Source organism: Acomys minous, assembly GCF_964271855.1.
Source record: "Acomys minous genome assembly, chromosome: 3".
Lineage (NCBI taxonomy): Eukaryota > Metazoa > Chordata > Mammalia > Rodentia > Muridae > Acomys > Acomys minous.
Genome location: NC_140485.1, coordinates 17,219,990 through 17,292,078, shown reverse-complemented (window position 1 = coordinate 17,292,078; position 72,089 = coordinate 17,219,990). Strand labels below are relative to the sequence as shown.

Sequence of the window (72,089 nt, the reverse complement as noted above, 5' to 3'; positions counted from 1 at the left end):
GACCATGCAGAACGCTGAGCCTCAGGAGGTGAGTGGTTCCTCTGGCCCACTCTAGAGGCTGCCCACCTGAAATCCCTTCCTCGGGCCTCTGTTCTTCTCCACATTGCCCTGGTCCCTGTAGAGAAAACAAAAAACAAAAAAACTCCTGTTTTCCAACATTTTCCGTGTCGCGGTCTATGATTTCCTGTCCTCCGTGCTCGTTTGAATCCCTTCCAAGAAGACATTTGTTCCCACAACCCAAGTCTTGTCAAGGTCACCAGAGGCGTTCCCATTACCAGATCCATCGGCCAAACAATTCTCAGCCTTGGCTCACTTGTCACGCACGAAACACGTTGCATCCCTCTTTTTTTTCTTCAAACCGTTCTCTGGATGGCCCTCAAGATACAGCACCCACTCAGCTCTGCTGGTTAATAGATACTTAATTTTAACAAGTAAAAGACGGAGGCGAGAAAATACTTAGCAGTCACGGAAAAAAAAATAAACGAACTTTAAAATAGTGCAATTTCAGAAAGAAGAGAACTGGTGTTGTAGTGACGGAAACTGAACCCAGAGCTTTTTGTACCTGGTTTAGAGCCCCAGGTCACCAGAGAGTTTGAAATCACACAAGAGATTCTCTTTTATCATTTTCCATAACTATATTGAGAAGAATGAATAAAGGGAACGTGTGAAGAAAAGTTACAAAAGTTAGTAGGCTGTGGGACTGGGGAGATGTCTCAGCAGTTAAGAGCGCTTTCTGTTCTCGCAGAGGACCCGGGTTCAGTTCCCAGCACCCACAGGACAGCTTACATCCATCTGTAACTCCAGGTCCAAGGGATCTTACCCCCTTTTTGTGACACAGGCACACATGTAGTGTGTATAGATGCACGCAGGCAAAAAAAAAAACCTTCTTATGCATAAAATAAATAAACCTTTTTTAAAAATGTAAGACAATAGATTAGAATAGGGCGTGTGACACAAACATATTATCTCTTCAACTTGGGAAGGAGAGGCTAGTGTACCCAGAATACAAGGCCAGCCTGGGACACTTATTGAGATCCCATTCAAAAAAATTAAATGAATAAATAAATAGGAGGAAGAAAATCCTTAAAATAGGGACAGTAATTTGTACACAATAAAAAAAGAAAAAAAGAAAGAAAGTAAGTAACTAAGTCCTAGGGACAAATCATCAACTCCAGAGTGAGTAAAAAGACAAAATCCCCAGGCAGATAGACAACCTCAGTGAAACACAAACCAGAGAAGAACTAGAGTCAAGTTCCAGGAAAAGAGACCCTTTCCTCGGGAAGAGAGTGCCCGTCCCGTCCAGGAGGAGGCAATGAGGCCACCTGGACAGCGCTTTCAGTTACTGAGGGTGCTTAACCTCGGTTCAGACCCTCGAGAGCACGGGAACACCAGCCCTCTTGACACGCTAAGCCTTGCTGCAGACCACCTTGAAAGCGGTAGTGAGGTGACGAGAAGCCGGCGTTTGTTTCGGGCTTTAGATGCCTTAGCTGAGGTTTTTATTGCTGTGAAGCGACGCCATGACCACGGCAACTCTTATAAAGGAAAGCATTTAGTTGGGGTTGGCTTAAAGTTCAGAGGTTTAGTCCACCATCGTCATGGCTGGAAGCATGGTGGCACACAGGCAGACATGACGTTGCTGGAGAAGGAGCTGCGAGTTCTACATCCAGATCTGCAAGCAGCGTGGAGTGTGGAGGGTGGGGAGAAGAGGGGAGGGGAGGGGAGGGGGAGGGGAGGGGAAGGGAGGGGAGGGAGGGAGAGAGAGAGAGAGAGAGAGAGAGAGAGAGAGAGAGAGAGAGAGAGAGAGGGAGGAGTGTCCTGGCTTGAGCATTGAAACCTCAAAGCCTACCCTGCCTGACACACTTCCTCCCAAACGCCACACCTACTTCAACAAGGCCACACCTCCTAATAGTGCCACTTTCTAAGAGCCAATGGGGGCCATTTGCATTCAAACAACCAGAGAAAACAAGATTGACAGATAAGTGATGGGCATGTTCTGAACCCACCACAGTCGCTTCCCTGTTCTTGCCTCTGTGTCTTCACTTTGCTTTTGGCCCTGACGCTCTTTCCAATTCAGGTGAAAATGTGACCCCTGAGAAAGAGTAGTTCCGCAAGCAGAGTAGTTCCGCTGAAACCCTAGCGGGGGCGGGGGGTGGGGGTGGGAATCTTGTCCCCCCCCCCCGCTCCCACGCCTCTCCCCCCCCCCCAAGCTTTCTCAAGACTGAGAGAAGGACATGGTGTGTGAGCCCTCCAGGATGAGCAGTGAGAACTGAGCCTGTGGTTCAGGAAGAGGAAGGATGCGCTGCAAAGTCACAGAAGAGCTAACAAAACCAGAAACCTTGCAAAGCCACGTCCAGAAAACCATAGTTACCCCTGAGAGGGAAGACGGACTACCTTCGGTCCTTCTCTTTGCTTATCTGTGCCTTCGACAGAGAACCTGCCCAGATGCCACAGCAAAAGCAGGAGAGGGAAAAAAATATATTTAAAGAAGGACTCAAATTATAGGTTAAAATAGAAACTAAAATTATATGGTGCTTCCAAGAAACAAGCCTAAAACAAAATGATATCGAACAGTTAAAAATAAATGTTAAAAAAAAAAAAAGGACTGTGATTTATCAGGCAAATACAAAAAGAGCCAAGATAACAAAATTCATTTCAGATTGCATAGAATGCAAGGCATCGCACGGAACAAACAGCCTCATTCTGCAACGAAGTGTAGCCTCCAACGCAGGTGTAACCCACCTACAGAGTCCTGGACATCACTTAACCCACTTTGATCTCCAGGGAGAGGCACCCACAGATCACTGCAGTCCCTTGAAAAGGTGATTCGCTGTGGAGTCACTGAAGGTGACAGACAAGGTTAGAAGTAGATCTTATGTGTTCAGCAAAGCATGGACTCACATTGGATATTTGAGAAAAGCACCCTCTGATTGGTGGAAACAGCAGACTGGGGATCCGCAGCTGGTCCCACTCTGGTGCTATGATGGCCTGGAAACATGAGGCTCTCTAGTCCTGCTTTGGTTCAAATGCTCCCCCAAGGCTCATAGACTATAAACTTAAGACCAAGTGCATATGCCTGTGGTGTTCAGAGGTGAGGCCTCCCTCCGGCAGGGGGATGGGGGTGGGGGTAGGGGGTAATTAGGGTTAGGTGGGATCCTGAAATGAGACCTTCTGGGTGGCATTTGTGGTTTGGTAAAAAAAAGAGAGATCTGAGTCAGCACAGTTGCTCTGTCTTGCCATGTGACACCCTCTGCCATGTTAGGATAAAGCAATTAACTCCTTACCAGATGCTAACTTATGCAAGCAACTTGTTAGCTTCCAAAGCTCTGACAAAAGGAACCTCTGTTCTTTATAAATTCCCCAAGCTAAGGTATTGTGTTACAGCAACAGAAAGCAGACTTGGACGACCAGAGAGAAGGAAATACCTGCAAGTGCCCAAGGGAGTCCCTGACTGTGCACCTGGAGTGGCGTCAGGAATTGGAGTTTTTGAGGTGTGTGTGCATCCACATCTGTGTGTTTGAAAACTTCCATCCTTCTTCAGCGTTCTACAGATTCGACCATTTTGGCCAGGCCCAGCAAGCCCAGCTTGTCTCAGCTGCATTTTTTTTAAATCACAGACATGCTGGCTGCACAGTTTCTCCTGGACACACGAACAAGTCAAAGCTCCATGTCCCAATGCCCTAGAGGGGCTGGAGTAGGAAGCTGGGGCAGGCGCTTAACCTAGGGCCCACAGGCAGAGCGGAGGGTCTGTGAACTCGGTTTAAAAATCAGTGCTAGATTTTTGCCCACTGCTTTCCAGCGGAAGCAAAAGCTGCTGTTGATATTCAGAAAGATTTTGGTTTTTGTTTGTTTGCTTGTTTGTTTTTCTTTCAGAAGTATACAGATTTCAGATTTGGTTACATGACATCTTCAAAAAGATGCAGAGTTATTTCTGAGTCACCAATTTGGTTTGAGTAACGTACTTTGGTTAAGTGTAATTTGATACACTTGCTTTCATTTGACATTCCAAGTACTTTATTCCGTTATATGCGGGATTTCTGCGGAGGCTGCAGAAGACTCACCAGGCTGCAGAGTGAAGCCAGGGAGAAGCTAAGACTGATGATGCCAGGCTCTTCACCCCTCCACTGCCCCTCGGGGCGCTCTGAGAAGCAGCTGAGCCAGAGCGGAGCTTCAGGGCTCCCAGACCTCTCTCTGCCCAGCCCTCAGGAGGAGGCACCATAGCCCACGGCTGAGCAGCAGTTTTGTGACATTTGTTAAGAGTCTTCTATGGCTGCCCTCCTCTCTCTCTTTCTGCCCATCTTCCACTCACATCACATGGATCTCTGATTGGATTTGAGTCTGTGCTTTCGTTTTCATTTACAAACATGATCATAAACGTATTTGTTTACATATACGTTTATGGGACTTTGCTTTTTCTGTGTATACAGGAAGCATCATACATAACTGGCAAAATATTTTCAGAGATTATAACATATTCAGTAATTATAAATGCAACATATTTCCAAAAACCTGGAGCAAAGCACATGTGATTTGGACCATTTTCTTCTTAATGTCATATTGTATTTTCCTAGATTGCTAAGCTGTATTTAAAATCATTTCTATCCCTGTATACTCAGGTAATCAATTTTATTCCTTCTCAAGTCTCTGATGGGGTTGAAGACCAGATAGTTTAGTTTTATAATTAAGCTTAGTTGCTGAGGGGTTAAGATGTTTTTAGGTCTACATAAATGTTTTAAGTTGATAATGATGAGATATGATAGATATTGATTTACATTCAGAATTTTAGACACACCAAGATAGGAAAGATATTTTCTTCAAGGTTGCCAAATACAAATAGCCAAAACACTATGAATGTAACATTTATATAATTCATGATAGTTTTGTGGTTCTTCTTGCTGTATGTTGTTTATTGTATCTATGTATAATAATATAAGTGTATATGTAAAAAATAAAAAATATTTAATAAATAAATAAAAGTGAATTAACAAATAGGAAACCTAAAAAAGTAATTGAGATCCATTTAATGGCACACATAAAGTTACTATGCATTGTAATGCATGAGCACAGAGAGAATTAGAAGAACACAAGTCTTGTGATAACACTAGTTAAGGAAAATTTCTGAGCCACATGAATTCAATTCTTTATTATTTTCTTCTGTAAGAACAGCTGCATGTGTTTTCTATACTTTTTGTTTCTTACATAGCATGAAGTATTATGAAAATAAATCATTTTCATGCTTGTTTTTTATTAAAAAATAATAAAAATAAAATCATTTCTGACTGCATGTATGTCAAATAAGGTCGCAATAAAATATACCATCTCCCCCTTGAGCATTAACATTTCTGCGGGCTTGCGTGGGCTTGGGGATATAGCTCAGTGGTATAACACTTACCCAGCATGCTCTGTGTTTGAGCCTCAACATAGCAATAAAAATAAATGAATGAAAAATTGTTGTAGCAAACCTCACCATACATAATCTCGCTGGGAAAAAAAATTGACTTACACTTCTAAAATAAACTCCTAAAAGTGCAAGTAATGAGTGGGCAAGCATGGTTGTTCTCCATTGTCCATTTGCTTATTAGATGACAGATGATGCGGATTCCAGGCCCCCAGCAGAAAGTGAAAGTGCCTCTCATTCTTCCTCAAGAGCAACAGAGTTGATTGCTTAAAAGGAAACCTTGGAAGAATGCACATTCTTCTTGATTCCCTGTGCCCTGTCACACACCCCTTCAGATCAGCGCATGCCCCAACCCTCATTAGAGGCTTCCATTTGCAGTAAGTAGATGCTGATTAACACAGTGACCACACTGGTCAAGGCACAGAAAATATGAGACTGCGGAGTGCTCGGCCCTAAAGGAAACATAAATATAGATATCCACCACCCCACCCGACCCCCACCCCACCCCTGCCAAGGCTCAGGGACTGTCGCAGGAGAGAGACCAAGAGAGTGTAAGAGCCAGAGAGGAGTGGATGACTCCAAGGACACAATGCCTTCTGGACACCCAGGGCAGCTGCACAGATGAACTCACGATGGTGTGACAGCGTGCGCAAAACCTGCGTGTGCCCAAGCCAGCCCAAGTCCTCCGTGCATGGAGGGGAAGCTGACTACACACTCTCACCCCTAGCTGCGCAGCTATGTGTAGTTCTTAGCAGCTGGGAAAAGGAGAGACAGTTGTCCCTCTAAGAGTGTAGCCCGCGATGAGTTGATCACTCTCCAGGGGAAAACTATTTGGGGGAGCACAAGTTGGTCTTGAACGATTAAAAGAATATAAAACACAAAGTTGGGTGGGTAAGTAGGGAAGGGAGGGGTGGATTTGGGGAGCATTGTGAGGAGGGAAGTGAATATGATCAAACACATTGTATGAAACTCTCAGAGAACTAAGGGAAAAAAAGGAAGTTTGCTGATTTTAAAGACAAAACTGTCTCCGATTTTCTTTACATTTTTATGAGGGCAGTGTTGCTCAGGTTTTCAGCTGTTTATCAGTTGTTATGTACTCCTCTTTTGTAACTGCTAAATCCCTATGTTTGCTACTGTGTATTGTATTCTAAAGGTGTCTCATTTCATCAGCTCAGGGCCTGTGGAGTAGTCCGACTCTAGGCAGGGCACCAATGCTCAATTCTTCACTCATGAAACTGACAACACTTCTTCAGAGCTGGCCTCTGGAAACATCAACTTCATAGAGTATGATCTGTCGTATAATTAAAAGTATCTAATTTTCATCATGGCAAATCATCAGTGTCCTCATTTTACAAAAGAGGAAACTGAGGCCCAGAGAGGAGCGATGATTTGCCCATGGTCACACAACCAACAGATGGTGCAGCCAGGATTTGAACCCAGGCAGTCTGACTCCATGGTTTTAACAAACAATTAGTGTCCTAAGCATGTTCGGAAGAAATTATGAACACTCTAGAGTGTTTAACAGGAGGATTTTTTTTCTTTATTTCACAGCTTGTAGTTTTTCTGTCCACACACAGTAAAAGCAATAAGACATTTCTCACTAGTTTTAGTTTCCAGTATCATAACATTTCCAAATAGAAACATTAAATAAATATGCCTTGAAGAAAGCCTTCCTTATTTCTCAACTCTTGTTTTGTTTTGAGACAGGATCTCACTGTCCAGCACTGACTGGCCTGGAACCCACATGTGGACCAGGCTGGCCTTGAGCTCATGGAAATCCACTTTTCTCTGCCTCCAGGGAGCTGGAATTAAAGAGGTATGAGGCCCCACACCTAGCCTCCTTCTCAATTCAGGAAAACATTTGATTTCTAAATTATTTATTGCCAAGTTTGATTGCCCTGTACTTGGGAGATAGAGGCAGAAGGAGCAAAGTCATGCTCTGCTATTTAGTGTTGCTGTAGCCAGCCTCATCTACATGAGGTAGTTTTTTTGTTTAACTAACTAAATAAGAACTTTATTAAAATGTATAGAATCTTGAATTAATCCATCCATAGAAACAGGGCTATTGTGTTCTTCATTTTGTCTTGGTTGGGGTTTTATAGTTCCTTTAAAGTATGTAGTCCATTTATCCAAGTTATCAAATTTGTGGATATGCTGTTGTTCACAGTGGTCCTTAGTTACTTGCACAGCATCCATGCATCATTAATGATGGCTCCTCTTTTATTCCTGATATTGGCAATTTGGATTTTTTTCATAACTAGTAGGATAGATACTTGTGAATTTTATTGATTTTTTTCTATACACTTATATTTCGGTTCATGGTTGGGATTTTCTTGGCTTGGTGTTTATGGTTCATGTCCTGTTTTAGATCTAACTTTCTCTTCTTTCTCAAGGTTCCCATACTGATAGGATTCATATTTTTTTTCCTGTTACAAATTCTAATTACTGCCTTTGCTGAAGTGTATGTGTGTCAGTAGATTGCATTTGAGCACTTAATTTGTTCAAAATAATTTTAATTCATCTTTAGCCTGCTTTTCTGGCTGTATGTTATAAAGAAATATGTTGTCTAATTTATAGACACTCGGGAGAATTTATCCAGGTATTTTTCTTTTTCTCTTTTTAGCTTTTTTTATTAATTTATTCATATTACATCTCGATTGTTAGCCCTTCCCTTGTTTCCTCCTATTCCTCCCTCCCTCCCACTTCCCCCCTTCTCCCCTCCCCTATGTCTGTGATTGAGGGAGACCTCCTCCCCCTATATATGCTCTTAGAGTATCGAGTCTCTTCTTGGTAACTTGCTATCCTTCCTCTGAGTGCCGCCAGGCCTTCCCATCCAGGGGACGTGGTCAGAAAAGAGGCACCCTTATACTGGTGTCTAGCTTTATTCTGTTATATCTGAGAATAAACTTTTTATAATTACTATGCTCCTAAAAATGTGCAGAATATTAAAATCTTCAAGCAAAAACAAAAAATGCTTTGAACTCCAGGTTCTGCCTATTCTAATGAGACTGTCTGCTGTGTCCTAAATGTTTGTGCATACACACACATCTACATTTGTGGGGAGAGTTTAGAGGTGTGAGTCCTCCTGCCTGGAGTTAGAGCTACAGAAAAGGGAAAACTGAGGAAGTGCTTGGTCCCTTCCACCGAGTAAGCACACCCAGAGAAGGCCCTGGCTATGTGCCAGCAAGCCAGCCCTTCAACCCAGACACGGAGCCTGCTGGTTCCTCCATCTTGGACTTCCCAGCCTCGGGAATTGAGAGAATTTCTGTTGTTTATAATCTACCCAATTGTGATGTTTCATTATAGCAGCCTCAAGGGCCCCAAACACCTTTCCTGTTTGAATTTAGAGCATGGTGTTGGCTGCTGACGGAGCACTGAAGAGATGATGCTTTGAGAGAGGTTGCTTTGTCTTTCCAGGAGGTGTCTTTTCAGCAATGATGACTCAACTGTCATTGATTTGTTTCAGGAGCTACCGAGTCGACCCTGCATTTCCTGTTTCCTCGGATGTGATGGGTAAACAATATAAGACTTCATTCTAGCTATAAACGCTCTCTGATAATGAGGAACTGCCCTGGTCATAGGAGGGTAACGGTCCAGTCTGGTCATACTGGCAAGGGCAGAGGCTCGTGCCTTTCCAGATACTGCTCTTTGCCCTCTGTTTGCACCACAAACTCTAACTTCACAGTTTCGCACATGGAAGAATTGGTGTCCTTCGCTGTTCAAAGTTGATTACCACTCAAGTTTACCATTTGGTTGATTCTTTGGACTCATTTCAACCCATTTGATTGTGTCTGAATTACTTGAGTGATCCTAGCCAGGACAATTTCTCCTTTGGGCTCCATTTCCCCTACAGGAGTGTAACACTCATTCCAGAGCCCCAGAAGTGCCCGGTGGGACATGAAGTTGTACCTCTCTTGTCCCTTTTCCCCCTGCAAGTGTGCCTTTCCAAGCCCCGCCCACCACTCAACATTATGCAGACTTCTGTAGCCAGCCTGGATTGGATGTAGGTAGGAGTATGGCTCTAGGAATTTCATAAATAAAAAACAGAGGATTTTGTCTATATTTGCTAGCTCTTGGGGATCCAACAAGGCTAGTCCCTCAGCTAGATTTCGCCCTGGAATGTGGGCGCAAGAAGAAGGGCAGGGAAAGGTATGTCCTGCCCTAAGGTTCCATGCAATCTAAATCCCAGCACCACACCTCTTCTTAGGCAGGAAGTGCAGTATAGGGTAGGAGAGGGCTGTGGACAAGCTGAGCTGACAGGCTCTAGAGGACGGACAACCACCTGGCCTTTGACAAGCTGGAGGTCTCAGGACTTGGAGAACATTTTTGCACTGTGCAGTTGGTACCCGTGGTTGGCGCGCCCCCTAGCGGTGAAAACTGATGCTTCTCCCGCGAAGCCTTAGCATCCTGGATACTGTCTTTGGTTCACTCAGGGCTCAGCCAACCACCACGCTGCTGAAGTGTCAAAGAAAAGGTTGTCCTCAGAGGTCGTCCCTGCTGCAATCCCTCTGCTGTCCACACTGTAGAAAGGCCTACCTAACTCGGCTGAGTTCCGCATGTGCTTTTATCTGTTCTCAGTTCCCAGCATGCAGCCCCTATTCCTGCTTTTTCACTTTTCCCCACTCTTGAATTCTGCTTTGTAGGGTATAACTGATTCCTTTTCTCTGTGCCTGTAGCTGAACAAATTCACATGTTCTTTCCAATACAGGCTAAATACCGGGAGAGCCAAAGGTGCAATTCCAATCCCAAGCACAGGAGGCTCACCTGAAAGAACCGGTGTTTCCGATTAAGTCCAAAGGCGCAAAAATAGCTCATGAATGTCCCAGCTTGAAGGCCACCAGGCACTGTGGCTCCCTCTTTCCTCACTGAAGGTCAAAAGTCCTACTCACAACTTCACTAATTTGATGGGGTCAACCAACATTAAGGAGGGCAAATGATGCATTCTAACTATCCATTTGAATGTTAATCTCATACGGGCACCTTCACAGAAACACCTAGAATAATATGAGGCCAAATGCCTGGGCTCCCAGTTAAGTTGTCATATAACGAACAATCACAGCCCCCTGGGCTTAAGCAATGGCAAGTAGTTGGGGGACCTGTGAGGGAAGTCCACCCAACACGAGGGATAGGACACTTAGGAGTGTGTCTAAGATGCCATGAGCATCCTTAGCACTATTATTTGGTTATTTAGGGTGTTTGAACACCTTGGTGTCCACAGGGCACCAAGTGTCTATTTTGGACCCAGCCTCCTTGCAAAGGAGCAACATCTCACCATGTCTCTAAGCCTGGCACTCGCCCCTTTTCCAGAGTCACAGCTCCAGGTCTCCTGCCCTTGCCAAGCAGGAATCTGTTTTCCAGCAGCCCTAGTTGACAGGAACCATTCATTTTGCCGAAACAGCCCACTATTTCCTTTCCTAAAATCCCTGGACAAAAGCCATCATCAACAAAGATTAGAGATGGACAGGGGAAGCCTCCAATTGCACAGCCGAACAGAAACAAGGCGTCTCTGTGGCAAAGGAGAAGCTTCACAGTGTTCTGCCCACCTGCTAGGCTTTCAGAACCGCTCTAAAAGCTTTCACATGCTCTTCGTCATATATAGCACAGCAGAGCTTGGCTGATGGTGCCACTGTGTGACAGTAATTAGATGGATAATTATATGTACATGGATGAGTCTTGGCGAATAGGAGCTATAAATACATTTATTCAGAAAAATTCCATTAGAAATGAACCTAAAGCTATTGGAAAGCTTTCCTTACCCATTTCAAGAGATTTCTGTAGCTTACAATGTTATTGGCCTTTTTAGCTCATCACTGAAAGGCTTTCAGTGGGAAAATAAAGTGTCTGAAATTAGGATGTAAGTCCATGGGAGGAAGGCACTAACTTTATAAACGTTCCATCTTTATTGCAGCTCCTCCTGAACTCAGCTGTGGGCACAGATCGACATCTTACCTTGTTCATGTCTGATGCCTTAGATTAATGCCGTTTAAAGACAGGTTTTGTTAAACTCAATGTGATACAGACACAGGCTGAATACGGTTACGTCTACCTAGCCAGATATTCCTCAGGTAAAACTTTTCCAGGTGACAGCTTTGTATGTGACTGTCTCAGCCAGCCAGTTGATCTTTCCATTTACCAACTAAGCAACCCACACAAATAGAAGATCTGAAGCTTGCTTATTATGTATGTCGGGGACGGCCATCAGCATCACTCATGGGCTTCAAGTCCAAGAGTCGGCCAAATGCAAGATTGTTGCGCGTCAAGGGTAGGTTTGAGACCTGTGAACTGTTGGTCTGATGTATTATGATGCTAATTAATAAAAGGCCATCGCATCTGGGCAGAGCAAATGAGATAAGCATGGCTAAGGTTCCTGGGCTAGGAGAGACAGAGAGACTCTTGGGGGAAAGAGAGAGACCTGGGAGAAAGGAGGAGAAGAAGGCTGCGCCATCACGGGTTAGATGGAGGAGAAGCACATGGCTGGCATGGATGGGGACTTGGCCCAGATGAAGAACATTAACAAGCATTTGGGATTATGGGTGGGAGGTAGCTTGACAGAAATTATTAGAAGCAAATGGCATGGGATTGGGGCAGGGATCCCATACCTACCCTACTGTGGGAAGTAGTTTAGAGGATTAATATCTGCCCTGCCCCAGGTTAACTAAGGCTATTTTAAAATATAACAGGTGTCTGTGTCTTGATTGCTTGCTAGCTGGTTAGAAAATACTGCCGTAATAATAATTATAGGCCGGATAATAAACATTATTAGGCCATACTGGTAAATTAACAACAACAGTAAGTCTTTTAAAAGAGTTTGTGGGGTGTGTGTGTGTGTGTGTGTGTGTGTGTGTGTGTGTGTTAAACTCTAATAACATACATGGGATAGCAGCAGTGTATAACATTAAAATCACAGAGAAATGTGAGTAATGGCGTGCGGTGCCCTCATACAGCCAGCACCTTCATCCACAGACCCAGCTGCCCTGACAACCTCTCCAGTGCCTCCAGGACCCTGTATCCACCTCATGTTCCTCAGGATTGCTCATCGTCTCAAATCTATTTCCACACATTTGTGTATGCGTTCACAGTGAGCATACGTGTCCCTTGAGCATTTAGGTTTTAAAGAAATAAACACATTGTCACACATAGAAATCTCTGCAACTTGGCCTTTTGCTTGTGCTTGTGAGGTTCCTCTATCCAGGTAAGGGATGCTATAACCCACTCGTCTTTGTTGCAATTTAGGTCGAGTGACTGTATCTCAGTTCCCTTGCTCATTAGTAGACAGTTGGGTGAGTGAGACTGCGTTGCCCTTGGCAGTGTTCCTGGGGCTGTCATCATAGGTGAGTAGTTCCCAACTAAGACGCAGTGTGTTGCACTTGTTTCCTCGTTACAGGGTTCACATTCCACCTTTATAGAGAATATTGGGCTTCAAGATCACTTACCTTCGTTTGACAAGTGATGATACTAAAAACGTTATTTTTAGGAAACAGTTTTCAGTGTAGAGCACTGTTTCCCTCATTTGTGGGCTATTTGGGATTTCAGTTTCCAGTAAGTGAGTTGCTTTTATTTTCCTTCATCCACATTTTCTAACGAGTCCAAAATTAAAGTCGTATTTGGTGATGACTGTCTTCACGTTTTAATAAGTAAAACCGGGACGAGTTCTAAACCCACCTGACTCTTAATTGTGTTTTCCTTGTTAACCCACAGGCTATTTCTAATTTTAATTCGTTGTGAAAAAAAATGTCATCTGCAAAATAATTAGCTGGAGTATGTTGAATGGTTTGTAGGTCAACATGTGGTCAGTTAGGGGGTGTCTTGTCATGGTCAGTTAGGGGGTGTCTTGTCGTGGTCAGTTAGGGGGTGTCTTTTCATATGCTTGGGAAACTGTGCCCTCCGTACAATACCTTCCCTCTCTTTCTCTGTCTCTCTATCTCTCTCTTCCATCACTCATAGCTGAGTTATCAGTAGAAGTCTCAATCGGGAGCTTCCTCCATCAGACTAGCCTATGGGCATGTCTGAGGAGCATTTTCTTGATTGGACAGCTTGGCCTGGCCTGTGTAAGAGAGGTAACAGTGTGAGCTGTGGATCTTGGGAGAGAATCTACAACTGCTACTTTACAGACCCAGCGCCATCCCTAACAACACTCTAAATACTTGTCCTTTAACTCACAGAGATGTGTAGTCCTTGAGCTTCATTGAGGAAACTTCTCTTGGCCACAGATGAGATCATTGCAGAAAGTCACAGCCAATAGGAGTGCAGAGTTATGGGACCAGTGCAGAAAGTCACAGCCAATAGGAGTGCAGAGTTATGGGATCATTGCAGAAAGTCACAGCCAATAGGAGTGCAGAGTTATGGGACCAGTGCAGAAAGTCACAGCCAATAGGAGTGCAGAGTTGTGAAGTTCAGTCCCAATGCATACATCTACAGCATAACTCTGGGGCCTAAGACTCAGACACCATCTTAGGAGACGGGGAAGAAAGATTGTAAGAGCCTGAGAAATAGGGAGTTTGCTCTGAGGTTGTGTCACTCAGGAATGTCAGACGCCAATGCCTCACCAGCATGCTGCCTAAACATGAGCTAAACAAGGACAACACTAATGGACAGGCACACTAAGGTGGACAGGGGAAAGCTCACAAGGCCCCAGCCTTAAACAGAGAACTACAGGCAACAGGGAGCACGGGGAATTAGTCCTCCCCAGGGAAGAGCACACCAATTGATTAGCCAATACTAACTGGTCAGCCCTAAAAACATGCATACAGGTAACATACAGACTGAGCAGTGTGTGTGTGTGTGTGTGTGTGTGTGTGTGTGTGTGTGTGTGTGAGCATTCCTAATATACATATATACATAACAATAATTAAAGAAAAAGGAGACCATAAACATGAAAAAGAGAGGTGCGAAGGTTGCTATATGGGGGGGGGGGGGGAGTGAAGAGAGGAAAGGGAAGAGGGAAATAATATAATTTTACTATAATCTCAAAGGTGTTCAAATTTCTAAAATGACTCTTCAGTCCTCAGTGACAGATACATAATTCAGCAAACAAGAAGGGAGCCTCATTTGCCAATGTAACAAACTTTAAGAAAGGCAAGAGATCTTGGCGTGATGGTACACTCCTGTAATCCCAGCTGAGGCAGGAGAATCTTGACTTTAAGCCTAGCTTGGACTATATGACGAGACCTGCCCGCGGGAATGGGGGAGGGGGTGTGGGGGAGGGGGAAGGAGGGAAGGAGGGGGAGAGAAAGCTTACACTTCAGTTCTAACCGATTTTCCTCCCACCATTTCTTCTGTTCCTCAAGCTGCCTTTCTCTACAAGACAGACCATAATAGTTGTTCCCAGCCCTCTTGTTCCCAGTTCAGCCCAGAAGAAAACTCTTGGAGCCTCACTTCCAAACTATGGAAGGGTATGCTAATTGAAGCCCAGTGTTTTCTGGCCATGCACTTTCAGTTTATTATCCTAATTACGCAGTGTGCTCCAGGGTTATAGCCCATGGCATTGCAGTTCTTATAGGCAAGTGTGTTAGTAAGTGCTGTACTGACCTTTGACCTTTATCACGCCTTCCCTGTGCCAATATTCCATCCATCATGGCTTTTATGTGCTCTGTACAGTGGACTCTCATTATCTTGGATTTTTATTAAAGTTTAGTTCTTTTCTCATCACTCTTTCATTGTAAGAGAGATGGCAAGAGGCCGGGCATGGTGGCGTACGCCTTTAATCCCAGCACTTGGGAGGCAGAGGCAGGCGGATAGCTGTGAGTTCGAGGCCAGCCTGGTCTACAAAGCGAGTCCAGGACAGCCAAAGCTACACAGAGAGACCCTGTCTCAAAAAAAAAAAAAAAGAGAGAGAGAGATGGCAAGGCTTTTCTTATCAAACCAGCTGATAATTTGCCAATTAGAGAAATGCTTTGGCTGGTACCGAACACATCCTTCTTCACACACTATATTAAGATAAGCAAACCCTATGCATGTAATTGGCCAGTTTCCACCCATGATTCAGATTGTCCTCAGTGCTTCTGGCCTCGCACAATAGGAAAGTGTAGCACTGCAAATAGTAATGCTACACAATAGGAAAGTGTAGCGCTCCAATCATAATGCTACACAATAGCAAAGTGTAGCGCTCCAATCATAATGCTACACAATAGGAAAGTGTAGCGCTCCAATCATAATGCTACACAATAGGAAAGTGTAGCGCTCCAATCATAATGCTATTGTCTTCTAGATTTTGGACAGACTTTGTCCATCTTTTTCCTCTTTATTGCTGGTGATTAGGATTTGTCAGATTCTTTTTGAGATAAGCCTTTCTCTGTAGGTCAAGCTGATCTCAAACTCACTCACCTTCCTGGTGCAGCCTCCCAGGTGCCAGGATTAAAAGGGGGCACTACAGGGCTGGAGAGATGGCTCAGAGGTTAAGGGCACTGTCTGCTCTTCCTTAGAGGTCCCGAGTTCAATTCCCAGCAACCACATGGTGGCTCACAACTATCTATAATGTAATCTAATGCCTTCTTGTGGCCTGCAGGTGTACATGCAGGCAGAGCACTATATACATAATAAATACATTTAAAAAATAAATAAATAAAAAATAAAAGGGGGCACTACTGTGCCAGCTTGTCAGGCATTTCTCTTTTTATGGTCTCCTGTTTTGGTGTCATACTTTGTTTTGGGGGTTTTTTCCTTTATCGTTTTAAAATTATTTTTTTTTACATATACATTATATTATTACACACATATACAATAAACTACCTACAGCAAGAAGAACCATGAAACAATAAGGAATTATATAAATGTTACATACTTAGTGGTTTGGCTATTTGGATTTAGCAGCCTTAAAGAAAACATCTTTCCTATCTTGGTGCATCTAAGATTCTGAATGTAAATCAATATCTACCACATCTTGTCATTATCAACTTAAAACATCTATCTAGACCTATAAATATCTTAACCCCTAAACAACTAAGCTTAATTGTAAAACTAAACTATCTGGTCTTCAACCCCATCAGGAATAAAATTAATAATTAACAGCTACCCAAATGAGAAGATGGCAGAGACAGTTTGCTATCTGAGCAGTCACCCGAAACTCTCTATAAAGTTGGAGCATCATCTTTAGCCTTCTGGCCCAATATACCTGACAGACATATTTATGAGGCAGGAACTATTGAGGACTTGCTTTTCCTGTCTTGACAGAGTTTGGCCATCTACTCTGCCTGCATATAAACTTGCCTTTTTAAAGGCAGAATTCAGTCTGTGGTAGAAACAAGGATATTTTGCCCAGTGGCTTGTTTGCCACATTTGAAGCCATTTCCATAAGGAGGTTCTTTGATGTTCATTATCCTCTTTGAGGTAGGCTGAGTGTTGCCAGGAATTAACCTGTTTTATTGTCAATGAATCTTTAAAATAATAAAAAAGCATTTTAAAATACCATAACCTGTATGTCTCTGAGGTTTTTGAAGACCTTATCTAACTATTTGACCTTACCTTTTTATAGAATTGGTGTCATACTTTGTAAACCCTCATCCCTCTGAGGTTACGAAAGAATCCTCTCTTCCTTCTAGGACATTTACAGGGTGACCATCTAGACTCCAGATTCTGAATGTATGGTGTGTCTTGGTGGGAGATAAAGAGGACAGCTGCATTTGCACAGATGCCCAGTGCCTGTGGGGTTTCCCAGATCCCATTATTTATTTGGTTTCCTTCCCCCCCCCCCCCCCGCCAAGTGATTCAAAACTTCATATTTAAAGTATAAGAAATGTCACAGCTTGAGAGATGGCTCAGTGGTTAGGAACAATGACCATGCTTACAGAGGACCCGGGTTCAGTTCCCAACAACCACACAGTGACTAACAACCACCATCTGAACTCCAGTTCCAGGGGTCCTGGCGCCCTCTTCTGGCTGCCACAGGCATTGGTCATGCACATGGTACATAGACATACACATGCAGGCAAACACTTACATGCATAAAATAAACACATCTTATAAATAATAATAATAATAATAATAATAATAATAATAATAATAATAATAATAATAATAATAATAATACAGGAGAAATCTATGTGCATGATCCTGCTTATTTAATTTCCTTTCAAACACCTCCCATTGTCTGACCTACTCAAATCTTTAAATTTTATTATATATATATTCTTCCTAGCAGAAGTTTCTAGCTATTCTTTTCTAATGACCAGTAATATTTGAATGTTTTTTGAGGACACAATGTGATTGTTGTTTTTGCTTTAAGACAGACTCTCTGTGTTACCTGAGCTGGCCTCCAAAGGCTGGGAATGAGACACCATTGTCCACCCCTGTATACACTGTAGGATGGCCAAATCTAGTTAATTTATCCATCACTTTGCATGCTTGTTTTTTTTTTTCAGGGAAAAACATCTGAAATGTATTCTCTCCATAACTTTGAAATATATGATACATAATTATTATCTTTGTCCATCATGAGTCTAGTGTGAAATATTTATGTTTGCATGGACCTTAGAAGCAAAAAAGCTCATCTCTCCCCCAACAGATCCTTGTTGGCAGGTGCATTAGAGCCACCTTACACTTTACGATTTGCTTGGCTGTGCTTACAACACTGGGCTTTTCTGCCTGATAATACCGTCTGCATTTCCATTAAGCTGAATTCCCGATCTTCTGATGTGCTCAGAGTCCTATTACTTTAGCTCTTTCACGTTACATTTATAGACCCAAAGCTCTCATTTCCTAGCTAATTTGGCAGAGGGGTGTTGCCTCCCCTGCCGTAGTCCCCATCGCCTTACTGTCTCATTTCCGCTAGGTTTCCCCTTTTCTGAGTACATAAGTGTGTGTCTCCTCTACACTACTGCTGGCTTAACTCCTCCTTTCTATTTCTAAATTAATAAAAATCAAACTCTGATGCCAAATGGCATGGGTCTCCAGAATGGATGGCTTGTCTCCTCCCAGACTTGAGGGAGGCTGAGTCTGTTGCTGTCCCATGAAGCACAGTGCCGGTGTCTGGGGTGAGACGGATGTGCCGTGCCCTTCTCAGGGTGTGTTCAGCAATCCATTTTTACTTAATATTTACTACCAGATTTCAAATGCATGCTTTCTAGATTCTTAAGCAAGACTCCATCACATCTAGTTCCTTGAGTTGTGACTAAATTAGACCTCATTTTAACTACAATCTGAACATATATGCTCCGAGAATAGGGTATTAATGATCTTGTGCGCCTCAGATAAAATGCTTTAGTATTTCCCTCATAAAACACTGTGAAGTTGAGTTAGAAGATAAACAGAATAGCCAGATCATTTTGTGACACACTGTGTCCATAAATATCACAAGAGCACATGATTATTGATATAATTAATAAAATGTAATTTTATTATATTTTTACAAATTGTGGGAATTTTAGGTGAATCTGTCCATTCTAATTTGGTTTCACCATTGTGAGACTTTAAAGCTTAAAATGTTTATTTCATAATATTTTTCTATCCTTGATAGAACATTTAATATAATTTGATAATATCTAGGTGGGAAATTATGAGCCCGTGAATTCCTGGCCTTGCACTGCTCCAATTTAACACTAGGGGGCAGCATTGTGAAAGAAACAGCAAGATTCTTCCAGTTTCAAGAAATGGTCATCTTACCAGAGCCTAAATCAAAACGCTATTCAAGGACATCTGTCCTTGTCATTTCAGGCTTTTCCCAATTTTTCTTTATTAAGTGTTTCATGTATAACAATCACATGGTCATAAAGGTTCAGTAAGTACAATGGAAGCACAGTCAGCGCCCTCACCTTCTGGTCTTTGCCCCTGACTATGTCATGAAACTACAGCCTGCCCACTGGCCCCACCCTCCAGCCTCCACCACTCTCTGATTCTTTCCCACTGTGCATATCAAATTCTAGCATCTTTGATAACTTACTTCTTATTGTTTTTGTCCCTCTAGAATCTGAAAGTGTAAGTTCTCAGGAGACTGTTTCTTCCTGGTGTATAGCGAGTGCCTGAGACGGTCAGTGTCTGGCCCCACAGATGTGCAGCAAGTGTGTGCTGAGTGAATGGTTGTGTGAAGGTGCTGCATTGTATGACGGTGGCAAAGGGGGAGTTTTTTGGAAGGTGGTTATGTTGTACGTGGGTGTGGCAGAGCGGCGGCAATTCGTGATGTACAGGGAGTGGGGCGATGCAAGTCACAGCCACTGACGCTGTAGTAATTGTCATGATGCCAATCATGTTATGGTTGCCCAGGGTACCCTGGGAAGACAGAATCCAAGCCTAAGACCAGATGATTTCTAGAAGGTTCTGGAGATCTCAACCTCTGAGAGAGCTTTATCAGGACGTGAGCTTTGACACTCAAACCATAAGCTGAAGTAGGGATGATTGGTCATGTGTACACATATGCATGTATACATGTATGAACACGGGTATGGGCGGGGGGCGGGGGAGCCCACACGCCTGTCGTCCCTCTGATGTGAGTGAAGTGAGGAGCTGGGAGGCACAGTCAGCTATCACTTGTTGAATTCACCATTCCTGTCACACTAGAGGCTCCAAAGAGAAGAAAACACATTCAGCCCACCATGTGACTGGGTGAAGAGGAGCAGGCAAGACCTGCTGGGCATATACTCAACGCGGGGGCTCAGGGAGGAACTGCTTGCTATACAGCCAAGTTTTTAAAGTGATAAACTTGGCCAGCAGGGGGCACTGGAGAGAGAAAATGATGGATGGATATGATCAAAATACATTATATAAATATAAAACTTCCAAAGAATAAAATAGGTATAAGGTTCTTTAGAGTGGTTTTTTGCTTTAAAAATGCTATTTTTAAAGATGTGTTTTTATGTGTAGGGGTGGGGTGTGTGTGTGTGTGTGTGTGTGTGTGTGTGTGTGAGAGAGAGAGAGAGAGAGAGAGAGAGAGAGAGAGAGAGAGAGAGAGAGAGAGAGAGAGACGGGGGAGGGGGGGAACTGCCTGTGGAGGCCAGAAGAGTGCACTGGATCCCCTGGAGATGGGCGGTTGCGGGTGGTTCTGAACACAGCCTCCTAAAGGAGAAGCAATGGTTCTTAACCACTGAGCCATCATCTCTCAAGCCCAAGTTTCCAGAGGGAGGAAGTGTTCAAGGGGGCAGAGTGGGGAAGGAGAATCAACCAGAACAAAGCATTATGAAAATGCCACAATGAAACCTATTAGTTCGAGTGCCAATTAAAAGCCAAATAAATTGGTGTGTGTGTGTGTGTGTGTGTGTGTGTGTGTGTGTGTTAAAGACTTCTATTAACAAATGCACTCTCATTGTGAGCTGTAGGGCTGGCTGAACTCCCAGAACTCATACCAGACAGTGACAGAAGCCCGCCTGCTATCCCTACCCAGCCTCCATAGGGTTTTTAACATAGCACACAGTCATCCAGATTGGCACATGTGAGTTCTATCTACGCACTCCCACCCCTGCGCAGATAAGCTACCCTCAACACAAAGGCTGGGCACAGGGTTTTGTTCTAGAAATACAGGTCCAGAAGGCAACCGTGGGAGAATTAGGCTCAAGGGGGCAGCAGAAGTGAAATTCCTTCTATAGGAATTCTCCAGACTATAAGGAGAGATACAGTGCAGATGCCTGTTGGCCTGTTGCGCCTCTCTTCTGCAGAGAGCCTGGCTGGTAGAGGGCCAGCGAGAAGCCTCAGACGCCCCAGCTTAGGCCAGGCACCCTCTTCTTCTGGCTACAAGGCATCACTGGAATTTTGACTGTCCTGTTTGGCTTCCCAGAGTGCACCTCTGTCCAGAGAAAGTTTGAATTATGATGTCGCCCGAATACATCTAGGCAGATGGAAAAGAAAGGACCACTGGTGCAAGGTAACGATGCCTCATTAAGGTCTGAGAAGGTCACGTGCAGACGCTGGCAGCCCTAGCCCGCCAGTGTCTCAGGCCAGGACAAAGGGAGCCCTCCTTGGGCCTTGTATGGGAGGCTTCAGCCTCCTCCTCCAGACTTCTGTAGAAGTTAAGGGCTCCTGGCCTTGTCCTGGTGTCTGTCTTCTTCTTTTTACTGATTATTCTCTACCTCAGAGATCTCTCATGTGCAGAGTGCTAATGCTCCTTGAACCCCACGTCTGGATTTCTCCCCCAACTCTCCACCTCCAAGCCTGGAACTTCCTCTTCCTACCAGATCCTCCAAGGCCCACCTCAGAGCCCTAGAACCTGCTAACAGGCTCGCTCGCTCTCATCCCCCGAGCCTCCTCTGCTGAGCTCACAGCTATTGTTAGAGGGTCATCTGACCACACTGTGGTTGTGCTAAGATCCATGGGGCAGCAGCGCCTATTAGGTTAGGAGATGGAGAGATGGCTCGTGGGCATCTTACAGAAGAGCTGGATTTGGTCCCTGGCACCCACGCGACAGCTCCCACCACCTGTAACTCCAGTTCCAAGGGATCTGTTGCCCTCTCCTGACATACTCAGGCTCCTGCATGTGTGTCGTGTGCAAACATACACTCAGGTGATATCACACACACACACACACACACACACACACACACACACACACACACTAAAATACAATATAATATAATAAATATTTTAAAAATAATGTTTATGTTTATGTGAATTTCAACTCAATTAAGTCAATGCTTAGGACTTCGGAAGGCTTCCTGTCCCCCACAGCTGCACGTAGCCAATGGTGTCCCCTAGGCCCCTCGCATACACTGTTCTTTCAGCTCATTCTCTATGTGACCCCCCCCATACTGAAGGTCCCCATTGCTGACAAAGGGAACAAAGGTGAATTACTCGTCCTTGTCTCAAGGCTACAGAGCAGCTCTAATGGCCATGAATAAATTCTGCCTGTGACTGACCCATGACAGCATGCTCTTTTGACAGTAGGCATCCATATGAGATGAGTTTGGGAAAATACAACCTGGGCCTTTCCCAGAAGACACCTCCCCCAATCCCGAGGGACACTCTCCCATCCTTTAGGGACAATCTTTCTGTCCCTAATATTTCATGAGTAGATCATGTGCCACTTGCTTTAAACAAGAGAATTAAACCTTGTGGTTTATTCCAGGTCATCTGCTGCTTTTCTCAGCATCCCAGGACCCAGAAAGAGCAGCTGGAACCGGCTTGGTCCCAAGACCTGGAGGCGTAGAGCTGGTGGCTTTGTCACGGGGCCCTGGTGTTCCTCCAGGTTAGCATCCTTGAGTGAGGGAGGCCCAAGGACAGGGTGCTTCTGGGGTACCCACTCTGGATACAGCACACGGTCTTGTGACATCTTCCCAGGCCGTAGCTAGTGTTCATTGTTGTCACGTTTTTCTTTCTGTCCCTTCCAGCACGCAAGGAGACTACATCTCAGCTCTCCTTCCCCGAGATAAATGTGCCACGGACACCTTATCTCTCTCGGACTCACTGCCTCCCTTGCCACCCCCTCCTGGGAACAGTCCCCCAAGAGGTTCAATCATATCACTCCGTTGCTTGTCAGATAGCACGGTCCTCCCTGTACTGCCATCAGCGCAGGGCTACGGAGCCCTGGAACGCTCTGTGAGGTGCTACCCGTCTGCTGCTCTGCCTACCGCATGACACCAAAATCATGGTCACTTCCAAGGACCAAGGTGTAAAGTGGGCTCTGTGCCTCTCTGAGCCAAGACCTGGTCCCTGAGGATTCCTCTGACTTAAGTGGATGTCAGCTCACCTGAACTCAGGCTGCCGCCTCAGGACTCCTCAGAGGTCAGTCACGGAGGCTCCGCATGAACACGCAGTTCTAGGTGGCATCTCCATTGGTGGCTCAGCAGGGTCTGCTCCTGGCTGGGTTTGATGCAGCTTGTCTTCTGTCCACTCTCTGAGCCCCATCGTAGGGATCTGGAGAGGTCCCAAGTGTGTATTGTCTGACTTAGGCCCAGCTATGTCAAGGACCCCGGTGCCCTAGACCAGTAGGAGTAGCCAAGGCCTTTCTGGTTAGGCTCAGAGGATGGCAAAACCTTCTTCTGGTCCGTGTGTGATTGCTGATATTATATAGCAAATGTCCACCATTGCTTTCTACCCCCACCCCACCATCTCCATGTACAGCCTAAAGATGCAAGCTCGCTTGCAGAAACCACAGAGATCAGATAACCCTGCCTCCTCATTCAGCTGTATATGAGGACCCTGCCTTCTTCTTTGTGTGTATGGGACAACCCCACCTCCCTGTTCTACTCTGTATAATAGACAGGCTGGGCTCCCAGGTGCTGCAGCTTCTCCACCAGGGAGGCCCGACCACCCAAGCCCCGCTCTTCTGTACTGGATGTACTGAGAGAGAGCAACAGCCACCACCTTTTAAGGCCTTCCTGTAACACAGGCCCTGAGTCCCAAGGGCTCCACCAGAAAGGCACAGAAAGGTTCAACGACTTGGCCACAGCTCCAGAGTGAGGAAGTAACAGGATCAGATTCCAGCCCAGTCTGACTTCTCTGTCATCTAGGACAACCGTGTGGCCAGGCCTTTAGACATTTGCAGTGACTCCATAGCCCCAGTCTTCCCTGACCCCAAGATAACTGTCTCTCTTCTTTTCTAATTGTGCTGCATTCTCAAAAAGTAAGTCACCATTTTGACAATCTCTGCATGTACAACTCAGTGAGATTATGTCCAATCACGTGGTTTCACTGCTGTCACCACCCCCACCCCCACCCCCGGCCATCAGCAGGCCTTTCCCATCTTCCTGAGGGAACACTGTACATAATAAACCACGGCTCCAAAATGTTCCCTCTATCCAACACCTTGGCCACACTCTACTCCTCTGCACTTGGCCACTCTAGGCATCTTCTGTGAGGGGAATCATCCAGCATGTAACCTGTTTGGGACAGGCTGATTCCACTTAGCGTAGTGCTCCTCAGCTTCATCAAACCTGTAGCCATTGGTTAGGCTCTTCTTCATCTTAAGGCTGACGAACATTCCATGTTAATATACACCACATTTCATTCCATCCATTTAGTGACGGACACAGGTTATTTTCACCTTTGGTTATTGTGAATAATGCTGTGGTAAACACGGGCGCAAACATCTCCCTCTAAGTCACTGCTCTCCGTGTTTTACTCTATATCCAGAAGTAGGCTCATTTCTGTGCCTACAGTCATTCTCTGACCAATGTCTCGGGGAGCTGCCTTACTGTTTTTATAGCTGGCATACCCACAGAAACAGAGGGTAAGCAGGTCATCTCCCGCCCTGCCCCCCGCCCCCAGCATTGCCAGCCAGCATTTGTTAGGGGTCTTTTGCTAAGTGGGAAATGGAACCAGACAACCTTTTCGTGAGACAGGGCTTCTCTGTGTAGCCCTAAGTTGTCCTGGAACTTTCTCTGTAGACCAGGCTGACCACCCTGCCAGAGATCCACCTGCCTCTGCCTCCCAAGTACTGAAGTTAAAACCATGTGCCACCATGCCCAGCTAATCGGACAACATTCTTAGCGCCAACCCTGGAGGCCGTTTGCCCACTCACTGCGCAGGGCTGTTTAAGCTCTTGGAGTGTAGATGGGCTGAGGTAGATGCAAGGAAAGGCACCTCTCCACAGCTACAGCAGGACTCAAGCAGGGAAGGAAGCAACCACGAGGGAGCCTGTTGGACCTATTTAGTGAGGAGGTTGGTGGGGTATTCAGGAAGGAAGGAACACTCCTGCCTGGCTGGGGGGAAAGTAGACATTTTCACTGAGGCTCGACCCATGAGTCAGGCCTCTAAGTGTGGACCCAGTTTGCCTGTGGTGATGAGGAGACTGGCATCCTTGGCACAGGGGCAGTGTCAGCAAAAGCCAAAAGCAGGAACTCTTAAGATGTGTTCTGTGGGGAAGAGAGGGCAGTTTGGATGCAGGAAGGACAGGAGCAGGGCCTAATGTTAGGTGTATACATTGACCTAGGATTCTAGGGGGCCTTTGAGGTAGTGTGTGCTAGGCGATAGCCACCAGTGTTGGGCAGGAGTGTCACATGAGACAGTGTAGAGCAGTGGTTATGTCCAGGCATTCGGAAATTGGACAGCCTAAATTCAAATACAGTAGGTGGCAAGTTATTACTGAGACTCTGTTTGCCACCTGCAACATGGGGAATATGAGAGCAGCTACCCCTCTAGGGGAGCTATGGGGCCTATGTGTAGAAGATGCTGAGTCAGCGTTGCATGGAGCTAACCTTCATCTCTCTCATCTGAACTCTACTCATGAGCCATTACTCTCCATCATGTGGGAAGATAAATTAACAGGTCCTGAAACAAGGTTCTCCTGGAGCTATGGAAACAGTGATGACGATGGCAGGGATGGCCGACAAAGAAGTCTGTAGAGGGGGTGACACCAAAGCCATGGAGGGGTCACATGGGTGTGGAGATTGGCAAAAAAAAAAAAAAAAAGGAAAGGACACAGGGGAGAGAGAAGCCTGCATCTCAGTGACAAGAAGAGAGGTGGCAGCCGAGTAACCTAGGGTCTTGAGCAAGATGGAAGAGGAAAGGGGCTTATAAAAGAGGAGATGGCCCCAGGAAGGCTACCCTGTGCAAGAATATCAAATTGGATGCTGAGCTTTGAGGAGGCATGCTCAGACAGGGGAGGAAGAACAAAACTATAAGGCCAAAGGGGAGAGAAAGTGGCAAGCGGAGAGAAGGTTAGTGGATAGAAGAGTGCAGTAACAGCCTCCAGGGTGGTCCTCAACTATTATCTGTCTGCTAGACCCAAGTTCGAGGCTTGCTCTGCTACCAGCTCAGCCGTGTGGCATTGGGGAGGTTGCTGAGTTTCTTTGAGCCTCAGTGCTTAAGTCGGTAGCATGGAGGTGGTTATAGAACCTCCCACATAAGCCAATTGTGAGAATCAAGTAAAACTCTGTTTGTAAGTCCTTATTGCAATGCCTGGCACCAGCACAGAGCCCACGGAAATGGTAGCAGGGGGGCTTTATGATTGTCACGAACCCTGACACAAGTAAACAGAAGGCAGAGAGGCCAGGGGGAAGACCTGCTGCTGCTGAGCCCCAACACAGAGAGTGCTGGAGCAGGAGGCCAGGCAAGGAGAGCTTCTGGGAAGCATGTTGATGAGGGGTGGGCAGTTACCAGTGTTGATGGGGTGGGGTGTACCAATGCTGATGGCTCAGAGGCCACTAGGGAGCAAGAAGGTGGACAGTACGTAGCCATATGCCAACCAATGTCTTTCATTTGACTTCAGAGTAAGCAATGTGAATTTTCAAATGCTCAGTGGGAAAGACATCATCAGTAAGGGTTTGGGTCTCTTCTCAGGGGAGGTGAGAGAGAATGGGCCACTTTGAAAGCCCAGCTAGAGTCCAGATTTTATATTTGGAAAGCAGGGCATCTTGAGAGTTATTTGGATGAGTGGCATGCTGGTACTGTTTTAAAGGATGGGTCCAGGGTGGTGCATCTCTGGTGAGATGCCACATCTGCCCAGGTCAGAATCAGTAAAATTTGATGACAAAGACCTAAAATTCCTATTTTGAGATTTCAACAACTTTGTTACTCTAAAGATTTATCAATTTAGGTTAAGTTATGCCCCTAAAATACTGGCAGGCATAAGCAGAATCCTAACAGTTATATCATCCAAAGCTCTCAAATCTTACACTTAAAAAATTGGGGGGCCCTTGATAAACGGGGAAGAATGGAGCCTGGCCCAAAGAGGCAGCTGTTGGGGTGGGTGAGGAGGGGTGAGGCAGGACTCTCTTTGGGGACATATAAACAGTAACTGCCATTTGAGAACAAGCGAGCCTCCCCTATACAGAAAGCTTACTTCGTTAGCATAATTCTGTCAGACACGTTGTAGCCGTAAATACAAACAATTGTCAATCAAGAATAAAGTTTAAGAACCAACCGCCAGGGGGCACTTGCTGAACATTTTCTCTGAGAAGATGATCTCATTCTCCCTAGGGAAATCTTGCCCTGATTTTCACACTATCGCGCCCATGGCAGTGAAAGCCAAAAAGGGGTGGGGGGGGCGGGGGGAGGCGAGGGGGGCGGGAGGAGGGTGACACAGACCATTTTGGTTCATTCAAAGTATCCTGGCCTTGCAGTTGGGCCACCTACTCCAATAATGCAAGGGAGTGGGAGGATAAAGGGACAGCTCTGGTTTTGCTTAATCAACGACGGAGAGCCAAAGTCAGACTTCCGGTTATCCCTGGCAGAGTTATTTCCACAGGTCCTCGTGGGCCAGGCAACTTAGGAAGGTCGCTATCCCCCTCCGCCTTTCAAGCACCTTCAAACTGTCTGAGGTGCGGTTGGATAGGGGACGTCATTCAAAATGCAGCCTGTGGGGTCCGTTTTTTTGGCAGGAGATTGCACTGTTGAGTACAATGGCGCTCTGTCCTCTGTGGAACCTTGGCTGCTCTGGACTGACAGGGCTCAAGGAAACCATTACGTGGGACGAAAGGCCCAAGCCACACTAGGGTTTTACTTCTGTCTGGGAGCACTCTGGTGCCACCTCAAAGAAAGGGTTCCTTTCATCCGTGCTGGGGGGATGTGGGCTCTGCTTTCTGATCAGAAAAAGAAAGAGCTGTTCTTGGTGGTTTGTTGTGATCACTGTGGACCATACAGATAGTTTACATATAAAATGTCTCCTGCCCCGCCCCACGCATCTCCTCTCCCTGCCCCACCCCCCCAATCCTGCATCACAGATACCAGTCTGAAACACAGCAGGTACTTAACACACAAGAAAACTCTTTCTTCTATTTGGTCCCCACCTACCTCTCAGTTACAGGTAAAAGTCTAAATCTAAGTAGGGACTGTTTCCCTTTAAATGTAACAAGAAGCCCTGACTCTGTAGCATCTATGGGAAAGTTTAAGATTAATTCAAGTGAATCTTTAAATTGCAGATAGTAATACAACTGTATAATTCCCTGACTGTCAGCTAATTGGCCCTGGATGGTCACCCAGCCTCCAAGAGAATCAATTTCTAAGACTGAATTCAAGTGAAAATGTGAAAGAAAAAAAAATTTAGTATAGAAGCATACTTCCCTTGTTTCTTAATTGTTAGGTTTTTTGTTTTGTTTTGTTTTTGTTTGTTGTTTTTTTTAGAGGGTGTAATGCTGGGGACTGAACAAAAGAGGGGAATGTGCTTATATGGGCATTTTAGGCACTCACTCCGCCACACACTTCTAATGGTGAGGGCTGCAGAGGCACACAGCTCCACACTGTCACCCTCAGCACCTGAGGAGTTCCCTTAGTACTTTATAGACCTTAACTTAGGTAAAACTTGATCCCTGGCTTTAGCGGAGAAAAGAATTTCAGGACTGGCATGCATGAAGTAGAGCTGAGATTTATCTAAAAATAGAAAGGGCTGAGGGTGTGGTTCAGAGCTTGCTGTGAAGACCTGAATCCATGTACAGCAAGATGTGCTAAACAGTCTATAGCCACAGTGCCCACACCAGGAAATGGGAGGCAGGAGACAGGAGAGCTTCCAGAACAGTGGTTCTCAGCCTTCCTAATGCTCTGATCCTTTAATACTGACCCTCATGTGTGGTGACCCCCAACCATAAGCTTTTATTTTTGCTTGAGACAGGGTTTCTCTGTGTTGCCTTGGCTGTTCTGGACTTGCTTTGTAGACCAGGTTGGCCTTGAACTCACAGAGATCTGCCTACATATGCCCCCCGACCCAAGTACTGAGACTAAAGGTGTTCCCCACCATGCCTGCTCAAAACATTATTTTTGTTTCTACTTCATAACTGTAATTTTGCTACTCTTATAAATCGTAATATAAATATTGTTGTAGCAAGAGGTTTGTTAAAGTAGTCTAGACCACAGGTTGAGAACCTGGAAGTTGAGGGCCACTGTTCTAGAAGCCTTCAGGCAGGTTAGCCCAGCTGGTGAGGCAGTGCACAAGAGAGAGTGAGGACTGACCACCATGACTGTAGTCTGACCTGTGCATATGTGTTGTGCCACTCACAATTGGACATGTGCAGAGAGGGGGGGGGGGAAAGGAGGGAAAGAAGAAGAAGAAGAAGAAGAAGAAGAAGAAGAAGAAGAAGAACAACAACAACAACAACAACAACAAGAACAAGAAGAACAAGAAAAAGAAAGAGAGGGAAGGAGGGAGGGGGAGATTTTAAAAGAGGGGAAAGGTGATGAGAGACAGAGTAAAAGCACACCTAAAAGTGTGTGTGTGTGTGTGTGTGTGTGTGTGTACATCTCAAAGCACAGTTTCAAAGGGGGCTAAATGAGGGAACAACAGGCATTCAAGGAAGAGTCATACAAGCGCAAGTGTGGGCATAGGCTTCTCAAGGGAGGGTCATAACTGGGCATCTTAGCACTAGCCGCGTTTACCATTCTGGTGGCTCTCAAGTTACAGCTCAGAGTCTAAGAACCTTTTCTCTCTCTCTCTCTCTCTCTCTCTCTCTCTCTCTCTCTCTCTCTCTCTCTCTCTCTCTCTCTCTCTCTCTGCTAAGCAGACTGTGGGGTTGTCCATGATAAGGACATGTCTTTTCATGCAAATGGGGTTTCTGCTCAGGCTCCTAGAGAATAACAGCTGCACACCTGCACACGGAGAAGGACTTGGCACGATTGTTCTCAGATGTGTTAGAATTCTCAGCTGGTGAGCTTCTTCAGCCAGACACTGGGAGCCCAGCTAGGGGCTCATCTTCCTCCTGTATTCCCATAATGTTCACTTTCCACCCACCCTGCCTCAGTTTCCCCCCTCTGAGACTTAGGCCTCTTCATCTAACGAGTTGATAGACTGGAGATTTATCTTCTATCATTTCTTCAGACTTACACAGGTGGGAGACTTCTAGTCCAGGCTCAAATGCCTTGATCTGTCTCATCTATGAGAGACTGAGAAGGTCTGAGTTTGAAGAGAGACAGGATCAGCGACAGCAGGAATCTGGATGAGAGGATGCGGCCTCTCAGTAAGCAAGACCACATGATAATAAAGCACATGGTAGATGGCCATGTCTAAGACCAGCACTAAAGACAGCAAGGCCCCTTTATCATGGGGTGCCTGGCAACCATTATAATAGTAAATAATTAACACTCAGGGAAGACTCTGACATAGCCTTGATATGAGTGTGTACATCTTAGAGCCCTGAGTCCCATGTGTCACCACACTACCCCTAAGCCATTAAGCTAGCTGTCCTAATCATACTAGCTTTTGAGCTTAGGAGTGAGATTCCATTTTAAAGAAGGAATCCAACAGTGGAAAAAATAGTGTTAGGCTGTAGTCACAATGTGTTATCCAAGAGGGCTAAAAGAAACCCAAGGAGCAGGCCACGGCATGAGGGTTCCAGCAATGGACAGACCCCTAAACCAGACTGATCTTTATGCTGAAGACGTAGTGTGTTTGCTTCTTTGTTTGAAGAGAACTTTTAAGTCTTGTTGGTTTGTGATACGAACAACCTTGTCTTCCAAGTGCTCTTGAGGCTGTAGAGACTGAGGACAAACAGATTCGAGACCAAATAACTTCCTGAGTCATTTTAGTCACCTACAGATAGGTCTTCATCCATCCTGTGGCGCTGTCAGCACACGTCGGTGACTGCTTACGTCGTTGTCCAGGAAGCATTGGTGCAAAATCTAATTAGCAATTAGGTTTTCTTGGAGTGTGGCTGTCCTTTATAGTAGGGTAGGAAAGGTGGTTTGGTTTCCCCTCCTGTTGCTACAGAAGCAAAGCAGACAGGCCCTTAAGACTCTAGGGACTATGGACTTCATCCACTCTCCCCCAAAGGCCATGTGACCAGAGTACTAAATATCTATCTTTGCAGCTAACAGGAGAATGAACTACACACACACATACACACACACACACACACACACACACACACACACACACATATTTTTTAAGACAACAGAATAGTATTTACCCTTGCTGAACCCACTTTCTGTTTCTGCATAAAATAGGTTTACACTTGATTTAGAGAAAGAGGTCACTGAGCCATGTCTGCAGCCTCCAGACCTTGGCATTACAGGTTGTAAGCATCCTGACTATCTTGGTTACAGAGTCTGGCTGGGACCTCCAGATGAGCACTCCCAGCGTAATGGTGCTTTGCCTCTCTGTCACATAAAGAACAATTTCCAAGGCTGGAGCTGACAACAATAGTTCCTGAGACTTGGGATATTCCCATCAACACTGGTTATTACATAAATTTGTTTAGAACCAGTCTTGGATTATCAAGTAAGGCAAAGAACAAAGACCCCATATTGAAAAATTAACATCTTTACCTCCCATATCAAGAGTTACTCATAATACCTGATGGTTGAGTTGTTCCACTGGTTATTTATTTATTTATTTATTTATTTATTTATTTATTTTACTTTATGTGTTTACATGTTTTGCCTGCATGCATGTATGTGTACTACAGTGCCTGCTGGTTGGATCCTTAGAACCAGGGGTTAAGGATGATGAGCCACCATGTGGGTGCTGCGAATTAAAGTGTTCTCTACTACTGAGCCATCTCTCCAGGCCTCCCCTGGGGTTTTCATCGGGGGGAGCCATGGGTGGCATTCCTAAGGATAGCCATCAAGGGAGCTGCAGGCCTCTGTACCTTTGGAGGACAGGCCAGTGTTTCATGTTTCCCTCACAGTGGTTTCTCTCTTTGCAGAGAGAGCAGAGCTCTAGTTTTGTTTTGCTTTTAGAACCCTACCCAGGGCAGTCCTTTTCCAGTGTCCTGGTTTTCCCATAGTTGTAGAAAGTCTCTGCCCCTTTAAAACCTTCTCTTCTACTTGGAGTGTGGGGTGGGGTGGGGTGGGGTGGGCAGCACTTCTCTGGGCAGCAGCCTGTTGTCTGCCTGGAGGAACACATCGTTGCCCAGGACCAGAACTATTACATTAACTGGGCTTGCTCCCTTGGGCTGTTCAGACTGTCTCTGCTTTATTTCTGCTGTTAGCCTCAGGAGCCACATTTAAAGATTGTTTGGGATGGGTGACTCAATGTCTACTTTTGCAGTTTTCTCCTCATACATAGGACAGACTGAGCAATAAAATAAGAATTATCTTATTCTTGTTTCATTATCTTATTATCTGACCATAAGAAAACTAACCTGAAATTACAGCACACGTAATCACACGCAGACCATCTTTTACAGTCTTAACTTTTGTGAATCGTTTTGTTGTTTACACAGATGTCCTGTGGCATGCTTAAGCTTTTGGTTTTGTCCTCATCTTTTTCCCTCTTTATTTTGAAGTGTAGTACCCAGATTGCGAGATCCCTGAAAAAGACTACCAGGACTCGATACCGACGCAACACACACAGGGTCCTGTATTATGAGCTCGAGCTCAGACCACAGTCCTTCCTGACGCAACAGGATAGGAGAGTAGCGCAGAGCTTCAAGGGTAATAGGTTTATAAAGGGTAAAAACCATAAGGTGGGGTTGTCGGTCACAGGGATATCAACTGTTAGGCAGGTTGGGCAGAGGCTGAATCTCAACGGGAAGTTGTGTGTGTGTGTGCGTGTGTGTGTGAGTGTGTGTGTGTGTGTGTGTGTGTGTGTGTGTGTGTTTTATCTCAGAGGAACATTGGGTGCTGATTGTATCTAATCCCTCCAGTGGAGCTTCTGGAGACTGCTGGCAGGTGTAGTTTATGGCAGTACGTGGTCATTCCTAGAACACAGGGGGAGGTACGGGTCACCTAGAGGACAAGTTCTCACAGAGCATGCAGGTCACAGCATTAGTTACAGAGCATCAGAACATGACATTAGTTTGGTCCTTGCAGAAGCATTATTTTGGCTTAAGATAGAACTAAAATCAGTTCTTACCTGGAAATGTTTACTTTCCTCTTCAATCTTCTTACCAAAAATGTTTTCTACCTATAATTTTTTAAATATCTTTTTCTTACTTAATGATTTCTGTCTCAGAGTTTCTATTGATATGATAAAAGACCATGACCAAAGCAACTTGAGGAGGAAAGGGACTGTTTCATATTACTTCAGGTGACAATCCCTCACGGAGGTACCTCAGGACAAGAACCTGAAGTCAGGAATATAAACAGAGCCCATGGAGGAATGCTGCTTACTAGCTCGCTCCCATGCCTTGCTCAGATGCCTCCTTTCTTTGTTTCTTTGTTTCTTTGTTTCTTTCTTTCTTCCTTCCTTCCTTCCGTCTTTCCTTCCTTTCTCCTTTCTTTTTTTAACTCTTAATTATATTTTTATTATTTAAAATAACTTTTAACTGTAAATACATTTTGATCATATCTTTTACTTCCCTCAGATGCTCCCCTTCTCATACCCACCTAACTTTAAGTTCTTTCTAAAAACCAAAAACCTACTACAACAAACCCCCCAAAACCAAAAAATAAATAAATAACCCACCCCCACCCCCACTAAACTGTAACCAAATCAAAGCACATACAGAAAACTATGAAGTCCATATCAATTATAAATAATAATAATAAAAGTTCCACACAATTACCTACATGCAGTTTGTTGGAGACAATACCTCAGTTGAGATTCCCTCTTCCCAGATATGTCTAGATTTGTGTTATGATGACAAAAACCAAACAGAATACCATGCATATGTATGTATCATGTGCTTATGTTTTTATGTTGTTTGCATGGTATCAAACTGGCTTATACATGAACGTTTATATTGTTATATTAGCATAAATTTTTCATTCACAGTGTAACTGATGTTTCACAGGGAAAGTTCTGCCTTCAATAGCTCCCAACAGGTTCAAGTTGGCATATGTCTCAACATGACAGTAAAAGAGACAAAGTAGTGGCAATGGACAGAGAGGAGATTTAGTCAATGTAGCCATATTAAGGTAACAAATAGAGTTGTCTGATGGTCCCAGATCTATCTGAGGTATTAACATGAGCTTTAAATTTAAATAAAGACTATTAAAATGAGTCGATTGTTAACTGGTTGATCACTGTCTCCATTCTGGTTCTAGAAGATGGTCCAAAGAAGTCTCTACTGCTTGCTGAGATGGATTTGCTCTTAGCGGACGATGGTTCCTGCTTCAGGGTGCAGCCTTTCCCTTCCAGATAATTGCCTCCATCTGAGGCGTGTGCTGCTCAGCTCTACTGTTGCTGAAATCAAAGGACCAGGAAGATGAGTTATCACTATGTAACTCATGTAAGTTTTCTACATCATTTTTGATCTTGCTTTGAGCGATTAATACACTCACCTACAAAGGTAGATGAGGGACTCAAAGGAAAGGAGATAGACACAAAATGAAGGCAGAGATCCCATAACTTTATCCTGCTTTGGTTGCCCCTAATGAGAAGTGAATTCTTTTTTATTATAGTTTCCAAATCAATAACAAATTGATATGTGCCTCCCACTGGTCCATAACTCCAGTTCTGTGGGATCTGATACCCTCTTCTGACCTCCAAAAGCACCGAGCATGCTCATGGTGCACAGACATACATGTGAGCAAAATACTCACACATACAAAGTAACATTAATAGACCTTTTTTCAATTTTTAAAGAAAAAAGGAAAGAAATGAAACAAATAAAGGGTAGACTTATAGACCTGGGATTCTCGTGACAATGTTCAGTTCTCACTAATGTTGCCCTTATCTCCTATACTAGACATTGCTAGACTGTCTCGTTTAGCCATTCGCTCATCAGTGAATATCTCCACAGCTCCGGTAGATCCCTAGACTAGGCTGTGCTTAGTGTGCCTCTTTACAGTACATATATAGTTAGATGCACAGACCAGCCGTGTTTTTAACCTTTCATGAAAGGAAAACATGTGGAGTCTGTACTCACCTACTTTGGTTGTGACTAATATGGATGACTCTTTGGCCAAACACCATCTAGGAGAATCCGGAATTAAAGACAGAGATTAGACTCTCCAACGGAGCTGTTGAAACAAACTGGTAGAACAGCCTAGAAGGAGTGCTTCTCTTTGCCAAAAGCTGTTAGCTTTACATGAAGCAGCAGGTGCCTTATGGTGTGGGCAGCAAAGAACACGAAGCACATTTAATATTTTAGGACCAACGAAAACTGTGGGAGCAGCTAATTGTAACCGACGTTTGCTACTTTGTGGGTTCTTCTTTCTTTCACCATTCCCCACCCCTTTTCTTCTTCTTTTCAACACCCTAACACTAGATAGGAGAGAGAGAGAGGGAAAAAAAGGATAAAAAGGAAGGAAAAGAGACCCCTGAATAAAGTCAAGGGTCAGAAGGGGGTGACGTTATCATTGGACTACTTCCTGCTGATTAAGGCCATCAAGCTCCTTGGGGAAAATTTGATCTTTGCCATCAGGATATCTAATTCCTTCTTCTCATTTCTTCTATGCACACAGATACTTTACAAACCATGACCAACAGCAGCCAACAACCAACCAACAACCCACCATGCCTCTCAGGGCCCCAGCATTTATCTACCCTCTGAAAAGGTCCCAGAATTCCAAACATCACACAATTGCAGAAACTATTTTCAGCTGGCAAAATCACACCCTTGCTAAAGCACAAGGCAAATCATAGCCAGGTGCTGTTAAGCAGCCCCATATCCTGACACCTGGGATTAAAACATATTCTTATAATGTTTCTGTGTTTTAAAGAAGCCAAAGTTTTGAAATTCTCACTACAGGTAATCTCAGTGTGTTTTGACTCCAGATGTGCTATTTAGTGAGGTTAGCTTTTCCAGATGTCGTGATAAATTTCATTTACCTTGACAGGGTCTCAAAGTGGCTCTCTTAGAATCCAGGGTGGTTTAGAACATCAGTGTGTCAGTCCTGGACAAGTCATTTATTGCTCCATCTGATGCAGGAATGCAATATGGCTGACTCTAAGTGACTTATATATTTGATGTCAGTGGCACTCATTAAAAATTAAATGGGTTTCTGTTCAGAAAATAGAAACAAAGAAACAAAAATAATATGTATGCAAGTTGAAAATAGACCAGCTAGCAACAGTTCATAAAACTCACCCATAGGCTTTGAACTTTTTCAAACCTACTCTATTTGGAGTTCTTTAATGCTTATACCTCCCTTCCAGTCCACCTGCCCTAGACAGGAAAGGAAGGAAGTTAATAGGAACAGGAGAAGTAGACCTTTTTAGACTCAGTTCCTTGGAGTGATACCACTAGCGAGGTTGGCAGGATTCCAACAGGCCCAATAAACAGCAAGCCAGCAATTCAGTGAAGGTGACTGCAACCACAGCTGCTGGAACTCAGAGCAGCAACCAGAACCTGGAGCAGCAGCCAGAACCTTGAAGTGTTTGCTGGAACAGTTCTCAATTCTCTCCAGGAGTGTCTCGAAGGGGAGTGATAAACAGCCACATAATAAGAAATGATGCCAAGACCAAAAAGGCAAAAAAGCCAGGTCTCTTGTTTTGGGGCTCATAGATAGATAGATAGATAGATAGATAGATAGATAGATAGATAGATACATACATACATACATACATACATACATACATACATACATACATATCCTCTCAGAGTCTGTACTAGGATGTTTATCAGTTGGCAAAGACCATGCCTCGACAAGAGGTGGTTCCTCTTCTAATGGACAAACATCATCTGTTCTCTCACAAGTCTGTTTCCGATGGAAAAACACTGCACACCCTCACACAAGTCTATTTCACCTCCAACACTTGGAATAAATACAAAAACATATCTATATCTACTATATTCACCAACATTGCTTCAGGAAGATCCCAGATGAGACCCCAAAGTCAACTTTATTAAGGGAAGCAAGGGTGAGGCACAGCTCCACGCTGTTGCCCTCAGTGGCCTGAAGAGTTCCCTTAATATTTTAGAGACTTCATTTCAGGTAAAAACCAGGTCCTTATCTTAAATGAAGAAAAGAATTTCAAGACTAGCAGTATGAAGAAGGATTGGGCTTTATTAAAAATAGGAAGACACTCTGAAGATCTCCAAAACCACGTCTAACCGTGGTGTGAGTGAGAATGGCCCGCCTAGGCTCATATGTTTGAATGTTTGGTTTCCTGTTGGTAGAACTGTTTTGAGAAGGATTAGGAGGTGTGTCGTTGAGGGTGGTCTTTGAGGTTCCAAAATCCCACACCAGTCACAGTCTCTCTCTCTCTCTCTCTCTCTCTCTCCTCCCTCTCCTCCCTCTCCTTCTCCTTCTCTCTCTCTGTTCTTCTCAACACGCAGATAAAATGTAAGCTTGAGAACACGGGTATGCGCTTCCCAAAGACCTGTCACATTTTATTAAAAGACGTTTTATCATAAATTGTTAGGAAAAAGAGGGAGAGAATAAGATACACCCAGTATGGGCTTCTCAAGGGAGTCACAGTTAAGTGTCTTAGCATCAGCTGTATTCCATTTTACTGACTCTCAAGTTTTATCACAAAGGCTTTGTAAGAAGTTTGTTTGGCCTACTTTTTGATAAGTACATTTATGGGATGGCTTTAGAAGTGCCTTGGATGGAATTATAATTGCATATTGTAAAACCAGGAGCCACTGGGGTTGTATGAGGAGGGTAAGACAGGTCTTTTAGTATTAATGGGGTTTCTGGCTAGATTCCTAGAAAATTATAGGTTTACATCAGAGGAGGGAGAAAGGCTTAAGCATTTTTTTTAAGTTGTATTGGAATTCTCAGCTGACGAGAATCTTCAACCAGACTCTGGAGCCAGGGATTTCTTTCCTTCCCAGGCTCTCATGTTTTTTTCATTTTCCTTCTTTCCTGCTGCTATAAGAGCATGTGTCTAAGCAGTGGGAGCTGGTTTGACCTTGTGATGCGCAGAACCCATGTTTCCTTCTCCTTAAATCCCCCATGTCTAGGCCACTACTAGTTCCTAACTTTGCTAATTCCCTAGGATCAACACAAGTCCCACAAATTGATCTGTGGCTAAAGCAACAAAAGTTTGTCCCTTCACAGTTATGAAGGCTAGAAGGCTAGGATCATGGTGACTACAGAATTGGGCCTACTGAGACCTTAAAGACATAACCTGTTTCATGTAATGGGACACCTCCACTCTTATCAGGACAGTTATAACATTGTTAACCCAATGCTTCTGACACCAGGTGGGTGAGGGGCTTTCCCACACACTGTTCTGATGCTCTGATGCTCTCTGCCTGAACACTGCATCAGACCCCACAGATTAAGGATTTGAAACAGATACTTAAAAGCTGCTTTTGCTAAAGGGTACTGGCTTCTCGCGGGTCTACAAGGCAACTGAGAGCAGGATAAAAGCCTTAGGTCTCTGCCTGCATGCTATGTCTAACTCTATAGCTTTTGTTAGGTTTGAACAGTTGTAAAGCAAGTTCCCTGAGTGTCTGGATTTCAGGACAAGATAGGAGGATCTTCGATCTCAGAACGCGCGTGTGCGCACACACACACACACACACACACACACACACACACACACACACACACACGTGAACACACTTCAGGTGACTTTCAAGTATACCCCTTCCATTCCCTCCAGATTTCTTCCTCGCTTCCCCATCATGCCAGCCATTTCCCCTTCCCCTACCCTAAACAGCTTAAAGTAGGCTTCTGTGATTTTTCCCGGTAGTCTGAAATTTCTCCTCCTCCTTCAGACTCACCAACTCTCTGACATTAAATAAGTTATATGGCCTCATGGACCAATCTCTGTCTCAATGTTCTTTATCTTATCTCTTCAGCCTTCCTGGCAGGAATTAAAGTATTTCAGACCATTGTGCCCTTCCCTTTGACTATTACACTGTTGAAATAATGGATACTAAGAATCCAGAATTTCCAACAACATCGGTGAACATATTTGTACCTTTTCTGCCGTGTCAGAAAAACAATAAATTCACAAGATCCTGTGGTTTCGGTGGCACCAAGTTGCCAGATAGCCCTACCTACCTTGGTAAACTTATCAAGGTAAATGTAAGTTATTTTGCTCCAACCTTAATTACTAATATTAGCTCTAATATCATATAGCACACAGGAAAATGTGTCTATATACATATATGCATGCATGTGGTTTACAGAATGATTATAAGTTAAAGAGGCTGTAGCAGCAGTCTCTAAAGTGGACTGAAAAATCTATATTGATAAGATAATGAAGTCATTGGAGTCAGGAGGAAGTCACTGTCAAGTGGAAGCTTCTGGTTTCTTTGAAGACTCAGTTGTGTCATGTGAATGTGTTTTTTGTTTTAGTCCCAAGTATGGGAGTCTTTTTCCACCACTAAAGACAGCCACATGACCTTTATTAGTGGAAAACTGACCTGGAAGCTTTCTCACAGTAGTAACATGACTTTTGACTCTGATAAGGGATAAATAAATAGATGCCATGGACAATGAGAACACTTGCATCACTATGCCTTCTGATGGTTCGTATCATTTCGCTGGTCTTCATTTTTTTTTTTCTCTACACTCCACTTTGCATAGAAAAATGCTCCAGAAAACTTGTGATACTCCAGATGATTCTGGCCTCTTCCACTGACTCATGCTGATTCGACAGTCTTGCTGTTTCTGCTGGATCTTGCTGCTGTTGCTGCCGCCGCCGCTGCTGCTGCTGCTGCTGCTGCTGATGATGATGATGATGATTCATGTTGCTGTTTGGTGTTTGCTTTTTGACTGGCAAGCTGGTATCCTGACAACAAAAAGTGGAATCTCCCCCAAGGAACTACTTCTAAAAAGCTCTAACCCTTTTCCTAATTAACCTTTCCCCCTACCTCTGCACATGGGGTTGGAAGGGAGGTAAAAGAGTTTAAGGACCCTAAGTAAAGGAGGTTTTTGAAAAGTCTAAGCCTACACTGCTGCTGAATCTGCTAGAGTCAGAGTTCAAAAGCAAAGCCGCAGTGTTCAGATGTAAAGTGAAAGGCCAAACGAAGGTCCAAGTGCCAGAAATGGTTGGCTCCAGTACAGGTCTAGATAGGTAAAAAAGTAGATGGGCAGGCTGTCAAGTAGGCTGCATCACAGTGAACTGAAGCTACAGGGACAGATTATCAGTCCTTGACACACAATAGGTACTGCTGGAGGAGCACTAAGTCCCACCAAGGGTATAGAATCTCTGTCTTAAGTAGAGATTCAACCTTTCAGTTGGGCAGTGTCAATCAACTGGCCAAAGAACTACCGTCGTAAGGGAACACAGGTTCACCTTTAGCCATGCTGAAGAGATAGCTGGAATTTAAAAAAAAAAAATACTGCATTTTTCCTTCCCAGAATCCTGCCCTCTAGCACTCTCTAGAAACTGCCATGGGTCTGTCTACCTGAACCCTAATCACTCCCCCTTTCCTTTTCCTGTCTCTCTGTTTCAGATGCTGCCAGAACCTAAGAATGCCTATTCTGATACTCTGGGCTACTGTTCCACTTCTCTCTGTGGTGCCTGGACATCACCAGGCATCCAGTCTGGAGGGAGGAAGGGCACACTTCTCCCTGGAATGTCTGGGCACCACCAGAATCCAGGCTGAGAGGGATGGAACTAGGAGTAGGGTCTGTGCTACGGAATTTCTGGTCCAGCTTGGGGTGTAGGAAAAGCATTAACAGCTCTGATAAGCATGCTGTAGAGAAAGATCCTCTCTGCAATTCAGTGTAGTGTCATAGCTCTTTTTAGCGGGGCTGCCAGCACAAGACCAGGCCACCATGGGAGCTCAGGTCTCCAGAACCAAGCTAGGTGGGCAGTGGGAGCCCAACCTGACTCAGACGAATAGGGCGTCTGCTTTGGGACCAGCTGGCAGCCTGCTGCTACAAAGGTGGACGCTCACTGTCTTTACAAGCTACCAGATGTTGCCCAAAGCAACTGGCTGTGGTGGTTGAGGTGAGAGCCTGACTGACAGGCAGGTGTGTAGGTCCAGCAATGAATTCTTTGAGGAGAAGGGGGCCCCTTCTTTCCCAAGTATTACCGCTCTACAGAAACAGCCGTTCTTGGACAATCATTGGTGGAATAGATGGTGTGTGTTTATTCCATGTGAACAGGGACTTTATAAACCTTGGACAGTGGGAAGAAAATTGGGGGTGAATATCTCCCATTGGTTAGGGCTGGCATGGTGGTGATGCCCTGTTTACATCCAGGTGCTGGCTACACTGACTGCCAGTGACCACCTGGTTGAGAGTCAGGTTTATGTGCTACAAGGCAGGCAAGGAAAACAGGGAGGGTGCTGTCCCACTCCTGCTGGTCTCAGGGTAAGATTTTATATCTCAAATTTGAGGTTTCTGGTGTTTGAAATACTCTACCTCACCAATTCCTCTAGTGGCGTGGTTCATGTGCCCCACACTGGGCTTCCTTATTATTTCTCTAAAGTGCCTCATCCCTACCATGTGACTGCTTGCCAAGAGATTTACACTTTGCCTGTGGGGCCTGTGTGTGTGTGTGTGTGTGTGTGTGTGTGTGTGTGTGTGTGTGTGTGTGTGTGCATATTAAGTGCAGATGCCCATAGGTTGGCCTCCTGGGGCTGGAGTTACAGGCAGTTGTGAGCCATCTGATGTGGCTGCTAAGAAATCAAGCTCGAGTCTTCTGGAAGAGCAGCACATGCTCTTAGCTGCTGAGCCATCTCTCTGGCTCCCCTGAGTCCATTTTGAAATTAATTTATTAATGAGACTGAAAACTCCAAGAAAGGACTCTGATTTTTCCCAGTATCGCCTAGTGGTCATGAAGGGATTCCCAAAATTTCTGGTAACAGAATCAGAAAATAGGTTGAAGTGGAGCCATGCCATCGGAGTGTCACAATGAGAGGGCCGCCACCTCCACTTCTGACTGGTCATAAACTGGGGATTGATATGAGCACACTGTGGGCTCACTACTTTGTTAGAGTAGCTCACGGAGCTGAGGACAATACTTTACCTCTATTTATCACCTACTATAAAATCCACACAAAGGAAACAGATGATGAGCCGGTGAGAGAGATGTGCCCACCCATGTGGGAAGATGGGACACGGAACATTGATGTAATCTCAATGCCTCACTTGTAAGAAATGGGTGTTGCTGTTGTTGTTGTTGTTGTATCAAAGTAGTTAGCCCAGGAAGGACTCCTATTTCCTGAACCTCCACCTTCCACCTCGCACCAAACAGGCAGTTGCATCAGAGTGTGAAGCTGAGCCAGTGGGAGGAGATCCAGTCACCACCTACGGCAGGAATAAAAGGCAGCAGCCATGTTAACCTCAGTGTGCTGCTGCTAGCCCGCTTTGGGACCTAGTCCAACCACCCCTTTTTTCAAAAAGGGAATTGCTTTGCGAAGCTCCTTTCTCTCTGTGTGTTTCTTTGTGCGACACAGAGATCGTTATTTTTAACTCACTCTCAAGAAACATCCACAGATCAGCTCTCTGAAAGCATCTCCTAACCTGGGCCTTTTTATTTAAAGGGTTTCATTACCTAGGCACGGTTGGCGAGGTGGCTGGCCTTTGAGAGTCCAGGGAACTTGCAACCCTTTGCCCCTCCCAGAGCGGGGCTTTGCCTTTTAACCCTCTAATTGCCTGGCTGATTTCCCTAGCAACCAGCTTTCCTTCCAGTGGTTACTTAGGAACTTTCCAGAGCTTATCTCGCTAGTATAAACTCATGTATTGTGGAAAGGGTTTTTCTGTTAACATCAAAAGATGTGCCTTTGTCTTTACCACCCTGGTACTTCCCAGCCCTGTCTGAGGAATGGAAACAAAAGTTCTCTTATACCTGAGAACCTCAGGGAAGCCCCTGGGGGCTGGGGGGGGGGGGGGGAGGATGGTGGGCGGGGAGTGGAGGGGGTTGAGGGGGAAGACACTGTGAGGCAGGAATTGAGTAGAAACCAAGATGTGTGCTCATGTATTTCACGAGAACAACTTTGAAACACGTGAAAATGGAAAATCTTAGCAAAGGAGTAGGAGAAAATGGAAATGATAGAACTTAGAAATAAAATGAGCAATGTTTAAAACTTACTAGATGGCTCCATAGGGTAATAAAGATAACATGAGTAAAATCAGTGAACTTCACAAATCAGTGGATGAGCTCGACTTAAACTAGGACCTCTTAAATTTTCTACTGGAGACCCCTTACCAATCAAGAAAATTTTACATGAGCCCATGTATACAAGTATATAAAATAGGTTTACAAATCAAATATTTTTAATTTAATTTAAAAATAAAATATTTACTGATAAAAAAACACACTCAAAATATTCTTCAGAACACATATAATTTTAGCATTTCTTGTATTTGTGTATAGAATGTATGGTGTGTATGTGTGTGTGTACATGTAAACATGCTTGTTAATATACATGTATGCACACAGGTGTGTACACACGTGGGCAAGCTTGTGGCAGCCAGGTGTTGGCGTTAGGTATCTGTGCACAATTGCTCTCCAAGTTCATTTTTTGGCCAAAGTCTCTCCATGAATCCAAAGCCTTCAAGGATCCACCCGCCTCTTAGGCCTGCAGCACTGAGGTTGCAGGCATATGCCATCATGCCTGGACTTTTTATATGGTTTTAGGAATTCAAGTCAGGTCCTTGGGTTTACATGGTAGGCTCTTTCCTGACTGAGCTACCTCCCCAGGACCCACTAAAAGCAAAAGTAAATTCATACACTGCTATGGTTTTTTGGTTTTGTTTGTTTGTTCCGAGGGGTAGGGATGGAGGTGAGAGGTAGATTCCAGAGAGAAGCACCAAGAGTAACTGTCTTCATGTCAGAGATTTACTGGGTTAGTTACTGACATCCCTGGCAATACTTAATGGTGCAGCTCTGAAGAAGGGTAATTTCTGTGTGTGGTGGTTTCAATGAGCATCACTCAGATAGGCTCGTATATCTGAATGCTTGGTCTCCAGTTAGTAAAATTGTTTTAGGAAAGATTAGGTGTGGACTTGTTAGAGAAGTGTGTCACTGAGGGGTGGCCTCTGAGGTTTAAAAAGCCCATGTCAGGCCCAGTCTCTCTCTCTCTCTCTCTCTCTCTCTCTCTTTTCTCTCCATCTCCAGCTTGCAGATGTGAGTTCTCAGCAACTCGCTATTGATCCAGCACCACACCTACCTGCCTGCCTGCTGCTGCTGCTGCTGCACGTCTGCCACAATGGCCGTGGCCTCGCCCTCTGGAACTGTGAGCGAGCCCCCAGTTCAGTGCTTTCTTTTATAAGTTGCCTTGATCACGATGTTTCTTCACAGCAATAGAAAGATAACTAAGACAACCGGATGGTGTCTGCTCTTAAAGGTCTGTGAAGAAGTGAGGAGAGCCCATCCAGCAGTGCAGCAGCAGGCTTAGCTAACAAGCAGTGTATACCGTTAACCTGAAGTCAGGCTGTGTCTGATTCCCCAATGGCAGTGGAAGAGAGGGGACTCAATCAGCCCTTTGTGAGGGGTATGAGAGGAGAAAGACATGAGGTAGCCAGTTCTGGTGTATAGGGGGTGTGTAGGGGGTGTGTAGGGGGTGTGTAGGGGGTGTGTAGGGGGTGTGTAGGGGGTGTGTAAGGGGTGTGTAGGGGGTGGAGGTTGTAGGAACAGGTTGACCTGTGGGGCAGTAGGACCCATGATCCAACACATTCCAAGATGGACGTGTTTGTTTATTCTCAAATAAAGTATTAAATCTGCCAGGCATAGTTATTGACATAAACAAGACAAAAAATCCAAAACAACAACAAAAGTCCACTGCTTTCACCTCAAAAGGAGCAAGAGATGCTTTTTTTATGGAGCCGAGTCTGAGTGATCACGGCACAGCAACACAAATTTGGGTTACTCCAAACACCATATTCCAATGTGCTAACAACTTTATGACTTTTTCTTTTATAGTAACAGAGCAAAGAAAGTTATAAATAACTTTCCAAATACCGTGGTGGAAACATCAGATAGGCAGAGTATAGGCATGCAGAGAAATGTTTTTTAAGGAATGGTATTATAAAATTACACACAAACAGCCCATGAGACAAGGACAGGTAACTTCTCTCTTTTTTTAAATTTTATTTTATTAATTTATTCGTATTATATCTCAATAGTTATCCCATCCCTTATATCCTCCCATTCCTCCTTCCCTCCCATTTTCCCCTTACTCCCCTCCCCTATGACTGTGACTGAAGGCAGGTAACTTCTCTTAATGCTGTGAAAAGACCCCATTTCTTCTCAGTGTGTCTCCCCCACCTCCCTGCTGAGTTTTCTGCTCGTGTTCTGTCTACAGTGTGCATTCTTTATTAAAACTTTCATAGCAATTTTAATCTGTAAGTACTTTTAGCCCTGCACTTTGGGCTTTTCCCTCTAGCCACAACAGGACATATTGCCTTTGTTTTCCACAATTAAAGCATTACATTCCTATAAGAAGATCAGTACTTTACGCATACAGTGAAAATATTGCAGTTCAGAAGCTTCAGGGGCCTTGGATCTGAGCCGGGTGCTTCAGGCAACGTTCACTGGTGCTTCATTGTGAGATGGAATTCACAGACCAAAGTGTCGGTGTTGAGATTCCTAAGAGGCTACTGTTATAAGAGACATTAAATGTAAGTCTTTTCTGTTAAACACTAAAACTTTTGTTTACAACAAGGAATTCAAATCTATCCCCACCACCTTTATAGAAATATTTCAACCCCCCTACCACCAGCTAAAACTTTTGTTTACACAAAGGCCCTACTTCATTTTCAGATATTAAGTGACTTAAATGACCCACCCCTTCCCTCTGCCTTTCACTTCCTCTATGTTGTGTCTTTTAAAACTAGTCAAATGTGAGAGACTATGAGGCCAATCCCCAGGCAACGGGGGAAGACCCTGAGTTCCCTGACCCCTCTGCTTGGTCTTCTGATTTTGTAAGTGGCCCACCCTTCTGGTCAGAAATAAAGTTTTGCCTTGTTGAGATGCTTTAACTGAAGTGTTGGTCTCTTCCTTTGTGACGTAGAACTCATTTCTAACAACATGAAATTGTGCTGGGTGACACTGGCCATCATTGCCAGAAACGCCTCAGATTCATTACGCATTTGATTTTGAATATGGTTGTTGTTGAAAGGTCTCGGGTTCGGGGCTTAAGGGGGCCACTGAGGCAGACTGTCCTTTGGGGTAAGAGCTTTGTTAGCAGAGATGGTAACACCATGAACAGACAGGCAGCAGCACGGTGTGGGGTCTGAGGAGAGTTCAGAGTCCCCGAGGCAGAGCAATCCCTTTCTCAGAGATCTCAGGGTCATGTAGTTAGACTTTGATTCCAGAGCAGGTGGCAGGGAAAGGGAACGGAACTGGAGGTGAAAGACTCTGGAGATGTGGAAGAAGTGAGGGAGGGACACGGCCAGTGAGGTGTGACCACTGTGGGTCATAGAATGTGTCAATGTGTCATCAATAGTAGTAGCCCTCTACTGTCCCAGACGCTGAAACTTCCTTGGGGACGTGAGAATGGCACCTGACATTGCCCAGAATCTGACACCAAGGGAACTGAAGTGGGGTAGTGAGTCACAGATGGGTAGGGGATTGCCATTTCTTTTACAGAAGAAAAAAAGGTGGCTACTGTGGTCACAGCCTTAGATGCAATCTAGTCTGGATTCTAGACATACGTGACCTCGTGTGGAACTGCAACCCACAGTTTAAAAAGCTAGACTCTAAATAATGAGGAGAAAATAAACTAAAAGAACAGAGTGTATAAATGTTAAAGGAACTGAGCCTACTGTCCTTTGTTGATGAATATCTTTGAATTTTTTGTTGTGAATATATCATGTGCGGTATTGTAGCATTTTCACGGATTGTACACTGAGTTTCTCTGGCTCCCATTTTCCTTCCTCTTAGTTCCCCTCTCTCCTCCAGACAGATTCACTGAGCTTTCGTGTCCGTTATACTTACACAACTTTACTTATCTACATAAACTCTAGGAACTACGAAGGGAAGAGATGATTTTTTAAATGTATTTTCTTGCAAAAGACTAAAGTTCATTATGACTGAAGAAGTTTCGTGTGTGCGCGTGTGTGTATCAAATTTTTCTTATCTACCCTTCAGTTGCTAAGCACCTAGGTTAGTTTCATAACCTAGGAATTGTAAGCAGCGCTACAGAGAATCAATATCTCTGGGATATATTCGCGTGGAGGCCTTGGGTAAATACCCAGGAGTGGCAGAGCTGGACCATGTGCAGCTGTTGCGCCCAGCTGTGCCCTGCCCCCAGGTACTCCATGCTGCCCAAGAGTGTGGCTCTGTAGTCTAACCTGATATCAGGTATAGTGATCCCGCCACCATTTTCCCTTTGCCCAAGGTTACTTTGTCTATCTGGTGTCTTTGGTGCTTCTGTATGACTTTCAAGATCAATTGTTCTATTCCTGTGTAAAAAAAAAATTTGAAGATTGCATTAATCTTTAGATTGCTTAGGGTAATATTGTGATTTCCACAATATTAATTGTTCGACCCAATGAGCCCTGATGGCAATGCTAAGCACGGGTTCGGATAGCCCCTGGCCGTTTGACGAAACAGATTAGTCAAAAGCAATGAGTGTGACATATGAAGGATCATGGAACTCTCCACTCTGAAAGTGAGTCACCATTTCTGTTAATAAGTCAGGCCATTTCTGAGACAACTCCTCTCTGCCAGAATGCTAATAGCACCACTCAACTGCTTCTGGATAAGCTCAGGGCTGCTAATCATTAAACACACAGTGTGAGCCTTAATGATGGATCCTGGCCATCTTTGCACATTTTGTTTGCTTCATTTTCACCAACTTTCTACTTCCTTTTAATATGATTCTGTGTGTGTGTGTGTGTGTGTGTGTGTGTGTGTGTGCATGTGTGTGGAGGCCAGAGACCGAAGTTGAGCATCTTCCTCCATTGCTTTCCATTTTATTTTTTGAGACAAAGTCTGTGTATTATAAATTATACCCATACACTGGCATGTGCCATCTGTGCTTGCTGAGAGCTGGCTCTGAGAACAAGCAGCCATGTTTATTTCACTCGTCCTCCAGGACTCCTTGTCCTGGGACAGCCCAGCCCCTGGCCTGTAACAGGGAGATAGGAGAACAGCACACGCCCTTGAGGACAGCTAGAAGGAGAAACATTTCCATAGAGGTTACTGTTTATCTCGCGGTATGAAAAGGCCTGTGTCAGGAACTGGGGGCCTGAAGCTCATGCCGGGAGAGAGTCTGGGTCTCTTCAGGACTCAACATCAATGCAGCATGGCTGTTTGGCAGTGCTTCCCTAGTCATTTTTACTAGATTTTACAGGTTGTTGTAAGCACCTGATATGATGCTTTACTGTCTGCTACTTGCTCTTTGTGCTGTGATTTTTTTTTCCTTACTATATATTTACTAAACTCATTCATTGGAAACCCAAAGTACAGCTATTGTAGATCAAGGTGATAGATTCCACTAAGTTGGCTGGCCAATGAGCTCCAGAGCGTGCCTGCCTCCAGCCCTCCCCTCTCATACTGGGGTTACAGACACCACCCCAGCATCCTTGTGTGGTGCTAGGGAATCTAATCTCAGGCCCTCGTACCTGCAGGACAGGTATTTCCCAGGTAAGCCAGCTTCAGGCTTAAAGTGTGGTTGTTCAAGCTTATGCAGCACACGCCTCCAAAAGGCTATTCACTTCGAGGGGCCTGAGCAACGCATCCTTCACAACTGCAGAAATAACAGACTCGTTGGGATCCTGTTAACAAAGTTTTACAGTGATCTCATGCTTCCTAAATCTTCTGGAAATGGGTTTCCTGAAAGCTACCCTCCCAGCCTCCTACAGTAAGTCATTAACCTCGGTGCCTCCACCCTCCCGTCTCTCAGCTTACTTGGAAGCCGTTAGCTGTAAGAGCCCATGAAGCTTTCTTTCACCGCTACATGTTTAAAGCAATACACTGTCTATCAGAACAGCCCGGGAAGCTAATTCTGCAGCTGCTGCCGCTGCTGCTGTTCAGTTTTGAGGAAAGCTTTGTTTCTGTCTTTTCACGACTATTACACAATGATATGAAAGGATTTGTCTCACATACCTTTCAAATGATGTCTTTGTTTCTGGAAACATGCAAACATGACATCCGGTCTTTATATATAGCCTTATTTTCTCACGTCCTTCCCCCAGTGTGCTGGGAAGAAAAGATGAGACCTCTGCCCTATAGAGGCAGCGCTGAGCATTTGTAGAGCATAGTTCAAACACTAAAGCAAGTGCTGCTGCTCACAGAATCCCCGGGGCTGCTGGGAATCATCCAGAAGCTGCTAGTCTTCATCTTCTCAATACTCTGACACAGCACACGTTTCCCCACTCCCACCCCAAATCATCTGGCCAATGCCAGAAGCGAAATTTTATTCTGCTATTTTAGAGACTTGAGAGTTCCAACACCACAAAGTTAATCAAGTATTTATTAATTTGTATTTCATAAAGAATGGGGAATAGAGTTACAAGAAATATTTGGTCATATACAACCAAAAGTATTTGGAATGGTTTGGGGGGAGGGGTCATTATCCCAGAAATTCAGAAAGTACCTGGAAAAAGATCTGTACAGTTGGCATAACCAAATTACTCACAGTATCTCCCCCAGCCGTAGACACTGACCACGGCAGCCTCTGGACTCCTTGTGGCAGTCCCTGATAGGCCTTTAGCAGTTACATGAAGATGATGCCATTCTTGATGAACAGCATTTTGTTGCCACATAGGACCTGCCAGACTGCCAGACTGCCAGACTGCCTTCTCATTGTTGGCATTCATGGGGAAAAGAGAGAGTGACGCTGCAGGTCAAATGGGAAGCAGCTTCCAAAACTGACCTGGGATCCTTCCCATGTTGTCTCTCCCTGTAACCAAATGAGCTCACTCAGTGAAGCGAAAGCCTTACTTAACACAGTCTTGCCACCACTGTCCCCAAGGCTACCTCCAGGTGGCCAGGGACCCTGCTGTGTACTGCCTCCTGACTGGCTGAGTCCTCGATGGTTTCTTAGGAACCGCCTGCTGGTAGACTCCAGAGCACAGCTGTGCTGAAACAAAGCCGATTTCCCATTTGAGTTTGTCACCAATTACATCTTGTAAAGGGAAGATGTTGCTTTGAGCCAAACCTCGAGCAAATTAGGTGGTTTGCATGACTATAAGTCCAAGTGGGTAACTTTTTTAGTTTGCAACGTGGAGAGATGTTAACGGTATGAGGTACGACACTGGTTTGGGGTGAGCATTGGCACAGGTTTGGATAGTTTTACATTATTGACAGTTACTGAGCATGGTGGATTGAATGAGAACGGTCCCCATTGGCTCATTTATTTGAGTGCTTGGTCCCCAGTTGGTGGAACTGTTTGGAAGGATTAGAAGGAGTGGCCTTATTAGAAAAGACATGTCACTGGGGGGCAGTGGCTTTGTGTGTGTGCACTCCTTCCTGTTTGTGGATGAAGATATGACCTCTCAGCTGTTGCTGCCACCATGCCTTTGCTCTACACTCATGGACTCTAGCCCTCTGGAACTATAAGCCCAATTAAATACTTTCTTCTAGAAGCTGCCTTAGTCATGGTGGTTTTTTGTTTGTTTGTTTGTTTGTTTTGTTTTGTTTTTTTACAGCAATAGAAAAGTAACTAATACACTAGCTATGGAGACTTGTGTTGCTAATCCTTTTGTTTTGAAGCTGTTGCCTTTTATATTTCTCATGTGTCTGAGTTTTTGTTTATTTTTATTAGCATTTATTAGAAATGTGAGAAAGTAAAGAAGAAATCACTTGTTAACATGATCCTTCGCTGTAATCAGCAGTAAAGAAAACCTTAAAATATGTATCTAAGAAAAAACAATAAATAAAAACAAAGCAAAGTAAAATCTAAGCAATCTACTGTCAGACATATTCCAAACAAACACCTATTCATACAATGTTTGTAGCAGATTTGCTTGTGATGTTTCAAAACTAAAAAGGATACAAATGTTCTTCAAGGAGTAATGGTCACTGGGCTTAGTGACACCTGAGATGCCGAAATAGGAAGATTGTGGCTATAAAGCCTGACTGGCTTCCCAAGTGGCTCAAAACCTGCCCTGGTAACTTAGTGAGACCCTATCTCAAAACTAAAAAGAGGGCTTGGTGTATAGCTCGATGGAAGAGCATTTGCCCAACATGTGCAAAGTCTTAGGTTTAATTGCCAGTTCCACCACAAGACAAAACAATAAGATATAAATGGCAAACACATTTCAGTAGATTCAACAGTAAGAAGAAGTAAACTGAGGACACACACGAGAGTTTGGTCTAGACATCTCGTGCTCCAACCTTGCCTGGTAAATGCAGCTCTCACCTCCTCACCCAAAAAGATTCTTTTTGCAGCAGATGCAGAGCATTAAAAAGAAAATAACACACACACACACACACACACACACACACACACACACACACACACACACATCAAAACTCAGAGAACAACTGACCATGGGGTGTCCATCCCCAATTGATAAATCTACAACCCAATTCCTGCACCCAAGGCTCAGGGAACATCTCAGAAAGAGGAGACAGAAAGGTTATAAGAAACAGAGGCTCAGGGTGTCTGCTGTGGGGTTGTGCCTTCTACCTATGACAGGGAAGTTAAACTCAACAATATGGCTGCCCAAGCCAGACCTGAACAATACCAACAACAATTGACATCTTAACATAAAAGGTGGAAGTCTCATGAGACCTACACTTAGATGAAAAGCTTAAGCAATTATAACTACTGCAAGAGAAAGGGAGAATTAGCCTTCCCCAGGAATGAACACCACATGGTCAGCCCTAGGAACATATATATATATGTAAACCCAACACTAAATGGACTCAACAGGTAGTAGTATTATTCATTTATATGTATATATACCAATTCTGGTTAAAGAAGAAGAGGGCAGGCATGGGAGGGGTAGGAAGGGAAATGATGTAATTATATTTTAGTTAAATTATTTAAATTCTTCAAGAGTTTAGACTAATCTCAAGAAATGTATGCTAAAATGAAGCAAGCTAATAACAAAAGTATGTGTGCTATATAATTCCACCTATATAGCGCTTATGAACTAGCATAATTATGGAGATACAGAACAGATTGGAGGTTGCCAAGGGCTGCATAGAAATGGAAATTAGGGGAGAGATAAGTATAGGGAGTGAGTTACTTGAGGATGTGGTGGTGATGTAGCTAAGTGTCTTGAAGCTGAGCACAGAGCACATAGGTATCTGCATAGTACACTATAAGTATCTGTACACTCAAACGAATGCATGTATAACTGCCGGCATTCACACCATTAAAGGCACCGCACCCAGTCAGAGTTCCCAGAGCGTAGGTGGCATGCACCCTCTAATGCCCTTGATAGAAATCCAGATTGGCAGCCCAGCTCAGCCCTGGTGAAGAGAGTCTGTGCACAAGTGAGAGAAACTTGCAGATCAAGAAAAACATTACCGTCTCCTGTAGTGGAAGTTTTGGTTTAGTTAAAAACTCAATTATGTTATGTAAACATGGTTTTGTTTTAATCCCAGGTATAGGATATGGGGCTGCTCCAGACCTGCCCACATAGCACACTATTTGCCTTATGCAGGCTCTGAGACAAGCATGATCTTTGCCAGTTGCAGATAGTTTAATTCTGAGGCCTCTGGAGAAGGAATACATGCCAAAGCCAGGAGAGAGATGGGGGTAGGGCAGGGGGTAGGAGGTGGGAGGTAGGGGTGGGGGTGAAAGGTGGTGGTGGGGGCTCCAAGGAAAAAGAAGGCTGTTGATACGCCCCCTGAGGCCTCTGGTTGCTGTTGATGCCGTTTGATAAGAAGTTGGAGATATCCTGAAATGAAGATTTGCCTTGCCCCAAGGAACCTGACAGTCCTAACCTGCAGGAAGTAGCTAAAGAGACCTAGGCCCCTTCTCCCCACTAAGCTTCCTTCTCTCCTACCTGGTGTTGGGGTGTTGGAAGGGATTGGGGTGAAGAAGAGAGAAAGATATTTTTTAAACCCAATTAAATAAAATAGATGTTTTTAAAATGCACGACGACAGTCTCCAGTTTTTCCGGATCAGAGATCTTAGAGATACTACTTTAGTAGATTTCCAAGTATGTCCCCGATGATGAACATTTTCTGCATCCTAGCATCCCCCAGAAAACTTGAGAGAAACGCAAAGTCTCATTCCTAAACACTGAATAAAAGACTCAACACTGAACAAAACAGCCCCGGGCTCAAGGAGTCCTCCAGGTGCCCACTGGATGGGGAAGCTGCTGGTCCCCTGGGTAGCCCACCAGGTGATTCTGAGCCTTCGCTTTGTACTGCATACTAACCCTCTGGAAGAGGCTCCAGCCAAGCGCAGTTCTGGCCCCTCTTCTCCAAGCTGGCTGTGACTCACATCCATATGTTCTGCCACTAACAATCTCTCAATGGGGGAGAACATGGAGATCCTCCAAAGCCCACCATCCTAGGCCACTGAATCACACAAGTTTCTGTGAAAGATGTAGCTTCCAGACTCTAAAGGGATGTGCATTCCCATTAGGGCTAATGAGCACTCTAAATGAAAGGAAACATGATTATTTCCAGAGCCACCTGAAGCCTTCATCCTCTGCCCAAAAGTGATGCTGGGAGAAGTGAAATCCACTTAACTCAGCAGTGCCTGGAGCACTTCACAAGGCAGGTCCCAGATGTAAACTCCACTAAGTATAAATAATAATGCTAACAACAGCTCATTCATCTCATCTTTATCTCTGGGCCTGGGAGGATCAAACCAGATAGACACAGCTTCAAAGGCATCTCCCATCCCGGATCTGGGAGCGAGTGTGTTCCAACAAGTCTCTCCCACCTCTGTTCCTGCATTCCCAGCAGTTAGAGGTTCCAACGCATCTGAAGTGGTATTTGAGCCTCCTCGCCTATGCTTGCCTTTAATAAGCTTAGTGGCACTAAGTCCAACGGCACCATCAGCCGAGAAAGCCGCTTCCAAGCACCACTTCTATTGCTTCATCTCCCCCCATCCCTAGACGGCCTTAGAATACTTTCATGAGTTAAATCAAATCTTTGACTTGTCGAGACAGCTTTAAAAATAACTGGAGACCATGGACAGACGACGGCATGGCAACACGAGGCTGGCAGTTAGCAAGACTGTGGTTAAGCAGAGCCTGCAGTTACTCTGGAGAACGGGTGAGGCTTCGTTGTCAGTGGCAGAGAAGAGGAAAGAATCTGCGGCCTGGAGGGTGAATTCCCCCAAGGCCCTGATGACAAGGGGCTGCAGAACTGCGAACTTTGGCTCAAAGTTAGACTGGCAGGAAAGTAGATCCCATGTTAAAGAGAGTACAACGGGGCCACAGAGAGAGACCTGGACAGTGCCTATCAGCCTTGTGGATTTGGTTCAGCTGCTGGGCACAGGCTTGAGGGCAGGACTCCTTCCCCCAGAATAGAGCAGACAGAGCTAGAAGGACCCCTGCTCTGAGCTGGTGGAGGACATGAGATGCAAGCCCCAGGATGAACCAACAGCCCTCAGCTGAGAACATAGGCAAGGCCCAGGTCCTCCTCCTCTGCCCAAACTTCTATCAACTGGGGGCCTTCCACTCAAGAACCTTTAGCTTGGAGAAGCCTTTGGATCCTCTTAGTCCGGACCAACCAGGAGAGATTTAATGAAAGTGTCTAGGAAGCAGGGCCTGTGGAGTGTTGGTTTAAGGACACCTTACCTCCGTGGATTGTTCTAAAGCTTGGAATAGGTAATCCAGAGTTGTATGGAGGAAAAGGCCTCAAGAAGGGAGGTAAAGTGTGGCGTAGCATGCACACCACCAAAGAACTGCATCTCCTTCAGTCCCATTGCTTTACATCTGCACATCCCCACTGGCTACATACTCCTAGCTAATATATTTCCTTATGTTGCGGTGACCTGCAACCATAAAATGATTTTGTTGCTATTTCATAACTGTATTTTACCTAGCTAACACATTTCCTTATGTTGCGGTGACCTGCAACCATAAAATGATTTTGTTGCTATTTCATAACTGTATTTCACTACTGTTGTGAGTTGTAATGTGAATACCTGATATGTAGGACAGCTGACCCCTCTGAATGGGCCTCAGGGGTGGCGACCCCCAGGCTGAGAAATGCTGATCTAGAGGGCTCTACAACTCCCAGTTCCTGGCCTCCCCGAGCACAAGTTACATCACAGTCTCTAGGGATGAACACTGCTGATTTTCAAAGCTCCCTGGTGACTTTGGTCTATCCTTGAATAGAAGCATGGCTGCTTTTAATTCTTCACACATAAAATGCAAGCCAGTGGCAGCCTGTCCCCTGACAATGGGTAGACGTACAGAATCGCAGGCCTGGCCTGGCCCTGCCTTACAGAAAAGAAACCCAGTTTGTATGAGATCCCCTCAGCGAGATGAGTTTGAGAAGTGCAGGTTTTAGTTCATTGATTTTGTTGGTTGATTAGTTGCTTTGGTTTTGTGTGTTTTCTTCCAACAGGATCTCATGTAGCCCTGGCTGTCCTGACACTCAATATGTAGGCAAAAGGTGACCTTGAATGTCTGAATCTCTTCTCCCGGTTTTCCAGTTGAGACCATGTCCTGCTAAGAAGCACAGCTCTAAAGACATTGAGAGCAGTGAGTTACACCCTTGGGCTCACATGGGGAGCTTTAAGAAATATTGGTGTCTGAGTCCCAGTCTGAAGAGATGCTTTGGGCCCAGAACCACCATGAAGGAAGAGAGACCCAAACCTGCTGATGGGCCCCTCAGTGACTGTGATGAGGCCGAGGCGCACACTGATAGATCAGCCTTGCAATGTCCTACTCACCAACTCAGTAGACAGATGTTGATACCCGGTTACCAAGGCACCAACCCCTCACCGTGAGAGAAGCGGAAGGGGTGGCCAGCAGATGCCTGCAGGCCTGAAGTTGGTGAGAATGAGATTATTTTCATACTCTCCTCCAAACCCCTTGATGGCTCACCATGGCCATGGGAACTGAGCCTTTTTAACAAGCTCCCAGGAGATCTGCTGCTGCAGTGGTGGTGGTGGTGGTGGTGGCGGCGGCAGCGGCTGTGGCTACTGCTGCTATGGGTCTAGGGTTGTTCAGAAATTCACCAGTCTGACAAGGAGTGAATGTTAACAAAGAAGAGGTTTTTATTAGATATTGGCCAGGACCACACTCAGACTCGAGATTCTCAAAATGCGTCCACCAGCTATTGTTAGTCTGGGGTTTATAAAGGCAAAAGCCACAAGGTCACATACAGTTTGGGGCGCGGGAGGGGGGGGGCGGTGAGTTAGTGCACATTCTGCCTACGTGTAACTTTTGTAACACATCCTGCAAACATCTCAGTTACCTTGAGCAAGCAAGCATCTTCACACAGAAGCAGAACCAGCAGTTAGCCTTGCGATCCTATTATCCTGTAAGAACAACAGGAGCTCTTAAATGTTCTCACCAGACCAGGCAGCTTTAGGAATAGTCCATATATTCCAGGAACTCACCCTTCTTGGGCAAGTTAGCTGACAGGGTACACTTTACAAAAAGCTCACGAGCCAGATCAGTTGCTCAGCCATTTCCGAAGTTTAAATATAAAGTTAATCATCACATTCCCTCCTTGAGTTGTGTCCTGAGTCAAATCCTTGACTCTTGGTGGGTACCTGCTCATATTGGGACCAAATAACCATTAATTTAGTAGCACCCAAGTGTTGATTTATGTATCTGGCTAAGGCATTAATGATGCGGGGCCAACAGTAACCAGCAGAAGCTAAGGGCAGGCTTACTAGCCAAGAGGAACCTGCAAAGAAAAACAGGAACCATTTGTCTCCCCTGTTTAGGACTTTCTCCCTTTCTTTGAGGTTTTTCCAGCTTATAGCCAAGTTAGATCTAGTGATCCCTGAAGGGTTTTGCATACGAGCAACAAGTCTCCCCTAAAGCCATATAGTGGCCTCCTGGCTCTGCACAGAGCAGGGAGAGTGCTCTCCCATGCTGTAAAACCCCCTCAGCTAACAAACCCACCCACTTTTTTCTAGCTTGGCAATAGATTTTGCTAATATGGATAGACCCTGGCTTGTCTGATGTCCTATGATTTTGAAGTTACTGTCAGCCATTGCTTCTCCTGTGGCATCACTAGCGGCTTCTGCTGTGCCTAAGCCTAAACTTATTAAGAAAGATAAGAGGAGAGGAACTGCAGATTTTGTTTTTTCCTGGACTGGGGTTCTGGAAAGAGCTGTGAATATAAGTGCTCTCTCCCTGCTGGACCATCATCATAAATATACTTTCAGGGAAATATGGATTCAGAAGTTTGGGGCTTGATGCAAATGCCAGATAGGCAAGCATGGGGACAATGCATTGGTATAGGTGAGCCAAAGAGTTTCTTTCAGGCAGAGAAGGAAGGAAGGATGGAAGGATGGAAGGAAGGAAGGAAGGAAGGAGAGAAGGAAGGAAGGAAGGAAAGAAGGAGAGAAGGAAGGAAGGAAGGAGAGAAGGAAGGAAGGAGGGAGGGAAGGAAGGAAGGAAAGAAGGAAGGAGGGAGGGAAGGAAGGAAGGAAGGAAGGAAGGAAGGAAGGAAGGAAGGAGCACCTGATGATGTGGTCACCAGAAGCTGAGAAATATTTATGGAGACTCTACATTTATTCTTAAAGGGGGAACTTAGACATGTCATAGCTCTTTGAGTAGAAACAAGTTTCCTAACCTTCGTGAATTTGGTGAAAGACACCCATGGACAATTGGCCAAATGGGGTTCTGATATATAGCAAGTCCTACATAGTGTAGGGGGGGGGTTGGAGGTCACAGAACCAACAATCAGGCATAACATTTAGGTTAGTAACATTCACGAGTATACTACTATTAACATGGTCATTAGGAACTCAAAAGAGGCCAGAGAAGTAGGGTTAGTGGGAGGAAAAAGAAAGAAAAGTGGTGGTGATGGAAAGCAACCTCAGTCCATGAGCCACACCACAGGACAGGGAGCATATGGTAGCTGGTTTGGTTATAATATTCAAATTAAGGAAGTTGGGGTTTTAATTTCTCTAACCTTCTAAAGATGAGTATCTTAGTCCTCCCATCATAGGCTGTGTCCTTCTCATTATGTCTATAGACTAAACCCTCCACCCCTGTCCTCCATCTGTCATTCCAGGGGTCAGGGATGGAGTAGGTGACCTTAGTATGCCAGTCAACCGAGTTGAGTCTGGAAGGATTTTCTCCTCCCCATCTAGGCCAAGTGCTATGATATTTACAGCCCCAGTGTGGACATCCTCCATAATTTGGGTCCTTACAGTCTGAGCGAGTTTGCTCATATACAAAACAAACATAGATAGGAGAGGTCATAGCATTGTAGAAGTCATGTATACAATTCCCTTGGCAGGTGTCCCTTATATCAAAGGTGAGGCTGATAGTACTTGCACATCCTGCCACTGGGCATAAGGCAGAGCCTATGGTCTTGTTGTGATTTTCTATGGCAATAACACGGAACTTCCATGCCCTAGGCACTGGTTTGGTTGATTTAGGAGCCTGGAGCAATGGGAGTTTCTTATTTGGAGTCCAGGAAAGAGCAGAAGGGAAGAGAGCCAGACAAAACAACATCATTAGGTTAAAACCCATGTTACTCTTATCTTTAGTGGATCCTCTAAGGTCTTGGTGACTGTCCACTTTTCTTTAGCCGGATCTTGTTTCTAGTTGCACGCTTGACCTGAGAGTGATGTATCTAGGTCCAGACTCTGTAGACCAGGTGCAGTCTACCTTGACAGCAGCAGGGGTGGTCAGGATGATGGGGTGTGGCGCCTTCTGGCGGGGTCCCAGTGTCTCAGCTCAGTGTCTCTTGATCCACACCTTATCTTCTGGCTGGGAAGGGTGTGGAGGAGGAAGTGATCTTCAGAGAAGCCCACAGCGTCCTGAGGCAGCTGCAGAGCCTGTGCAGGTTGAAGCAGATGACAGTTAGAATTTACAGTGAAATGAGACCTACACCAGAAGCACAGCAAGCCACAAGAAGAGGAAAGGGCAGGAACCCTGGTCACCCCTCACCAGTCTCCAAGGTTAATCTAGTCAACGTCTTTGCTGTTGTTCTTGTTTTGGTTTTGATTTTTTTGTTTGTTTGTTTTGTTTTGTTTTGTTTGAGACAAGGTTTCTCTGTGTAATTGCTCTGGATGGCCTAGAACTCCATTTGTAGACCAGACTGGGCTTGAACTCCCAGAGATCTGCCTGCCTCTGCCTCCTCTGCCTCCCGAATGCTGGGATTAAAGGCATGCGCCATGACTTAGTCTTTTAAAGACACTTAGTGTTTTTTTAAAGGTCTGCTTTATCCTCTCTGCCTGTCCTGAAGTTTGTAGATGGTAAAGTGCAGTGTAATTTACAACTGGTCCCCGGAACAGCAGGCATGCAATCAGAGTAACCTTACATAGAAAGGCCGGTCCACTATCTGATCCTATGAACAACACGGTTCAAACCTAGGTATTATCTCATCTTTTATGGAATGTGTTTCTGCTCTTAGTTTGTGGAGCAGGTCATGACCCAACAGAGAGTACTGGCACTCAGGCATGACTAAGAAAGCGTGGGTCACGGTCCCTGCTCCCAGGTCCACAGTTCTTTTGGTGGTCCAAGAATAGATTTGTGAACCAGTAGTAGCTCCCAGTATTACAATCTGTTTCTTACTTATTGGCCCACCTGCCATCTTTAAAGTCATATAAGTGGATTACATATCCTACAAGGAAATAAATGGGGAAACATTGCCCCTTTCCAGAGCAGTCCTGGGCTGGGAGTGGAGGGAAGGCGGCTCAGTGGCTGAGCTGACCCATCAGTCTATGTTTGGCTGAGGCATGGATGCAGACCTTCGCTTATGTTTGGAACATCTGATTCTCCAGTGGCTGGTTTCTTTGCCATAGGTACATTCACCTTTCTTGAAGGGAGCGCGCCTCTCCCGGCATCCATTTCCCTCGGCTTTTGTCCTTCTTTCATAAATCTTGGCTGTTGAGGTCTTTCTCCCTGGCCAGCTGCCACCATAATCTTAGCTACTTACTTAGTCTGCCCACCCTCAGGACCATCCTTATTATATACCCGGGAGGTAACAATCTCACCCAGCTCTGACGGTACCTTTCCTTCAAAGTCCTCTACTTTCTGAACCCTTCTCCTAATGGTTGGTGCTGACGGAGAAACAAAAGCTGTAAATCAATAAGAGCCTTCTGGTTTTCTGGGCCCTCTTGGTCCATCAGGTCTAAGTCCAGTAAGCTTCTAGGAAGCTCTCCAGAAAAGCAGAGGGCCACTCATCTGACCCTGAGTTATCTGCCCTGACTTAGGCAAATTTGTGGGGTGCTTGGCTGAAGCCCGGAGATGCCCCAACAGAGTCTAGAGAAAGAGGTTAAGAGACTCCCAACCTTCGTGGGAATTGGAATCCCAAACTGGTTGTTGGGAAGAAAAAAAAATTCTTCTATTTTTTATCAGATCAATATCAACCAAATCCCATCGCTTCCCCAGATCAATATCAATCAAATCCCATCACTTCCCAAGACCTGCCTTTGGGCTTCTCATCAGACTTCTTCCCTCTCCTTCATGGTGAGGAGGGTCTAAAGTAGTTGCTGACAGTCTGCCCAAGTAGACTGGTGTGTGTATGAGACACCATTTCTAGCAGAGAGTCTAAGCTTTGGGGTTTTTTTCCCCTGAGAAAGAGAGACTTTTGGAGCCTCCAGATAGATATAGATATAGATATAGATATAGATATAGATATATACAGATCACTAGTCGAGAAGGAAGCATATGCTATAACTGATCGATGGCCCCTCCCTCCTTCTTCATCCTGCGTGGCCCCCATGTGGGGGTCTCTCTCAAGGGATAGCTGGAGTCACAGATCTGGGGGAAGCGTACAGGGAGTGGCGCCAATGAGACTTCCTGCAGCAGGCAGCCTAGGGGTGGGAGGATGTGTCCGGAGGGGGAAACCAGGAGCAAGGACTCCATCACACCCTCAGTGAGAGCAAGCAGGGATGAGGCCTCTGAGAGAAAAGAGGAAGAGAATTGGGTATCAGAGTCAGAGATAATGAGTGACCCGGAAAGTGGGGTTAGGAAGAGGACCCACTCCAGGTGTGAGCAGGACTCAGGAGTGCCTCTGGCGTCTGATTCCTCTCCCCGGCAGGTGCCCCAGGACCGGAGAGGGGATGACCTAGAAGCTGGAAGGGTAGTGAGTAGAGCATGGAAGTGCCTCTGCTGGCAGATCTCTCTGCCTGCCTGATGCCTGGCCAAGCCATGTAGGGTGCTGGTACGTCTCCTTCTGGTGGGGATGGTAGATCTGGGGGCTGAAAATTGTCCCGCCCCTTGGTCTTATTTATTTCTTCTGAAATGAAAAAATGGTAGCATTAGGTTAATGGTTTAGCTGGTATTTTCTCATCCGGGATGGCAATTTCTCTACCAGGAACCCCCAGGCCAGAACGTAGGGGAGTTGGCCCAGGTGTCCCGTTTCACTAAAGACCACAAGTTGCACTCTGTGAAGAAGAGGAAGTGAAGAGGTCTTCTGCTGGCCAACCCCCCTGAAATGAAGGCCAATCAAGGGAGCAAAAGGCAGTTTGCTTTCTTGTACAGACCTGTTCTCTGGATTCCTGGCCTTCTCTCTGGAAGTCCTGAAAATGAGACTTTGTCAGCCAGGCATGGTGGTGCACGCCTGTAATCCCAGCACTCGGGGAGGCAGAGGCAGGCAGGTCTCTGTGAGTTTGAGGCCAGCCTATTCTACAAAGTGAGTCTAGGACAGCCAAGGCCACACAGAGAAACCTTGTCTCCCAAAAAATAAAAAATAAAAATAAAAAATAATAAAAGAGAAAGAAGCTTCGTCCTATCTGGGGGATGAGGGTGAGGTTCTGGGTAGATTTTTTTTTTTTTTTGGCCTCATCTTTTCAATTTCCTCAAGAACAAGAAATGGCACCAAAAGCAACCCACACAGCACAGAACAGTGTTCTCCAAGTTGGCAGCCATCCTGTTTGTGAGTAGCCTTCTTCTTCCTTCAGAACCAAGTAACTAGGACCTGAGGTATCTCAGCGGTCCCTCCTACTCGGGAATTAACACTGTGCCCAGCTTTCCCATGAGTCTCACAGACAATTGCATGCTCCGGAAAGAACTTTACCTCCAGGAGGCCTTTAGATGCCTCTTTCCCACAATCCAGGCGTTGAGAACTTGTCAGTGCTCTCAGCTTCCAGCAGGCCAGAGACACTCAGGCTTCCAAGGCTCCTTAGTGGGGTCTAGACGTTGAGGACTGGTAACTCCCTCCAAATGCTGATAGGCGAAGTCTTGGCTCCCAGTATACTTGGAGCCCCAAGGATCAAGGCTGGTCAGAAAAAAGGTGAATCAGGCTGAACGCCCAGATCTCCGTGGTAGCTCTAGATGTTATGGACCTGGGCGTCTTTCAAAGACTCACCAGTCTGACATTAAATGGATTTTTACAAAGAAGAGACTTTATAAGATACGGGCTGGGACCACACTGGAGACTCGGGATTCTCAAAGTGTGTCCCTAGCTATTGTTAGTCTAGGGTTTATAAAGGCAAAAGCCACAAGGTTAGAGCTTGGGGGATGAATTAGTACACGTTCTGCCTACGTGCAGGCAGAGCTTAACTTTTCTAACACATGTCTTGCAGCTGCCTCAGTTATCTTGAGCAAGCAATCATTTTCGCACAGAAACAGAATCAGCGGTTAGCCTTGTGATCCCATCCACTATCTTGTAAGAACAGCAGGAGCTGTTAACCATTAACCATTTGCACCAGACCAGGCTGCTTTAAGAATAGGCCAAATAGTCCAGGAACACACCTTTTTTTGGGCAAGTTAGCTGACAGGGTACACTTTACAAAAAAGCTCACAAGCCAGAGCAATTGTGCATGATGTTGACCGTCACACTGCCAGTCCCTCACATCGAATGGAAAGGTCTGTTAAAGATGGCAGCCCCGTGCCCCATCCTTCAAGGTTGGTGCTGGAAATAGTGGGATCTGCTGCTCTCAGAGAGGGCACTGTGAAGCTGGTGGGTGGGTGGGTGGGTGGGCTCATAGCTGGGCCTTGTGGCCTTGAGGATGGATGACGATGGTTAAGAACTCTATGTGCTTTGCCTCTTTATGATTGAGAAATGGCTTTACCGCAAAGGATTCTGCTGTCCCTGTCACATGGGTAAGATTCCAACAGACAGGGCCGAAAGGGCCTCCGGATTCCCATTCCTACCCTCAGAAACAATTTACTGACCTAAGCATGGTGCCTCACACCTGAATCCCTGCACTCCAGATTCTGACGTGGGAGGGTTGTGAGTTCAAGGTTGGCTCAAGTTATATAGCAAGACTGTCTGAAAACAAAGAAAAAGGAGTCAAAATAAATGATGTCTTAATCTGTTTGTCTCTACTAATCAATCAGAACACTAAAAGTCTTGTTAGCCAGACCTTATTTAAGGTTCTAGACTCCCCAGTAGGTCTCTGAAATTTGGTCTACCTTTAATAGGAGAAGCACACCGCCCTCCTGATGAAAAGGTACCCTAAGATATGGCAGCCTCAGACACTGACAGATCACGTGATGAAAACAGGAGGTAGGAAGTGCTTAGAAGACTCGTGGGCAAGGGACTCAGAACATAACAATTCTAATTTGTAGAGTGCCCTTGGCTTTGTCCTAGCTGAAGGCCAGGAATATTAGAAGAAGGCTCAGATTCCTAAGTGTGACCCAAACTCCAGCCCAGACACTAACCCCTCTGGACAGCTTTGGAACGGTCCTTTAAGTTTTCATGATGGGATGAGTTTTATCTATTCCCCACTGCCCAGCTGCAGCCCATCTCCTGAATGATTTTAGAGTCTTAACTCCTGAGGTGAAACGTTAGAATAGCCTTAGGGGCCATTAAGGGTACCAGGGCTCTGTAGAGGCCCATTAAAGGAAAGCTATTTCTTCCCAGTGAAAAGAATGGAATCTATCTCTGGGCCTGGGTGGAGATGACAGTCTGATCTGCTCCAAAGATTAAAATGCTGCATATATTGTCTCCTCTCTGAAGAGTCAATCCATCTGGGCCTGTCAATCACCCGGCTAAGAGACCAACCCTCGGGAAGTGATTAGTTGAAAACCATGCTAAGGAGAGGGAGGAATAATCATCCCCCAGTGAGATAATGTCCTTGTCCTTCATGCAGTCACTCCCAGGCTTCCACAGCTAGCTTAGCCTGAAAGCCAAATGTAGCCTTTTTATTCTTTCTCTTTCTCTTTCAGATACTGGCCAAAGCCTGGGCATGCTTTCCCAAATACTGGGGGCTTCCTCGTCCTTTTTCTCAAAGCCTCCCTCCCCCTTCGGCCTTGTAGCTGCTCCTCCATCCCGCAACATTACTAAGCCCCCGATTGCTTTATATCACACTCTTCCTAACAACCGCTGAGATTTATGGCTTGCCTGCCCTGTTTTTATCTTAATCACTAATGAAACTGTTCACAAGCTCCCTCATAAGTCTATCTCTAAACACTACTAATGAAATTAAGAACCCACGAAGAAACTGCTGCCATGCCCCCCACCCCACTCCACACCCCCACACCCCCCGCAACAATGCCTTCACCCTACCTTCCTCTTCTGGCTCTTCTTAGCTGTACTAGTTCACTCCTCCCTGTAAAAACAAACAAACAAACAAAGCCCTTTTTGCCTAATCTTTGAGATTATTGTCCTTCTGACCTCAATCCTGACATTGCTTTAGTGATGCTTTCAGATAGAGTATCTTTACCACATCAGGATTTGAACTGGAGAAAAGGAGCTGTGGTGGTAGTGACAAAGTGAAAAGGTTTTTTTGAGGGCAGCAGTAATGGATGCTTCTTGGACCACAGAGTGATACAGAAAGTGGGGAGTGGCTTCACTCCTAAGAGTGTGACAGGATCCGCCCAGAACCAGCCAGGAAGAATATGCTTAAAGCTCTAGGGAAGTGAGTCAGGTGAGAGCCAGTGGTCCCAGGCTCTGCTCTCCATCTCCCTGGGTTGTGAACCAACTCAGTGTTGACAAAATGCTGAGGATGATAGTCTGCCTTGAGCCTGCACCATTTTTGCATGCAAGGACCAAACTAATGCCATGTTCTGTATGTTCTGTAACTAATGTTCTGGTCTGTATGATCTGTGACAACTTGCCCTTACTTCTCCATGCATTCTGGGAGTGACCACATACTGCCGTAAACTGCACCTGCCCCACACCTCCCATTTATGGGTTTTTCCCTTTATAAACCCACTGCCCTTGAAGCTCTGCACCACTCTCCTAATCTGTTGCCTCAGGAAGGACTGTGGTCTGAGCTCAAGGCCATAATACAGGACCCTGTGTGTGTTGCATGGGTATCGAGTCCTGGTGGTCTTTTCTGGGGTCTCGTGATCTGGGCGATCTGGGTACGACATGCAGACTCTTTCCTGTAGCAACTAACCTCCTGCCTCCTGTTCCCACAACCTCCTATAAAGGAGCTGTGTCTCAGCATGCAGACTTCCCCTGTCCTACATCAGTGTTCTCCTTGACCTCAAGTCCCAGGGCTGCCATTACACAGAGACAGACAGACAGACAGACAGACAGACAGACAGACAGACAGACAGAGACAGAGACAGAGACAGAGACAGAGACAGAGACAGAGACAGAGACAGAGACAGAGACAGAGAGAATGATTAACCAAATAGATTTAAGAATGCCCTGCACTTCCCTCCCTGCCAATCTGTCTCACGTGCCCCACACATTCCTCATGGCTGAACACCTTCCTCTGTAAGCTTCCTCTGTGGTGTTTGCCACCACCACATTTTCTGTTCCTCTTTCTTTCTTTCTTTCTTTCTTTCTTTCTTCCTTCCTTCCTTCCTTCCTTTCTTTCTTTCTGACACTTCTCGGGTTCCCCCCTCTCCTGGCCTGCGGTCCTATTTTCTTCTCTCCCTTTCCTTCTCTCCCTTCCTCCAGAACTCTTTTCTCACACCATTCTGGCAACACCGGATATGATCTCTCAGCCCAGATCTAACACGAAAGCATCACAAGTGCGCTTATGAGAGAAAACGTCACCTATGGCCACAAGGAGTGGATTTTCACTCCTGCCTTCCCTTCATGCCCTCCCAGAGGAACAGAAAGGAGGAGAGGAGGGAAGGACTCTCTTTTAGTGTTTTTTGGCAGTCACAACCTGTCTCATGAGCCTCAAAGGGGTCCGCTGGACCTCAACTCCTCAATAGAATCTCAGCCTCTTCTGAAGGAGAAGTAGACATTAGCTCCCTAAAGCTTCTTTGCCCGGGACCCAAACAGCCTGCTTTCTGTTCTACAACATAATCTGCTGCTAATCTCTAGCTAGGGCAACTGGGTAAAGCAGTTTTTAAATCCTGGCCCCCTGGGCTCCTAGCATTTGAGATAAGTAAATATGTTGCCATGGTGACACAGTGACAGATTAATTACCAAATCCTTCTGGAACAGAGCTGCTTTAACAACATGGAAACCTAGGATGGGGTGGGGGTGAGTGATTCCCCACTCCACCCAGCACACAGTTGGGGCCTTTGGATCCACTGGATGGGGGTGGAGGAAGGCAAAGCAGTACCTACCACCTCTATCTTAAGTTAAAATTCTGCAGGGGCTTCTGGAATCAGTCATGCTTCTAGAAAATGGAGTGTGTGTGTGTGTGTGTGTGTGTGTGTGTGTGTGTGTGTGTATGACATTGAAATTGAATATATAAATGGATGTATATACATACATATATACATATATGTGTGTGTAGATATGTATGTATTTGTGTGTATGTATATATATATGCCAAGAGTCAGTGTGGTCCTGTGCAAAATGATCAAATCTGGAAGCATTACAACATCTGGTTTCAAAACATAAAACCATGGAATTTCCAACCGATGATATGCCTCTGTTATCCCTTTACTTATTTTTTAATGTGTATTTATTTTATCCTATGTGTATAAGTGTTTCCATGTGAGTATGTATATGCACCATGTGCGTGGCTGGTGCCTATAAAGATCAGAAAAGAAGGCCTTGGACTCCCTGGAACTGGAGCTACAGATGGCCGTGAGCTGGGAACTGAACTCAGGACCTCCGCAAAAGCAACAAGTACTCTTAACTGAAGAGACATCTCTGCAGCCCCACGTCAACCTCTTCTCCAGGACTTGATTCCTACAAACACCCCAACTGCTACCACCAAGCTGTTCTTAGCTAGAGGTCCTCGGAAGCAACTGGCTGCCAAAGTGCTGCTCCACGGGAGCTACTCTGCCAAGCATGTGGTCCTTCAAAGGGAGGGAGAGGCACAGACTTTGGGACAAAGCTGCCACTGGGAATCTATTAAGGATGCCTAGACAGAATTCGGTCCCAATTTTTACATAAACGACATTGGAAAGTTATGGAAGTTCTGCAGATAAGCCTGTCCCTCCTTGCTAGTTCTGGAACCTTGCCTCTTGTGTCTCTCTGCTTCTTTGGGCCCTCTCACAACCCCATGGTCTGACACACCATCAGTGCACGGTGAGTCTCAGGTCAAGTTGACCCAAGCTAGAGTTGTCTAAGAGGAATTGAGGCTGCTGTAGGCAAGCCTGTAGAGCATTTGCTTCATGGGTGTTTGATGGGAGGGCCCAGCCCATTATAGGTGGGGATATCCCTGGGCTGATGGTCCTGGGTTCTATAAGAGTGCAGGCTGAACAAGCCAGCAAGCAGCACTCCTCCATATCCTGTGCGTCAGCTCCTGTCTCCAGGTTCCTACCCCATTTGAGTTCCTGTCCTGACTTCCTTCGATGATGAACAGTGGTGTGAAATCATAATCCAAATAAACCCTTTCCTCCCCAATTTGCTTTTTGGTCATGATGTTTCCAAGCACTGGGAGACCACATACCGCCTGTTTCTGTATATCTGCACTGACTTTGCTTGTAGCAGATCTGACATTAAGTTACTAAATCTCCTTTCCCCTGCATGTTTGGAAGTAATCCATCTGCCCACACTGTTGGGAAAAAACATTAAGATGAATTGTAACTGCTTGTCAAATATGAAGGCAACACTACCTTTCACCAAAACAACAAAAATTGGTTGTTTCCTTCAACTTACGAGGTGGAGCTGATTGGATGGAGTTTAAGGCTGTATACACAAGGGTAGGTATAAATAGCAGCCGCAAGGGCCAGTCCCCACTCTTCTGTCCGGGTAGTGGAACAGCTGTTCCTTGGGGGAAGGTGGCATGTCTTCTGGAGTGACGGATGCCAACATATGCCAAAGTGGGTTGAAAGGAAACACCAACACGCAGCTTTCATCAAGTGAGTCTGCGGAGAAGGTTAGCAATCAGCGCAGAGGGATGGAGAGAGAGGGAGGCACGCTCTGCTGCCCCAGACAAATGGCTGAATGACGGTGAGCAAGTGGCTAAAAGGTTCCCAGATTCTGTTTCATGCTGTCAGATGAGCGTGATAGCACCGACCTCAATTTGTGTGAGTTTAAGAGGATAGAGGAAGTGACAAAGTATTTATTGTGAGTTCTCTGTAGATGCATATTCTTCCCCATCTAGTAAATTTGTTTACAACTCACACTATAAACTGTTGAAATCCAAGCCATGAACAAAAGGCTTTCTGGCTAATGATGTTGCCCTTGCGGAATTTCCAAGGGCGCAGGAATTTCTCTGTGGTAACTGGGAAGGAGTGAGCAACATCTGCCTTGGGGTTCACATCACCAACCACGACTTTGGGTAAGTTGTGAAACCTTCCCACAAGTCTTTGCTGTTCGTCTGTTCGGTATTCACATCGGGAGGTAGTTTATGGCTTAGGAAGTAAATACACAGTGCCTGCCCCTACAGCAAGCACATAATACACATTGTCACCCTCTTTATTCATCTCTATGCTTGTTGCTGCAGTTGTGGGTGAAGTGGCATCAGTCTGCCTTCTTACACTCAGGATGTCCAGTGACATCATTTGAGAGCGGTTCATCTTTATAGCCCCTGCCTCCTTATCTCGTTTAGCTTTATTCTGCTGCCATGATAAGACACAGATAGAAAGAACTGTAAGGATAGGATTGAAAGGGTCTTATTTCAGCTTATAGGCTGCTGTCTGTGATGACAAAAGTCAGGGCAGAAGCTTGAAACAGAAACCATGGAAGAACCTGGCTCACAGCTTCGTTCTTAGCTTTCTTATACAAGCTAGGACCGCCTGCCCAGGGAATGGTGCCACCCACAGGGGGTTGGGCCGGCCCATCAAGACAATTCCCCGCACGCATTTCCACAGGCCAATCTAATTTAGGAAATCCCTCGATCGAGACTCCCTTGTAAGATGACTCTAGGCTGTGTCGAGTTGCCAAAGCTAGCCAGAACACTAACAGATCTAAAAACAAAAAACAAACAAACAAAACTATAATCTGGTGATTAAGTAAAATAAGACACAACTCAAAACACTATCCATGTCCTGAAACTAAACTGAGTTTAGCATTAGAAGTTAACACCCCTGCTTATTTCCATAGTGGAGTAGGCAAGTTTAATATGACTTGCGTGGTGGGTAAAGAAAGAACCTGAGTTTGGTGGGGCCCACTCAGTCAGGAGAGGCAGATTTCAGAGTGAGCCGTTAATGCCATGTTTCTCCCTTGTCTCTGCGTCCTGTGAAGATCAGGAAAGACCACTCCTGTGCCTCCAGATTCCCCATTCCTATAGGAGGTGGGAGCATGGTGTCTTTCCTCTCAAAATCAGACCACCTGTAAAACCTACCCACCTGCCACACTTTCCAGCCTAACCTGAAAAATACAGCTAAAACTACACTCTGGTGCCTTAAGCAGGTTAAAACCAGAGAGAGGAGGTACAAAGAGCTCATCCCAGTCGATGTGGGCAAACATTATAGTTCATGCAGGAAGTAAAAAAAGCTAGCAAATGTTTAGAACTGTTTTTAACGACCTGCTTTCCAGTGAGGGTTTTAGTGCATGCACATCTCCGCACTATAGATATTCGGCCAATTTCAAGATACCAAATATATTAATTATCTTGCATAATTCTTGCAATATTAACAACGGGTTCACTAGGCTCTTGTGAGTGAGCCCACACCACACTAGTGCTGTACCCCTCCTTTGCTCCTACCCCGTCCGAGGTCAGTGAAGCCAGAATCCTCAAGATGGATGGCCCAGAATGTTGAAGCCGGTGAAGGATCCGAGCCTCTACTTTCTCTCTCAACTTTGACATCTTTCAGCCACACGAACTGCAATTCTTGACTTTGCTTCAACCCATGTCGCTAGGAAATCTTCCCAGAAGAAACAACAGACAACATAATGGGTATCAGGAGAGACTGTGTCTCAAAAACCAGAGGTCCAAAGAGCTGTTTGTAACTAAACCTGAGTGGAAAGGAAACCCTAACTCCCCCAAAGGCCGATGTCTTTGAAGGAGCCTGAAACACAGCAGAGGAGGATGAGGGACAGGAACCATTTCCAAGCCTTACCAAGGGGGTCAGAAGGTCTTTGAGCCCATTCAACCATCACCTCTGTGTTCTGTCTCCTTTCTTTGATATTTAAATGTTATTTTGATGTCTGCCAAGTTAAATTGCCTATTTGACCAATTTATGCCCTTAAGTGAAAACGATGCAATTATCCTTAATAAGTATAACTATCAGCCTGCTTTTCGCTTGATGGGTAGAGAGTTTTATGCCTCTTAATAGCACGCCTTCAAGCGGATCATCGGGCTTTTTGGACAGCCAGAATCCAGCTCTCCATGGAGTGCCAGACAAGACCAGAGCCTGGATGGTTCAAATTTGAAAGAACACACACACACACACACACACACACACACACACACACACACACACACGAGGATCCGCTTTCACAAAAACTGCCAAAGCAAGAAAATCCTACATGGGCTTTGAAAAAAAGAAAGCCGGTGCCCTAGATCACCATTTCCTCTACCTTTCTAGCTTAAAAGCAGTAACAACATTGTTCTTATTTAAGTGGCTTTGGAATGGGCCTTCTGGACCGTATCCTCTTCCCTCCTACTGGTTGCCATTCCCTTCCATGGCGGCCTGTTCTTATGGCAATGTGCTTTTCGTTCCACTGTATTTCCAGTGTCTCCTCCTCCCCGGCTCTTTGACGCTGGGTCCCTCCACGGAGGTGCCTTACTTTTCAGCTACGTGGCGGCCTGGGAGTAGAGTGGGGGGGGGGGGTCGGGGGGATGACTTCAGCTTTCTCTTCCTGTGCATCATTATCCATCTGGCATCAAAAAAAATGAATAAATAGATTAATTAATATTGATTAATATCTGGGTCAGTTAAAAGACACCGGAGTCAACAGATCGTCGCAAAGGTGGAGTGGCTGTATCCCGTGAACTTTAGCTGAAAGTTCTGGACGTCAAGCCTGGAGGGAGGCGAGTCCTGTGATTGTGGCAACTATGGAGGGAAGAGGACCTGAGTTCAAGGCCTCGGGGGAACTTAAGGGAAAAGCATTTGCAAGTGTCTTAAGCGTTTAGGGGTGAACTTTATTTTTTCATGAGTAAGGGGAAGCAAGCAAGGCTAAAATGTAGGATGAACACTGTAGCACGGTTAGGCCACAGCCTGCTCTTGGGACTCATGAGTTGGCTCGGGCTGGGTATCAGCCAGAGTTTAGAAGGTTTGATGAACTAGGGTTGGTTTCTGATTTCTCAGTAGGATAATCGGCTCAAAGAACACTGGTGAGAGGCTAAGTGGGGAATCTGCAGGAACTTTCTGGCCCAGTTTAGAAAAGCAAAGGGATATAACTAAGTCACACAGGTAAGAAGATGACCTTGCAGTGATCGCCCTTTGTTTTCCAGAACACTGAAAGGCAGGGCAGATTTCTGATCCTGGCTTCCAGCAGCACCAGGTTTGTGCTGTTGACTCAAAAAAACACAGCTCTCGTCTCAAAAGGGATGAGAGAGAGTTTACTCTGGAGTCAAATAAGAGTGACCATGGACCAGAGACACAGATTTAGGTAACCCCCAATTCCATGTTCCAGTATGGAAGGAGCCTCATGACGTTTCTATAGTAACAGAACAAAGAAAGGCACACATCAAGACACTTCTCAAATACACTAGTGGAAACACTGAGTGGGTGGTTACAGCTCAGAAGACATGGCACTCTCAGCCTTTTGGTTGATAAAAACCATGGTCTCGTTAGTATGTCCCAAAAAGGTTTTATCTGTTAGTCACACGATATTAGGTCCAATGTTAAAGTAGCAAAGAACGGCTACTTAGAGGCTAGGGGGCTAGGGACAGCCCAGGATGACTTGTAATTGGGTCTGGACCTGCAACAGCCCAGCGTCTCCACATCAGTGAATAAGGCTCAGCTTCTCCCTAAGGCCTGTTTGTGCTCACAGTCTCTCCTGTTGGCCCAGGGTCCACACGTTAATATAGAGCCCATTGAACTGGGAGGTCTCATTCCTAGGGTG

General features: G+C 45.2%; 1 protein-coding gene across 1 annotated transcript; it reads right to left on the bottom strand.

The window, feature by feature from the left end:
* Window positions 1-57,323: 57,323 nt before the first annotated feature.
* On the bottom strand, window positions 57,324-63,094 carry LOC311593417 (putative endogenous retrovirus group FC1 Env polyprotein). Its single transcript, XM_084774676.1, has 3 exons — window positions 63,043-63,094; window positions 61,896-62,096; window positions 57,324-58,707 (listed from the first exon to the last, which is right to left on the bottom strand). Exon 3 carries the CDS (start codon window positions 58,397-58,399, stop codon window positions 57,803-57,805), a length of 597 nt encoding a protein of 198 aa, XP_084630802.1. The 5' UTR covers window positions 58,400-58,707; window positions 61,896-62,096; window positions 63,043-63,094; the 3' UTR covers window positions 57,324-57,802.
* Window positions 63,095-72,089: the final 8,995 nt, after the last annotated feature.

Excerpts from the sequence above, each read along its gene's own strand:
- LOC311593417 (XM_084774676.1), bottom strand. The coding sequence starts at position 58,399 with ATGGGTTTTAACCTAATGATGTTGTTTTGTCTGGCTCTCTTCCCTTCT.